Source organism: Trachurus trachurus, assembly GCF_905171665.1.
Source record: "Trachurus trachurus genome assembly, chromosome: 6".
In the NCBI taxonomy this organism is placed as follows: domain Eukaryota; kingdom Metazoa; phylum Chordata; class Actinopteri; order Carangiformes; family Carangidae; genus Trachurus; species Trachurus trachurus.
Genome location: NC_139897.1, coordinates 7,475,340 through 7,547,428, shown reverse-complemented (window position 1 = coordinate 7,547,428; position 72,089 = coordinate 7,475,340). Strand labels below are relative to the sequence as shown.

Genomic DNA, 72,089 nt, shown 5'->3' with positions numbered 1-72,089 from the left:
AGAGTGTAAAATGACCTCTTCTTCTTCTCTTGCTTTTTTTTCAGTGCAAGAAGAAAGAAAAAGAATCCATGGAGCGTGGATGGATAACTTTATATATCAAGAAATACGATGTTACAATCTGTGTAGTTTTATCTGTCATAAGAGATTACGGGTTAGTGGTCGCGTTTGTGTTGCGGTGCCACAGAGACGAGAGCTCGGACACCGGGTCGGAGGCTCTGATCTTGCAAAGTTGGTTTTCAGACCAAAAGACGCTACATTGAAGGCAGAGGACCTCCATTCTCCCTGTAACAGGTTACAAATCATTTATTTAACCATCACAGTTATTCCGAAACTGTTTAATTAAGTTAAAAATTAAGGTGGAAATCCTGCATAGTTCTGTCAGGATGAAAAAACAGGAAAACTGACATTGCGTGTTCGTTTATTCCAAGAGAGGACAAACAACGACGTTCCAGTTAACTATTTATTAAATTGGATCATCAAAATAATCAGATACAAGAAACTCTCCAGTTCAGGAAATCGCAGTCTGCAAGCAGTTAGCTGCAACCACCATCCCAAGAGAGCGAGAATACTCTGTCCTCTGCAATTTGCATCTGGCCAAGACAAAGGCGTTACATTAATTTTAATAAAATCGCACTACATGTATGTGTGTGTAATTAACTCTTATTGGTCAGAAACAGGTGGAGAGTGGCTGTGGTTTAAACTTAGCCCTCCCTTCGTTGGTGCCCTCTGGCTGGCACAGGTTGGTTCCATCTTCCCAGCACACGAACCTCTGGGCCTGAAACACAACAAAGCCCTCCCTACACTGACATACCTCTTCCATCCCAGGTGTCTGAGGGGTCAGGGCAGATAATACAGACCATTAAAACTCTTCCTCACAATGCTTCATTCAGCGGGCCACAGGCCTCTCATCCTCTCCTCCCTTCGGCCTTGGAGATGTTTTGCTTTCACTGTGGCTCTGTGTGCTCTCAACTTTGCCTCTGAATGATCAAACAGGTTACTGGTATTCATTGCATTATATTATAACTCAATGGGTTAGTCAAAAATATAAGACACAACAGGTTAGTGAAAACATGAGACTAAACTTTACTACTACTTGACTACGTGAATGCATAAACAGGTACATAAGGGCAAATGTTTCACACCACGCAGGATTAACTTGTCTAATTGGGTAAAATGAGTAAGTGCTCAGTCTAATAAAACGGGTCCATGGCACTGGTCCGACCTCCCATTAGTTCGACCTCCCATTGGTTCGAACTCCCATTGGTCCGGCAATCGGAGTAATGAGAGTTCGAACTAATGGGAGGTCCTCATTAGTTCGAACTGAACTAGTTATTAGCATTAGTCCAACTCTCAATTCGTACCGTTCACTATGCATTTATATAATTATTCACATAGGCTCCACCTGTCAATAAGACACACGTGGAAGAAGAGGTGCAGTTTATTGTGTTTCACCAACGAGGAGCTGTCATTACGCACGACATTTACGCACTGCTGCGCGCTCATTAGTGTCCATAATTAAACCTTGACACTCATATCAAATCAAACTTACATTACAGACAGGTGGATTGGGTTCTCTCTCTCGCTCTCTCCCACTCCGAACAGACAGACGGACGCAATCAGAAAGGAAACGGAGGCTGCGCATTGATCCTTTTTTATGGGATCAAACGGATCATGTGCAAAACAAGCACTTCATATTAATAACATATAACGCTCATTATGCTTCCAGCCTGTCTAGCCTCTACCTGGTGTTTTTACTAAACATAACCAACTCCTTTCTTCATTGCCTGAACCTAACCAAAGCGAAATTTACTTTTTTTCCCCCTCTCAGTCTGTCAGCAGGAGCGGCGGCTGCAGCAGGCTCGCGCCCGTGAAGTGAGCTCAAGCCTGGTTCAGCCACGCTCGAGCCGGGAGGGGGGGGGGATGTATTTCTTTACTCTGTACTCGGGGAGGGGGGGCTTTGATTATCAGTTTACACATCTTGATCAGCATTTATGGTTATGCGCGATCTGACATGATCTGGCTCCTTTCTGTGTGTGTGTGTGTGTGTGTGTGTGTGTGTGTGTGTGTGTGTGTGTGTGTGTGTGTGTGTGTGTGTGTGTGTGTGTGTGTGTGTGTTGTGCGTTTCTGTGTGTTTCTGAGAGCTCTCTCTCTTTCAGTAATTCTCGTTATTTTGCTAGAGAAAGCTGCATGCTCCTATCAATGGAAGAGCTATAAAGTATCGATGACAGTTCGAACTAACGGGACCACCCATTGGTCCGACTTGTGGTTGATTTTGTCGGAGTAACGGGAGGTCGAACCAATGGGAGGTCGGACCAGTGGGTATTTTGTCGGAGTAACGGGAGATCGAACCAATGGGAGGTCGGACCAATGGGCAGTTCCCAATAAAACAATCATCAGTGAGATGTATTCAGTGTTGATCAGTATCCTATTTCACTTTATGCAAACAATAGCAACCTGTTGAAATGTTCATGAGTTCATCTTGACTCCTGAATGAGTGACAAAAAGATGTTGTCATTGATGGATACTTTATTGTTGCATGATATGCTTTAAGAACATCCTGGCTTGAATTCACCAGTAATAATGTCATGCTGAGTCAAACATGTCCTTAGTATGGACATTAGACAATACTGACAATGTTGAGAAATAAGAACATAAGATATAACAGATATAATATCTGGTAACACTTTATTTTAAGGGGTCCTTGTTCCTGTGTATCTACCTAATTAATTACAGTGTAATTACCTATGTAACCGTATGTAATAACATGTACTTACATTGTAAATACACTACGTATATGTATGTAAGGTCCTTGTTACACTTGTAATAAGAAATGCCAAAGTGGCCTCTCTCTTTGCACAAGCATTTCTTATTACAAGTGTAACAAGGACCTGTAAGTACACCAAAATACACTATGTATTTACAATGTAAGTACATGTTATTACATACGGTTACATAGGTAATTACACTATAATTAATTAGGTAGATACACAGGAACAAGGACCCCTTAAAATAAAGTGTTACCTAATATCTGAAAGCAAATATTTCATACATTCTTGCTAATGCAGATCCTTGCAACATGAAGGTGAATTTCAAGATACAAAACGTGAAAAACGTCGGGAGATACCAGAAGACCGCACGATCTGATATCACCAAGTAAAAGACAGCCCAGGACTAACCCTAAACCTAACCGGTTGGTTATAACAGCGCTCCTGGGCTGTTAATTACTTGGTGATATCAGATCATGCCCAGAAGACCCTTCTACATCTGACAAATGATGTAAGCGTTCAGGGAGCAGTCAGGTGTCTCCTGCGGAGCGCCACTCTCTGACAGCAGGGTGCAGCCATTTTGAGGCTGAGTTCTGATCCAGGCTGTTTTGTGAACGTCGCCAAAGAACTGAGTCAGAGCAGCGTTCTCCTCCTCATTCTGGGGCAGAGCCAGCTCTAAGCCTTGCTGGGTGCAGAACTCAACAGCCCTGGAGAAAGTGCCTCTCTCCTTGTAGCACACAAAGTATTTCTCACCAACTTTCCGCACAAAATCATAGATTATAGCTGAAAGAAGAAAACAGAACACACAATGAGCACGTTAATAAGCCATAGATTTAAATTTGGCACTGTGTGACAATAAAATCCACTCATGGTTCACTCAATAGGTTGTTTGGAGCTTACAGTAGTCAGCTGATGGCAAGTGGTTTTATGTTGGAGATAAATCTAAACCCTATCTTAAATCATAAACGCTGTTTGTGGAGTGGAAGACAGAGAATGTTGAATTCATATGACTAGAAGGGAGTAGAAATAGTAGCTTCACACAGAGAAGCCTCTAGTCTGCACTCAGCCTATGCAACAGAGTCAGGTGTTTGACCATAATGAGACTGAATACCGAAATGCAGATCTGGGAGCCATTCTTGGTGACAAAGTAGATCCTATAGCCACTGATCCTTCTCTCTCATTCAGTTTAAATCTAATACCCCTTTCCCACTGGCCAAAAAAGCCGTTTAAACCCTCTGACAATTGGCTTTTGGTAGCAGTGGGAAAGGCTCACCGACCCGTGTCAAACACCTTGGCAAGCGACGCGGGTTAAAATCGCTTTCAATCGGCTCGGCTCCGATCGGCTTGCAGTGGAAACGCCAGACCCGGGTCAACGCGCTAATTTATGTGATGATGTTGAGCGTTATGTGACGCCACGTCATCGCGCCAGTCGCATCTCATATCACACCAAAACAAAGCTCTGCTCGCATTCGAGACTGGGATTTGATCAAAAGATCAAAGAACACTGACCAAAAAAGATTGAAAAAGAAGAAGCGACAGTCTGACGTGTTGTGCCGCGGCAGACTCTCTGTCCTCCGCGGCCCTGGTGCTCTGCAGACGGGCCTCACACTCCCCAGCGGGCGGCTGTGGCATGACAGGGTGTTTCTCGCACCGCGGATGAGAGCGGCGCAACTGGTTTATGCTCTGTCTTATCCCTCAGCGGGGGGTTCAGACTCGGCTCATTTTGGTCAATGGGAAAGAAGCCAAATGCCGATTTTTAGTGGGAAAGCAGCTTAAAATGTTTTCTCAAAGGAGGCAGTCATTAGGAAAAAGGTTCAAGAACCATAAAAAACAAAATCATAAGAGGACAGAAGAAGAGGACTTACCCAGCTCTAACTTATCAACAGTCTTCTTTAAGGTTTCAAGTTCCTTGTGAATGGCAACAAAGTTTTCTGGATCAAACAGATTACATCACAAGTTGTCACAAACAACTCCTGAATAGTTTGAAAATACCAGTAGCAGCATGGTTCTGTCAGGGTCTGTCATGTGTCAGTTTCTTGTTTTATTTTGATAGTCTTGTCTCAGTGTTCACTTCCTGTTTTCCGTCTAATTACCTGTCCCCGCCCTAATGTGTTTCACCTGTGTCTCGTTGTCCCTTCCCTCCTGTGTCTATGTAACCAGGGCTCCCTAGTGTGTCAGTGCCAGATTGTCTTGTCTCCAGGAGCAGCATTTGATTACATAGAATATCCCCGTCTGACCGTTTTTGGCCCTAGTTTCCGAGTCCTGCCGATTTTGTACCTTTGCCTGTCTGACTGCCTTTTTGTATTTTGACCCTTTGACCTGAATAAACGACCTTGAAAACTGCCTACTGCCTGCCTGCCTGCATTTGTGTCCGCCAGTCTCTGTGTTTTTGTTCTAGAAATGTTAGTTGCGCTCTGTCAGTTCACCACTTTGGTCCAGACAGAAATATGTCAACAACCAGTGTTTGGATTGTCAGGAAATGGAGCATTTACGTTTATGTTCCCCAGATGATAAACAAATCCAACTTCCATTGAACTGTAATTTTTTAAACAGACAATATCAGTGCTTGAAATCCATAGACGTTTTTAAATTTGTGTCTCTCATGAATAATTTGTCCAACATGTCCCACTGAGTTCTATAGATAATAATACATTTTCATTTCTTTTCAGGTCAGATTTTCATCTGTCCAACATGGTCAGCACTATAGCTGCCAAACATCAGCTTGTGAGCATCATCACATATTATCAGACTGACAAAGCATTTAGCTAAATCACCTTCTGGACATATTCCAGGTTTTCCAGTCGCTCCAGATTCTCCAAGGCGTCCAGTTGGTCCATAAGGACCCAGAGGTCCCGATAGGCCTTTAGAGGAAATAAAGACACATTAAACATGACTTAGAGTGTTAAAGTGTGAAACTGTTACAAAGTCACTATTCTCCAACAATTATTGAGAAAGGTTTGAGTTGAAGCTGTGAGCAAAGTTCATGGTGTATAATGGTTTTTATCCTCTAATGTGAATGAACAGCCATATAATTGAATGTCAGTTTTCTTACAAATTAGGAACAACCAAAATAAACTGGCCCCACCCACCGGGAAAACCTGGTTCACCAGCAGCCCCAGTTCGTCCAGGAGGCCCAGGTATTCCACGATCTCCCTTTTGACCTGGGAGGCCAGGAGATCCAGGTTGTCCTGGGAGTCCAGGGCGTCCCCCCTGACTGTAGCCAATGGGAGCCACAATGCAGAGGATGCAGTATAGGAGACACACCCTCATCTTCTAAATGCAGGACTAAAAGAGAAGTTTCCTGTTTGCATTCTGCATCAGAAATATATCATATGAAACAGGGGAGGAGGTCTGAGACACCACCTGTCTCCAATTTACAATGCTGCCCTTTCATCCCTTCCCAGGAGACTCAACCATCTAGCCTCAAAGAACAACTACTGTTCACAAGTGGCAAGTGACTCCAATGACTGTCGTTAGAACACAATAGGGCACTAACGAAGTCGAAACCAACTTCCCACCAACGACTGTCACTCCAACGACTGTCGTTGGCACTTGGAGCACAAAAGGGAACCAGTGACATCATCACCCTTGTGAAACGCCCACACAAGAGGTTAAATAGTGAGTCTCCACACCAGATAGTTGGACCAGTCCCAGCCTGGTCAGCTGCGTACATGAACTGATGAAGCCTCTTGGATGAGAGGTGAAACGTCTTCCTAGACAAACAACTAAGTCCAGTTGCTTTCGATTTAACCTCCTTTGAAATACTATGACCTGGACAAATGAGAATATGCACCGGCCCATATGAAACTCTAAACCAATTAAATCAAAGTGGAGAAAGTTAAACCAAAGCTATCACTGTGATGGTGCTCCAGTAGTTAGCTGCTGCTCAGAAGACTTTTTCAATGCAACAACATAGTAAAGTTATTCAGACAGTGAAACGTCAATTACATCATCAAGTATTAAACAACACTAAAGCACAAAGAGACTCACTGGTAAATGAGGAGCTATCTGCAGGCTGCGCTGCCTCGTTGCTGCTTCCAAGCAGAAATGACAGAGAGAACACTTGAAGAATACAAACAGTCCAGTCCAGAGGAAATGAAAAGCAGGTGGAAGAATGGTGCTGTGGTATATGACACTGAAAAGAGCTGAGTGAAATAAATGAAATATGAATACATGATAATAATATGAAAGTACAAATATATTTCATTATATACCACTTTATTGAAATCGAGCTTAAATGGCACTTTCTTTGCACGTACATACTGTATAACTGATGATGAAGCTATGTCCTTTTTTCTTAAGAGTGTGTGAAACTGATCTTTTTTTTTATGACACCCATGTCTAACATTAGGCCACTTGGTGGCCATTTCACACAGCAGCAGTTAACTGACATGATGTCAAACTCAATCTGTTGAGGCACAAAGTCCAAAGGACAAGGTCAGTGTAACTGTCCAAATACAGAAACCCTAGCCTCGTAAACCAGCCTCTCGCAGAAGTGCATTTCATTTCATTCCGAGGGAGAGTCTGGCCTCATCCCCATTCTAAGCGTTTGGACTGAAACCCTCAGAAGGCCGAGCCAATCAGCGTCGCCCGCTGTGATTGACACAGCACGTTGGCTAATCAGAGACCCACTGGTGCAAAGCCCCGTCACTACACCAACTTGCTGATTGGCTGAATGGGGTTGTCTGTCAACGCTACGACCAAAGATATTAAACCGTCTTTGCTACTACTCCCGCCCAGCTCCCGCCCAGCTCCTGCCCACCCCAAACGCTTAGAGGGGGGATGAGGCCAGACTCTCTGAGAAATGAAATGAAATGCATTTACACGAGAGGCTGGTTTACGAGGCTACAGAAACCCTGCCTTCATCAATGAGCACTCTCTGCATGTTTCCACAGCACCTGTGTCTGAAAACCCACTGCTGACGTTTTAGCAGCCACCAAATAAATGTTAATCAGCCTCTACACTTTATTGTGACATGTGCTCTCAGAGTCCAGCATTTTTTTTCCTGCACACAGCTTTTAATTGTGTCATGTGTGTATATACACATATCTCTGGACACAGCAACAGCATCATAATGTGGCAAGGTGAAGAGGGCCCGGGCGGGGATTGAACCCACCTTCCGGGTAATAGTCATGCACGCTTACCAGTCACCCAAAGGGACATCCCCTTGGCCAAGTAGCCAGAGCGCATGATCAATTGGAGGCATAGTGACAGGAACCTCAACTGTCACAATAAGGGACGAAGATACCTCATGGATAAACTTGCATCATCTGAAAGAAGATATTCTTTACAGAAAAGGCTTAGCAGCACTATTTCAAATGTGCTCAGTATAAGGACGTTATGTGTTATGATCATTTCTAATCAGCAAGCAGACATGCATCCCTTCTTATTTATTTTCTTCAATCTGATGGCAAAGGGACTTCCGGGTCATGCAAGAGTGATGTGGCTGTGAAGCTCTCACTCAAACCCCTCAAATTAATTGTATAACTTTAAGGGATTTATGCTGTAACTCTGGCAGTATTTGAACATTGGCTGTTGGCAATCGTGGCATGTTCCTGAGATCGAGTCGGGAAACAAGCACCGTGATTATATCGGAAAGACGCTGTGGGAAAAACACAATGGAAAAAGCCATGAGGCTGCTGCTCAATGAGATGGAGGGGAAAATCTCCAGTCAAATCAGCAGGTTCAGAAGTGAGTTTCATGATTTCCGAGTCGAGATGCAGAGGGACTTCAGTTAAGCAATATCACATGAGAGGGAGTGCTGTTGTACTGTATATCAGCACGGGTGTGATTCGGTCGTAGGCACGAGGCTGCAGGCCGAGTGCCGCAGATAATCGCATCCGAGACCGAAGCTGTGTGCCAGTTCAGGCTGAAGCCCCTGAACTGGGACACAGCTCGAGTCACAGCGAGACACACCAGCACCCACTCCACCGAGCAGCAGCGGTATTGGAGTCCGACAGACGGACGCCTGAAACAGTAAACACAGAGTGATCACTCTGGGTAAACACAGCTGATCGATCGAAAAAAATTACAGCTGGAGTGAATTTAGTACTTTCCGTCATTAAATCAGGTTCTTGAACGTAACTCGTTCAAAGTGGTATCCTCAAGATGTTTGCAGTTCTGTCATGCTGCTGTAGGCTACATGCTGACATCATGCAGCATGATGATGATGGTAACATTTTAAAGATAAAAAATGTTTTTTCATCAGCATCAGTACAGAACTGAAATGAGGTTAGAGGGGAATTCAATCAACCTTTATTTAATTGGAGCATTGGGGGAAAAAACGTTTTAAAGTAACGAAAAAGTTACTTTCTCAGTAACGCATTACTTTTTGGTTGAAGTAACTGAGTTACTGAGTTACTTTTTTAATGAAGTAACTAGTAACTGTAACTAGTTACTATTTTTCAGTAACTAGCACAACACTGGGTGTCACATGTCACAACATATTAGCGTATGTTTTTTTTTTTTTATATGGTTGTCTCTGTGTGTGTCTGTATTTGTGTCTATATGTTTGGTTGATGTTTTGTGTAACGTACCCGATCATAGGCAGGGAAAAGAAACTATAAATTACCAAAATGTTATGCTGAGTCTGGATATCCTTACCGGACCTCTGGGATAGGACGGCCCCAATTCCAGTGTCCGAAGCGTCAACCTCCACAATGAATTGCTCATCAGGACTGGGCAGGGACAGGATGGGAGCTGAGGCAAAGCAGTTCTTTAGGCGTTGGAAGGCAGCATCTGCGAGGGGAGACCACTGAAAAGAGTCTTGGCAGAGGTGAGTGCATGGAGGGGGGCAGCCACTGAGCTAAACCCCTCAATAAACTTCCGATAGAAGTTAGCGAATCCGAGGAATCGCTGTAACTCCTTGCGGGAGGTGGGAGCGGGCCAGTTGAGCACAGATTGGACCTTGGCAGGGTCCATTTCCATCCTTCCCTCGGAAATAACCCAGGAAACTTGTCTGAGACTGGTGGAATTCACATTTTTCAGCTTTAACAAATAATTGGTTGTTCAACAGCCGGGTCAGGACCTCTCTGACTGTCTTTACGTGGTCCTCAAGGCTCGAGGAGAAAATGAGTATATCATCGATATAAACAAAAACCTTTCTATTTAACAGGTCCCTGAGAACGTCATTAACCAGGGCTTGGAAGACAGCAGGAGCATTAGTTAACCCAAATGGCATGACCAGGTACTCATAATGTCCTATCGGGGTGTTAAATGCTGTCTTCCACTCGTCACCTTCTCTGATTCTGACCAAGTGGTAAGCATTTCTGAGATCAAGCTTTGTGAAGATCTTAGCTCCCTGCAACAGGTCAAAGGCTGATGATATAAGTGGCAAAGGGTACCTGTTTTTGACGGTGATATTGTTCAGGCGAGTGTAGTCGATGCAGGGTCTGAGGGATTTGTCTTTTTTTTCCACGAAGAAGAATCCAGCTCCAGCAGGAGATGAGGAGGGACGAATAATGCCTGCTTGTAATGAGGATTTGATGTATTCCTCCATTGTCAGGCGTTCAGAGGCGGACAGGGAGTATAGGCGGCCTTTCGGGATGGGGGCCCCCGGCATCAGGTCGATGGCACAGTCATAATCCCTGTGTGGAGGAAGAGAGGTGGCCCGACACTTATTGAACACATCCTTTAAATCATGGTAACACTTGGGGACCCCTACCAGATCAGGATCAGAACCTTGTTCTGAGGGTGTTGGAGTTCTTGGAACTGTGAGGTCAGATGAGACAGGAAAACAGTTCTTAAAACAATCTTTCCCCCACCCCTGGATAGATCCCATGGCCCAGTCTATATGGGGATTGTGTTTTGTTAGCCAGGGATAGCCCAAAATCAGTGGATGTGTCGTGGAGTGGTATAGGTGAAAGTGTAGATCTTCTGAGTGGCCGTCTGGGAACTTGAGAGTTATGGGGGTGGATTGATGCGTAACTCTACATAACAGCTTGCCATCCAAAGCAGTGGCAGATAGAGGTTCAGGTAACGGTTTAGCTCTAAGTCCCAATTTATGTGCCAACTCAATATCCATGAGGCTCGTGTCTGCCCCAGAATCTACTAGAACCCTGAGTTGCATAGTGGTTAGAGGTGTGACTAACGAGACCCAGGGTGACTGTCTCGGAGGAAATGTGCTGCACTCACCATGAACTTGGATGGCTGCGTGGATTGGGTACCTCTTACAGGGCAGTTGGCGATGAGGTGTCCAATTTGGCCGCAGTAGATACACCGGCCCTCCATGAAACGTCTCTGTCTCTCTGCGGGAGTGAGGCGGGTGTGACCAATTTGCATGGGCTCAGGGGAGTTCTCTGGGGGTCCCGACTCAGAGGATGCAGCGCGTGGAGACGAAGGAGGAGCCAATCTGAAGCCCGGAGGTGCTCTCATGGAGGATGGAGGTGTGGATCGTCCCCGTTGACGCTCCATAAGACGCTGGTCGATGCGGGAAGCCAAAGAAACCAGAGTATCAAGTTCTGATGGCATATCTAGCGGGGCGAGGTGGTCCTTTAATTGCTCCGACAACCCCTGGTAGAAAGCATCCACCAATGCTGGCTGATTCCAGCCACTGTCAGTGGCTAGCGTTCTGAACTCTATAGCGTAGTCCATGACCGACCTCTTCCCTTGTTTGAGGCTGACCAGGGCCTTAGCAGCCTCTCTGCCCGGAGTAGCCCAGTGAAAAATCTGTCCAAAGGTGTCCAAGAACTGAGAGAGAGAGTCACACACAGCAGTGCGTCTGCTCCACTCAGATGTTGCCCAGGCTTTGGCTCTCCCGGACAGGTAAGAGATTATATAAGCTATTTTTGCTCTATCAGATGGAAAAGCCTGGGCTTGAAACTCAAAATGTAACTCACACTGAGTTAAAAATGGCCGCCAGTCACCTGAATCCCCAGAGAATCTCTCTGGACTGGAGAGTCTGATGGGCCGGGGCTCAGGAGAGTCTGATGGCGGTGAGGCGGCGACAGGTGGAGCAGGTGGAGCTGGTAGACTGGTCTCCGACGAACCCTTGGGGACCTGGAGCTGACCGATGAGATGATCAAGCTGGGCTGAGACGGTGGAACAGTGCCCCTCTGCTCGGGAGGTGGCTTCCAACATTTCGTGACGGAGCTGCGCCAACGTTTGGTCTTGTTGGTGGAGCTTTGCCCCCTGCGCCTTTAAAGCGGTGCGGAGGGCCTCTGCCTCTGCTGCGTCCATTATGGCCAGATCGTTCTGTCAGGAACTCAAAGGCAACACAATACAGAGGCAGAGGGTTCAGGCAGAATCAGGGTCGTTTATTCCAAAAAAAGGGTCAAAACCAGGAAGTCAATCAATCAGGCAACGGTACAAATCCGGCGGGCTAGCTCAAAGGTCAAAAATACACAAAACTGGTCACACGAGGAATACTCAGGGGGAATAATGCTGGAAAGCTCTCAACCACACGACGAGACGATCTGGCACAGGAGGAATGGGAAGCACGGCTTAAGAGCCACACACTAGGGAGACAACGAGACACAGGTGAAACACATTGGGGCGGGGCAGGCAATCACACAAGTGGGAAACTTGACAGGAAGACAGGGGTAGGACACAGACTTCAAAATAAAACAGGAAATGAGACAGACAGAAAACTCAACTAAAAACTTAACAAAAAAAGACAGTCTTATGTCTGGACCACATTATGTGGTCCTGACAGATAGTTTGCCAAGAAAGGGACTGAGAATAGCTCACTTAAGAAACAAAATAATTGATATTGCTCATATTTTGTCTGAAGGTGAGCATGTACTAGCACTCACTGAAACTCACCTGGATGACACAATTAATGATACTGTTATCAGTGTTAATGGTTACACCATATTTAGGAGGGATAGAAATGTTTTTGGTGGGGGCGTGGCAGTCTATGTGGATGGCTGCCCACTCAAAGACAAACTCTTAGCTGTAGCCAATGCTGGCAACTTAGTGCACATTGTGGTAACACTTTCTATGAAGACCACATCTATAGTGCATTATGACTACATTCATAAACACACATAAAGCTTTATGATGCACTATATCAACATTTTTCTTGTGTTAGAGCACATATCAGCAGAAAGGGAAGTGCAAAATTGCATTTCTGAGTTTTTCTGCCTTCAAATTGCTGTGAACCAATGGTAGACGCAAACTGGCAGTTTCAGGGAGACTGGAGTTGACGTGTCACAGCTCCAGGGGAGGGCACTAGTGCTACAAGCTCCCGCCCTGCTCTGCATCTGGCTCAGAGGTGAAAGGCTTGGCAGCTCATTGTAGCCATCAAGGTATAACAGGTATAGCTCACCTGGTAGAGCAGCTTGCACCATGAGCAGTCCAGAGTCCAGTCTGGAATCGAATCCCAGTGTGGAGTTTTACGCTGAAAGCTCTGAATCTGTAATTGTACAATGTCCAGCTGTCAGCAAGCTGTCAGCAAGCGTGGGGTGCGAGGAGGTGGCTGGGCGGGTGCAGAGCAGCTCAGTCTCCGCCCACCCTCCAGAGGTGCATTGCTAATGTGCATTGCTAATGAGCTGGTTTTAAAATGACCAAAAAGGGTCGCGGGAGGGGGACTTTAACCAATACCACTTGGTCTGGTCACATGATCAAACTTATATATCCTCTTCTCTCTGTCTTCCTCACTCTCTGTCCTATCTATCTATCTGTCTGTCTGTCTGTCTGTCTGTCTGTCTGTCTGTCTGTCTTGTAGTCCTTGGGCCAAGACCCAAAATTTCACATATCGGTATCACCTGGGAGGGCAAATTCTAGTTGTGATTTTTTTATTCCTATACACCCCTAGATTAAGTTTTGATATGATAGACCTTGCTGACTGGCAGCTTTATAGTATTTATCACCTCTTAAAGTAATAGACTGTTGCTGTTCAAAAACGAAAAAAGTGCTTTCCCTGGAACTCATCTTTCTTTCATCATATCCTCTCCTTTGTGTTTGAACTATTGGCCAGCCATAGAGACTTGTAATAAACCCTTAAGTAGTGTTTCAAGTAATTTATCTACAGTAATATAGGTGTAAATAAGCTTCAATTATCCGATGGTCAGGTCTAAATCATTGCAATGTATCTTCTAATTAAGGATACTTTTTGACAATTTTTATTTCTTCCCAATACCTTATTCCAGATAGATAGATCGATAGATAGATAGATAGATAGATAGATAGATAGATAGATAGATAGATAGATAGATAGATAGATAGATAGATAGATAGATAGATAGATAGATAGATAGATAGATAGATAGATACCTTTATTGACTATGCTGGGTGGGGTGGTGGTGCCGGCTCACAGAACAACCATGTGGTGTACTGTGCACATTAAAACATTGGATCAGTTCTTTATTTTGGTAACTGAACAATGATGAACGCAGATCAACAAAATGTGAACAAAATGTGGTGGATGTGAAAGCCCTGTCAATTAAGCTTGAGGCAGCGGATAATCTAAGGTTCTTCCTTCAAGTTACTTGGTCTGTTGCCTCACTGTACGAAGCTCAAGTTGCTCAGGCTCTCCCTCCAAGCCCAGATATTCTGCTGTACCAGGTAACAACACTGTGCACTCAGATCCATCATCTAAGATGGCATAGGTATCAAAGGTTTTGTCCTTGTTAGAGAGTTACAACGTTAAATTCTCAATACCAAGAATGCAAAGAACAATGAATTTGGGAGATCGCAGGTACACAGAATGCTGTGACGATGCGTTCTCTTGATCATAGTGATTGTAACATTCCCACCAATGATCTCACTCTGACTGTAAAATTCTGAAAGCCTGCATCATCTCCAGAAATTACTCTAGGAAGATTTAAAATGGTCTGCATCTCTCTCAGGGCCAGCTGGTGTGGTTGACCATACTATCACTCTAAGGCTGATAATGCCATAGTGAATGGTTGTGGATCATGTGCATAGGAAAGGGCAATATGGTGGGCAGAGAGGAGCTGTAACTGATCGGTTCCTCTGTTGGCAACAAGTAAGTCAGAGCCATCTTCAGCAGTACCCATGAGGGTCATCATGGCTGAAATATGGGAATGAAGAACCCTACTCATGTTGAAAACCTGGAGCCCATAGTTTGCTGCACAGGAGCCACAGGTAAAGAGAAGCTGGGATTAGCAGGGGGAAAGCTCCAGTAAAGGGTGGGGCATATGAAAGTAGAGCTGGCTGAGACACAGCACCTTGAGCTTGAGGTTGCTGTGCAGGCTGAGGGGGCATGTAATGGAATTGATATGGGACAACACTGCTTGGGTGATAAGCAAATGGTTTGGAAGACAGGGAAACCTTTCTGGGGTTCGGAGCAGGTACAGGTGCTGTTTCAGATGGGTTAGGTTCAGACTGGGCTTTCTCACATTGGGGGGGCAGTAGGGGTCGTTAGATGCATATGGTATCTGTTGGGGCTCTATATTACATTCCTCTTCTGTATCTCCCTCCAAGTAACCCTGCTCATACTGCTCAACTCTGTCCATCAAGACTGGAACCATACCAACCATTATAGTTGTTCCACTCCAGCCTCAGATTCAGGAGGCTGTGATACAGGTGCTGCTCTGGCCTGTGGTTGTTGGGGAGGCCTACCATAAAGTTAAGTCTGTAGATATCTTAGAGGCATTCTCTCCTTTCTCCTTGCTCTCTCCCATCATGTTGCTGAACAGGTCATGGGTCAATTTTCCAGCATGGGTGTTCGCTCCGGCTCGAAGGACCATGAAAAAACTGTGTGTGATGTCTATGGATATTCTCATTCATCCAGGTTCATCGTTCTTTTCTGGGCAAATTGAATCGTAGGCAACTGGTCTTATATTTATCTGGGAAGACGTTTCACCTCTTATCCAAGGGGCTTCATCAGTTATACGCAACAAGTCTCACTAGTTCGCACTAGCTAGACAAAGACAGTGAAGTAAGACCCAGGTATTTAACCTCTGTGGGAGTGGTCACCAGAGTACCTGTGTGGGTGTGTTTACAAAGGTACTGGTTTCACTTGATCATTGTTGGGGTCCCCTGTGACATGATGTGTGATGTCCAAAAAGAGTGTTAAATGACTTTTAATGTTTTATTGGCTATCTGTGTTCTTTTTAGAATTAATGACAATCTGCCTATATGGGAAAATAACAAAATGCGGAAAAAATTTAAAAAGCTGCCCCTATGAAAAGGCTATCATATTTTAATTTACTTATATTGACCCTAAAAACAATTTAGTATAGGTAAGGTTTTGCCCACTTAAGTGATACCGATATCTGGTCTGGCCCAAGGACTAACTAGTTCGCACTAGCTAGACAAAGACAGTGAAGTAAGACCCAGGTATTTAACCTCTGTGGGAGTGGTCACCAGAGTACCTGTGTGGGTGTGTTTACAAAGGTACTGGTTTCACTTGATCATTGTTGGGGTCCCCTGTGACATGATGTGTGATGTCCAAAAAGAGTGTTAAATGACTTTTAATGTTTTATTGGCTATCTGTGTTCTTTTTAGAATTAATGACAATCTGCCTATATGGGAAAATAACAAAATGCGGAAAAAATTTAAAAAGCTGCCCCTATGAAAAGGCTATCATATTTTAATTTACTTATATTGACCCTAAAAACAATTTAGTATAGGTAAGGTTTTGCCCACTTAAGTGATACCGATATCTGGTCTGGCCCAAGGACTATTGCTCTGTCTACCCTCTTCTCTCTGTCTTCCTTACTCTCCGTCCTATCTATCTGCCTGTCTGTCTGTCTATCTATCTATCTGTCTATCTGTCTCTCTTGCTCGGTCTACCCTCTTCTCTATGTCTTCCACACTCTCTCTCCTATCTATCTATCTCCTACCTCCTACTCTATTTCTTTCTTTCTTTCAAACCCTCTGTCTCTTTTTTCTCTCTTTTTCTTTATTTCTGTCTTTCTTTCTTCTACCCCTTCATCTGTATTTTAACTTCTTTCTTTATTTCTTTCTTCTTTGTTTCTACCCCATTTCTTTCTTTCTTTCTTTCTTTCTTTCTTTCTTTCTTTCTTTCTTTCTTTCTTTCTTTCTTTCTTTCGCCCATAGAAAGACATTCATCTCTCAGTCTTCAACTTTTATATTTTAGCTTTAGCCTTTTTCAACATTGCCTAAGCAGTTTCTTCAGCTAACTCAGCATTGTTTTAACAATTTCTTCAGCTCATTCAGCAACAGCGTTCAGCTGCTTTCAGCATTCACACGCATTTTCTTCAGGAAATGCTATCTTTTTCTAGTTAGTGTGAATGCTGAAAGCATCACACTATTGTTATTCTGTTTGGCCATTTTGTTTAAACTTATTATTCTTACGACTTCCGCTCTTTTTCTGCAGTTTTCAGCTCCTTCATACTTTGTGCTATTTCAACAATTCATATATCAAAACGTGCAGCTTTCTCAGGAGAAGGGTGCTATTATTTTTCTCTTTTCAACTATTTATACTTTTTAAAATATTAAAACTTTATTGAATTTTTTTTCCCATAGGAATACACTGAAACAGTCTTCAAACTCTTCAAATCTTCTCCTTCTTTGAACTTCAACTGCTTCAACATACTTTCACCTACAGACTTCATTCCACTTTTAAAACATTCACAAAACTTTCAAGTATTCACCGTAAATTCAACTTTTTCATATCTTCTACCGTTATTGATCAGTACCCTTCAACTGTTCATGATCATTTTTGACAAAATTCAGATTTAACATGGAAGTCAATGGCACGGAATGTTCACAGCTAGAGTGGTGACTTTGGCAGTTAGAGTGACAGAGAGTCTGAAAATCCTCTGACACTTTGCTCTCTAACCTGTCGCCACGGCCACAAATTTCACTCTAGACACATAATTTTCCCCCACGTTTGTAGACAAGCTTGTCCTGTGTCTCACAGTGTGCTCGAAAATGCAGAGAGACTAACAGAATTTAAACTCGGAGCCTCTGAGTGTGGCCAGTTCCCTCTCTTCCTCTCATTGACTCTCATTCAAAAGTAGGAGCTGATTTTCTGAGAAAAGCATAAATGACCTCCTTATCTCACCTGCGACTGTGAGAAAAGTTTTTGCCCTACAAACATTTAATGCACATCACCACGTTCAGGAAGGTCTTTTGAACCAGCCAGTCTCTACCACACTCTGATAAGAGGTTCCAGTTCTCTTTTCAGAGGCTGTTGTTCGGGAGCTGCACCGAGCTCAAATCTCACTGCTCTGCTCTGTGTGGTGCAGACACAGAGAGAAAGACACACACACACACAGACAGCTAGACAGACACAAACACACAGACACACACATGCACACAAAAAGCTTGCTTCTGTCTCCTTTCCACAAGCCGGTTTACAGCTCATTAATCAGCCTCTCAATGATTTCATATCTTTGAGGGGAATTTCTAAACATATCTAAAAAGTTGTTTGTCTACACACATTTCAGTTTGTTCTGGTAATGGAGATTTCAGGATTTGGAGCTTCTTCATGTCCTGGCTTTAGACTTTTCCACCTCTTTAACCCTTACATTTTACTTTGAAGGATTTTACCTTTTCTCATTAATTCCAACAATTCAGACTCGACCATTTTAGGAGTTTCAAATGTTTTATTTATTAATGTACCGTAAAACACCAAATAAAGGCCCGGGCGTTTATTAGCTTAAATCGCTCAAATCAACAGGCGTTTATTAGGGACCTGCGTTTATTTGGGACCTGTGTTTATTAATAGTGTTCAACCTGGACCTCTTTCTGGGGAAAGAGGCTTCACTCCGTGGCGGCAGGCGGCGGTAGAATGACGTACGTGCGTTTCTCAAGGCATTACTGTGAATACGGCCAGGGCGGACTCGTTCTCGGTCTCGCTGACCTCCGCCGTCCTGGCCCACACAGGTACCAGGAGACTGGGACCCCGAGTCATGTTGGTCCTCCACCCCTTCTTGATCCGCCGCAAGTTGCAAAAACCCTGCGGACACCCAGTCTCTCCACTCCTCTCCCACACTTCAGCACCTGTGTTGGCTCGCACCACCGTCCTTTTTTTTTTTTTTGATTGAATGAATGAAGTAGGCCTATAACTAATAATAATGCAACATATAGCCTAACTAAATACGCGTATGAGTAATCAGAGAACAGTAGGCTGTTTACGCTACTTTTAAAAGGAGTAAAGTCATTTAAAACGAGGAGCGAGCCGAGCCGAGCCGACACTGTGCAGCCCAGGACAGGTGCTGAAGTGCGGATGAGAGGAGTGGACAGACCGGGCAGGAGCAACCAGCCCAGAGGCATCTCGTCGGTCCTCGGCCGTCTTTAACGTCACGAGACACCCGCTATATTTGCATAGAATATTTTTTGGCAACCAGAAAAACAATGTTTGACCCGGCGTTTATTTGGGATGGCCGTTTGCTACACCCGGCGGTTAATTGGGACCGGCGGCAATTTGGGACTCGGCCATTATTTGAAGTTTTACTCGGATATATCATCTGGGGGTCCGAGGGGAGTCCAACGCAGAAGGTTTGGTTGAAATCGGGCCGGTGGTTTTGGAGAAAATGACCAAAAACCGCTCAAGCCATTTTGAAAAAAAGAGCCAAGAGGTTAAAGTTTGTTTTTGACCAATTTTTTTTTTTTTTTTGACCAAAAATTAAAATTTCTCCAAACTCGGATATATCATCTGGGGGTCCGAGGGGAGTCCAACGCAGAAGGTTTGGTTGAAATCGGGCCGGTGGTTTTGGAGAAAATGACCAAAAACCGCTCAGGCCATTTTGAAAAAAAGAGCCACTCCGCGGGTTAAAGTTTTTTTTTTGACCAATTTTTTTTTTTTTTTTATCAAAAGTTAAAATTTTTCCAAACTCAGATATATCATCTGGGGGTCCGAGGGGAGTCCAATGCAGAAGGTTTGGTTGAAATTGGGCCGGTGGTTTTGGAGAAAATGACCAAAAACCGCTCAGGCCATTTTGAAAAAAAGAGCCACTCCGCGGGTTAAAGTTTTTTGTTTGACCAATTTTTTTTTTTTTGTGACTAAAAATTAAAATTTCTCCAAACTCGGATATATCATCTGGGGGTCCGAGGGGAGTCTCGCAGAAGGTTTGGTTGAAATCGGGCCGGTGGTTTTGGAGCAAATGACCAAAAACCGCTCAGGCCATTTTGAAAAAAAGAGCCACTCCGCGGGTTAAAGTTTTTTTTTTTGACCAATTTTTTTTTTTTTTGTGACTAAAAATTAAAATTTCTCCAAACTCGGATATATCATCTGGGGGTCCGAGGGGAGTCTCGCAGAAGGTTTGGTTGAAAACGGGCCGGTGGTTTTGGAGCAAATGACCAAAAACCGCTCAGGCCATTTTGAAAAAAAGAGCCACTCCGCGGGTTAAAGTTTTTTTTTTGACCAAAATTTAGATTTCTCCAAACTCGAATATATCATCTGGGGGTCCGAGGGGAGTCCAACGCAGAAGGTTTGGTTGAAATCGGGCCGGTGGTTTTGGAGAAAATGACCAAAAACCACTCAGGCCATTTTGAAAAAAAGAGCCACTCCGCGGGTTAAAGTTTTTTTTTTGACCAAAAATCAAAATTTCTCCAAACTCGGATATATCATCTGGGGGTCCGAGGGGAGTCCAACGCAGAAGGTTTGGTTGAAATCGGGCCGGTGGTTTTGGAGAAAATGACCAAAAACCAAACAGGCCATTTTGAGAAAAAAAAAGCCACTCCGCAGGTTAACGTTTTTTTTTTTTTTACCTTTTTTTTTTTTTTTTTTTGGACCAAAAATTAAAATTTCTCCAAACTCGGATATATCATCTGGGGGTCCAAGGGGAGTCCAACGCAGAAGGTTTGGTTGAAATCGGGCCGGTGGTTTTGGAGAAAATGACCAAAAACCGCTCAGGCCATTTTGAAAAAAAGAGCCACTCCGCGGGTTAAAGTTTTTTTTTTGACCAAAAATTAAAATTTCTTCAAATCTCTCCAAACTCGGATATATCATCTGGGGGTCCGAGGGGAGTCCAACGCAGAAGGTTTGGTTGAAATCGGGCAGTGGTTTTGGAGAAAATGACCAAAAACCGCTCACGCCATTTTGAAAAAAAGAGCCACTCCGCGGGTTAAAGTTTTTTTTTTGACCAATTTTTTTTTTTTTTTGACCAAAAATTTAAATTTCTCCAAACTCGGATATATCATCTGGGGGTCCGAGGGGAGTCCAACGCAGAAGGTTTGGTTGAAATCGGGCCGGTGGTTTTGGAGAAAATGACCAAATACCGCTCAGGCCATTTTGAAAAAAAGAGCCAGTCCGCGGGTTAAAGTTTTTTTTTTTTACCAATTTTTTTTTTTTTTTTGACCAAAAATTTAAATTTCTTCAAATTTCTCCAAACTCGGATATATCATCTGACGGTCCGAGGGGAGTCCAACGCAGAAGGTTTGGTTGAAATCGGGCCGGTGGTTTTGGAGAAAATGACCAAAAATCGCTCAGGCCATTTTGAAAAAAAGAGCCACTCCGCGGGTTAACGTTTTTTTTTTTGTTTAATTGACCAACAATTAAAATTTGACCAACAATTAAAATTTCTCCAAACTCGGATATATCATCTGGGGGTCCGAGGGGAGTCCAACGCAGAAGGTTTGGTTGAAATCGGGCCGGTGGTTTTGGAGAAAATGACCAAAAACCGCTCAGGCCATTTTGAAAAAAAGAGCCACTCCGCGGGTTAAAGTTTTTTTTTTGACCAAAAATTTAAATTTCTCCAAACTCGGATATATCATCTGGGGGTCCGAGGGGAGTCCAACGCAGAAGGTTTGGTTGAAATCGGGCCGGTGGTTTTGGAGAAAATGACCAAAAACCGCTCAGGCCATTTTGAAAAAAAGAGCCACTCCGCGGGTTAATATACCGGTATGTAAAAATGCATTTCAGCTGTTGCTTCATATTCATGATTTCTTTTTGTAGATAGAATATTACACTAAAGTCAAATACAGTTTTCATTAAAGCAGAAGTAAGTGGTCCGGTCGTTTTCGCTAATGCTGCGTTCCAGGCAGGCTTTTGAAATCGTAAATTACAGCTTCAAGTCACAACTTACGACTTTGTAGCGTTCCAGGCAACCCACTCGTGTTTTTCCGACCTGTTTTACCTGTGAAAGTCACTATAACGGTCACTCGTAACTTCCGACCGGTGAACTCGTACCAGATTGAACTGGTACGACTTCACGGTCGGAAAAATACGAGTTTCCTTGAACGCACCATAACAGTCCTCGTCCCTACGTCGCCACATTCACGGCGTCCCTTGGCTGCACACACAGCCCTGCATGCCGTTCTCTCTCCTCATTGGATAAAAACTGTAGGATACGATACATGTTTTCTCCTCGGCTCAGAGCAGAGCAGAGTGACTGACAGACCCGTGTTTCAGACCAAACACTCTATGTAAGTGATTGCTGTCGGAAGATATAACTATTTAAGACTTATATTAACACAAATATATCACTTACTTCTGCTTTAAAGATGTGATTCTAACTGAAATGTGATTTCCCTACTTTTCAGACCCATGTACTGGCTTTTAAGAAAGGCAATGGGTGACAATTCCAGTTACAGTTTACATTACTGTCCCATCACTGCCAAGAGAAATCTTTACATATACAAGAAAATGGCTATGCTTGCTGCATGGTGGTAGCCTGATGCATCAGCCGCTTACTTCATTACATTTCATATAGCGTCTGAACACGAGCCATAGGGATTCGTTTGCTTCCGGGAGGCGGTTGCTTACATTTGCTTAAACTAATCGCTGCTGCTTGGTGGTCACGTGTGCTATACACCGGTTAAGCTCATAGGTTAATCTTGAGCGCTTGAGTTCAACGTCATCGCCTTCACTTACCCGTCTGTTCGCTGATTGGTCCGTCCGCTCTGGCGGACGGAGCAAACCGAAACGCATTGCTAGTTCCCTGACTATATGGTTGAGGCAAATTAAATTTGCCGGAACCAGTAGGCGGCGCTAGCCTGGCTAGCATGGTGGCTGAACAAGCTTCTAATTCCTAAGTGACCATAGTGGAAAAAATGGAAAAAATCACAACACTGCCTTTTTTAATTGTATTTGTTCATTTATTATTGGGGGAATTTGTTCTGTACTTTGCCCTCTTTTTTTTCTTTTTTACATATGCTGACATGCAGCTTCATCTTGATTTCTGCTGTAGAACAGTATCACACATACAGTATATTGTAGCTGACTTACGTGCGAGCTGTGTGGCACGTCTTTTCTCCTCTCTCTCTCTCTCCTCCCACCATCCCTGTCTCCGGCAAGATGAAGCCACCTTTTTATATAAGCCTCCACCTCCCGGTCTGTTGCAGTGGCCGTCGACCGATTGTTTCTGACTGTTCCTAAAAATTGAGAAAACTGTAAAGCTTTGGATAGATTGCACACAATGGTGAGAAATGGCTAACTGCAAGGCATGCTATATCCTGCCCATAGTTGGGCAGCAGTGAATGTAGTTTGAAAACAGTCTAGCCATGACCAGCCAGGAGGAAACTCGCCTTCAGCTGACGAACTGATTGCGGTGCATCATAGAGCAGGGGACAGATAAACAGCTGGAGAAGATGGTGAAGCACATAGTTTTAGAAATTTTTATTACGGTGCAGGTTGCTGACTTTCGGCACAGAGTATGTCTTCTTCAGAGCAAACAGTTCCGTTATTATCTCATAGCGTGGTGAATGTGCAGCTCACAACTTGTCCACGACAGCGTTTTGGAGTTGTTAGATTGTGTATTTGATGACTTTGATGAGGGGAACCAAGAAATTCCTTTAGCCTCCATAGCTTAGCTCTGAGCAGCCTGCTGCTCCGCTCCACCGTTCTAAAAATAGCTTACACCGACAAATAAAGGTAACAAACCTACTGCTATGACTATAGTGATTATGGCAATGGGCCAATTTGCCAAAATGTTGAACTATCCCTTTAAACTAATTTGAACACACATGGAACATGATCAAACAGCCTTCACTATTTGCCTGTGAGATGGTTTTGTAGCTGCAGCAAGAAAATCAACAAGCAATGGCATTCTATTAGAATAGAATATTGTCTGCTACCACACTGATGCATAATCATCCACATCTGCATCTTAATTAATTGATTATATGATTAATTTCAGCACCCCTATCTACTCACAAGCAGTAAATAAAAGGAAGGAAGGGTTCATAAGTCACATCACTAAGAAATATAACCCACAATTAACACTTACCAGTAATTAGGCTACATCTTGTAACTGGAGGCTGTGGAATGCCGTTTTCCCATTCACGCCACGCCACTTAAGTTGTTTGGCCAGGAAGTTGGTCACTCAAAGCAGTAAAAAAATTTTTTTTAAAAATAACATACATCTATACGAGCAAATATTGTTGTTTATACCAGCACTGCACACTGTACAAGTAAATCGTCTACGATTTACGGTCAAAGCGAACGATTTATGTACTCACACTTTAGCCTACAGTCTGATCATCGAACGCGACCACAGTGCTCACACTTTACGGTTAAAAAATGCCCAATATGAAATATTACCAGCCAAAATATGTTTTCACTGGCCAATGAACTGCTCACAACACAGCATTCTTTTAGAGGAACATGTGAGTTCAAACCAAGGGGGCAGTTGTCGGTCTGAGAAGTGAAGCTCACTTCCGCGTTCAAAAAACTGCAATCCCCTCGGATTCCTCTGGGGGCTGGTGTCAGAAGGGAGCATTCCTCATAGACCCCCATGTTAAAATCGCCGATTTTACATCCTCAGTAAACATGTTAAAAGCCTGGTGTCAGAACGTTTTTTTTTTTCTCAATCGATAGTTTCTACCCCCGCACACACTCTGAGGGGGGTGAATTTTTTTTTAACTCTACCGTTTTACTGTTATTAGGTTAAAATTCTGGCCAATTAGGGCGCGGAAACACTGAGTGACAGGTCCGAGCAGCTCCGTGGACAGCTGCTTCGAGCCAAGGGGGGGGTTCTCGGCCGGCCAATCCAACATGGCGCTGTCCAGGCCGCCATATTTGAGTCACAAAAACGACTCCCCAAAACCAATGGGGGACGTCACGGACGCTACGTCCATTCTTTTTACAGTCTATGGTTCAAACTGCATAATAGTAGCTACATAAACTGAATAATGTTTTTCCATGTTCCATGTAAACGATTTTCTTGTCCCTGTATACATCACGTCTGCCTGGTCACATTAACCATGTATAAAAACTGAATGTTAACTAGCTAACATTTTTTGCAGCACTGGCAACCTGACAAAACAATGTGAAGTTCCAACAATACGAGCTAAATGTTGCACAGACAGATTAATTCATTTGTTTATTTTTTGTTCAGGTACTCACCTCACCGTGACTGCAGCAGTTGTCTCCTTGGATAGACCTTGCGGCTCGCGCGCACTTTCTGCTCCCTTGCTCCCTTGCGTCAATTCGAATATGATGCATTCAAAGAGACTCGTAATTTGGAAAACTCCAACTTGAAGCGGAAAAAAACCATAACGGAAAGTAGAGTTTGAATAAGATACGATCTTTCACGGCATACAGACTTAATGACTTAATTAAAAATAAATAAATAAAATAAAAAAAACTGTCATAAGCCGTTTTCGCACTAAAATTAGCGGGTCGACGCGGGTTTTTTAAACGCGGGTCGACCCGCTAACAATCGGCATTTGGCCCCTTTCCCATTGACCGTCCGCCGAGGCAGACTCTCTGGCTGGCTGACCTGGAGCACCAGGACCGCGGAGGACAGAGAGTCTGCTGCGGCCGGATGATTGGACGACTGATTTCGGTCAGTGTTCTTTGATGTTTTGATCCCAGTCTCGAATGAGAGCGGAGCTTTGTTTTGGTACGTGATATGAGACGCGACCAGCGCGATGACGTGGCATCACGTAACGTTCAATGTCATCACGTAAATTAGCGGGTTGACGCGGGTCTGGCGTTCCCACTGCAAGCCGTTCGGAGCCGAGCTGATTAAAGGCGATTTTAACCCGCGTTGCTTGCCGAGTCGTTTGACCCGCGTCAACGCGGGTCAACGCGGCTCGGTGCGCCTTTCCCACTGCCACCAAAAGCCGATTGTTAGCGGGTTTAAACAGGTTTTTTGGCCAGTGGGAAAGGGGTAATAGTGGGTGATATGTTCAGGTAATTGTAGGTCTTTGTTAATAGCTACATTTTGGCCTGCCAGTCATTTTCCATGAGACACCATGGCACAGAGCAGGGAGTGGTTTCTGTTGGCCTAGGCTATGCTCTTATTGGCACACTCTGTCAAGGAATGTACATTATGCTGTGCATTTAGTGAATTGAATTGAATTTATTTATCTGAAACAGGGATGCACAAAAAAAAAAAACATTAATCTTGTAAGACAAGAAGAGATGCTTTGATCCAGGTTATAGCAACAACCTGTAGTCCCTGGGCAGGTAAAGTGAAAGCAGATAACAGTATTAAAATCATTGAAATATGACAGATAAGTGACATGATGACCATAATATTTTAAAAATAGACAGAATATATAGTTAAAGCAGGGAACAAGAGCGCCAAATCATGAAGTGCACAATAGGGATCAACAGCACACTCTCTCTTACTCTCATCACACATGAAAGTTTATTTATATATACGTATATATATTATTTATACTGACAGATAATACTGCACAAGAGAAGAAAAAGTTAAACTCGACTATGCCTACTGTATGTAATTCCTGCTGGTATGAGTGTCAGACGGATCTCTCTAACAACTCTCAGAATTCACCATCCGCTTGTTGTGTTAACTTTTTTTTCTCTCAGATTTTTATGAACGGTTTTGTTTCTATTTTTTTCTCATGGGTGCAACATTCGGGCTTGCCATAGGGATGTGTTGTTCATGATAGACAACTTAGATAAAATTATCCTCTCACCTCCATAGTGGAGAACACAATTAAGGCCTAAAAGTCCAACAAAGAAGCTGGACGGGGCTCCATTAGTGGCGAGCTTCTTCCAGAATGAGTGAAGGAGCAATATTGCAGGTCGTTCCTGCTGCAATTGATAGCTTTCATGTGACGTCACGGCCCGTATGGAACGCCCCCCTGGCGGTCAAAACAATCCACTTCCCCGCTGTCCGCTGGTTAGGACCAAGGGGGCAGTTGTCGGTCTGAGAAGTGAAGCTCACTTCCGCATTCAAAAAACTGCAATCCCCTGGGCTGTCGCTGGGGGCTGGCTCCAGAAGGGAGCAACTCCAATCGAGCCCCATGTTAAAATAGCCGATTTTACAGCTTAAAAAAACATATTTACAGCCTGGTACATTTTATTTTTTTGGTCTCAATCGATAGTTTCTACCCCCGCACACACTCTGAGGGGGGTGAATTTTTTTTAAACTCTACCGTTTTACTATTATTAGGGTTAAAGTTCTGGCCAATCAGGGCGCAGAACCGTTGAGTGACAGGTCCGGCGACCGCTGCTACGAGGCCAGTGGGCGGGCTCTCGCCCGGCCAACGGCCGCACCGCTCCAAATATGGCAAGTAGAATCCAACATGGCGCGGCTCAAACCCCCGTAGTAGCGGCACAAAACAGACTCCCCAAAACCAATGGGTGACGTCACGGACGCTACGTCCATTCTTTTTACAGTCTATGCAGCTGCTTGCAGAAAGCAGCTGCTTCCAGAAAGAAAACCAGCAAAGTGGTTGAGAAAGAAAGACAAAACATGAGAAAAAACATAGTCATTCCATATGTGTCTGGAGTATCAGAAAAACTCAGGAGGATCTTTAACAAACACCGTATCCCTGTGTATTTCAAACCCAGCAACACACTCAGACAGAGACTGGTACATCCCAAGGACAGAACACCACACACCCACAAAAGCAATCTGGTGTATGCAGTCCAATGTAACGAGGAATGCAAAGACCTCTACATTGGAGAAACAAAACAACCACTGCATAAACGCATGGCCCAACACAGGAGAGCAAACTCCTCAGGACTGGACTCTGCTGTTCATTTACATCTCAAGGAGGAAGCCCACTCCTTTGAGGACAGCAATGTCCAAATCCTAGACAGAGAGGACAGATGGTTTGAAAGAGGAGTTAAAGAAGCCATTTTTGTAAAAGTAGAAAAACCAACCCTCAACAGGGGAGGAGGTCTGAGACACCACCTATCCCCAATTTACAATGCTGCCCTTTCATCCCTTCCCAGGAGACTCAACAATCTAGCCTCAAAGAACAACTACTGTTCACAAGTGGCAAGTGACTCCAACGACTGTTGTTAGAAAACAATAGGGCACTAACGAAGTCGAAACCAACTTCCCACCAACGACTGTCACTCCAACGACTGTCGTTGGCACTTGGAGCACAAAAGGGAACCAGTGACATCATCACCCTTGTGAAACGCCCACACAAGAGGTTAAATAGTGAGTCTCCACACCAGATAGTTGGACCAGTCCCAGCCTGGTCAGCTGCGTACATGAACTGATGAAGCCTCTTGGATGAGAGGTGAAACGTCTTCCTAGACAAATAACTAAGTCCAGTTGCTTTCGATTTAACCTCCTTTGAAATACTATGACCTGGACAAATGAGAATATGCACCGGCTTTTTACAGTCTATGGTTAGGACAAGGCAGAAAAACACACACTGCTCCCTGCTGCTTCAAAAATACCGGTGTTATGGCCCAACTGGTGTCTGATTTAACTGGTTACCGTACCGAACAACAGCTGTGCTGCACTTCCGTCCGCAGATTTGTCACAAATTCACAAATCAAGCCGCAGTTCACATGTTACTGCAGCCATATGCGTCTGTGAGTGAACCTGTTCAGGCAATCTACAGTCAGTCAGCGCCACACTACTCTCACTCTGCACAACACTGCACACTATGACAAAGCCTGTCATGTTAAAGTTACGAACTAATGGAAAACACTCTGAAAATACAATAACAACATCGTCCTCGTCGCGGTCGGTCCCGACCCCCGTTACCGTGTCGCTGGCGCCGCGGGCGGTGCTGTTGCCGTGTCCGGTGGCGGCGGTCCCGCCGGGTTACCATCGCCGCCGCCGCCGCCGCCGCTGCGGTCGGACCGCCGTCATCGTTGCCGTCGGTAGCGGTGCGTAGCAAGCTCCAGGGGGAGGGGGGGCAGCTGGTCACCGTGCAGCCCAGCACAGGGCTCTGGTTTGTGGGTGAGAGGAGCAGGGAGCCTGGGCTCAGTGGGCTGGAGCTCAGAGCTCACACACACACACACACACACACACACTATACCTGCAAACTGAGTAGGCTAGAGGTGTAATAGGTCCCTCTAGGGGGGTCTGGGGGCACCCCCCCAGGAAAAATTTGTGATTTTAACATGTATTTGAAGCATTCTGGTGTACTCTGAGAATAAAATAAAGGGAAAACACAACATTTGCTTCAGATAAGAGGGAAAAAAGCAGATCTGTGGTTCCTATCATTGTATGGCTGGAGTGTATGAAACTGGTCTAGTGGGGAGCTGTGGCTTTTGGCCTGGACCAGCCTATTGAGCCTATTGAGCCTATTAATATATGAAAGGACAGAACAGACATGTCCTGTGATTTTCAGTCTTCTACTACAGCCTGATGATACAAGTCAGGTCCTGAAATGTGTGTTTCTCTTCTATAAACATTCTACCCATTCGGAGTTTGCAGGTATGGCCCACGTACATGCATGCGCAGTTGCGCACACACGTACGTACACACACACACACACACACACACACCTGTTGCTGCGCTGTCTCTCTCTCCTCTGCTCTCTGGACTGAGCTGCCTGGCTGTACTTTTGGGCTACCCAGTCAGCATCTTGATTTTATAGTTTTCAACGGACTGGCCCAACCAGCCCGACCGCAGGCGTCAGTTCGAGCCGCGTTCAGTCCGAAAACATAACTCGGTCAGGTCAGGTTGTGCCTCGGGCTTCGCTCTCTCCCTCTTTTTTTTGGCCATCGGATTCGGACCAAGTCGGGTCCAGGCTTCAGCACCGTGCCGCTGTTGGGGGAGGGGGGGGGGGGGGGGTCGCGGATCGATAACTCCCCGTCCTACTGTGCTGTGATCACAGGCTTGAGCAGCCGTCCAATCGACACGCGGATAAGCATCGCGCACACCAATCAGAGAGCCTATTGATGAGTGCCAATTAAAAGCTTGCTTTAAATTTTTTTTTTTTTTTTTTTTTTGCCAAATCGCTTGATTTTGGCGTGAGAATTGTTTGAGTGGCGTGAGAGCGTGAGACAGGACCTAAAAGCGTGTGACACACGCCAGATGCGTGAGAGTTGGCAACCCTGCGCACAGGAAAGTTACAGGTACATTTCTACCACTTCAACGAGTTCAGAAACATTATTTTAAGATCAAAAAACTACAAAATGGGGCTTTTAATCAGACACCAGTTGAGCCATAACACCGGAAATATTGGTTGCAAGCGGTGGAGGATGATGGATTCTCCACCAGGTAAATGTAAACATCGCCCAACTCGAGCTTCGGCAGGGAACTGGTCATTTTAAACAGCTGGTATACAGCAGCTGGTGTTGAATATGGGCCACAAGTGCCCAAAACTTCAAAGCTGTTTTTATATCTTTCTTTCTCGGCTGCTGGCAGATGATTTAAGTCATTACTCGGTTGTTTGTCCATAGAAAGTCCATTGAGGGGCCACTTTGGAATGTTGCTTTTGACCGCCAGGGCCCTGGGAAGTGACGTCACTGAAAGCTATCAATTGTCAATATGCCCATCATGGAGCATTCCGCCGAAAAAGGAATATCTACTTATCTTATCTATTATCTTATAAAAAAAAAAAAACTGGCCCAGGTTTATTTATTTAGCAAAAAAATGCATTAAAACAGAGTGCAGTGAGTGACAGGAATAGTGGACAGCGGTTCAATGAGAGAAGCAAACAACCAGGGTTGGGAGGGTTACTTTAAAAGTGTATTCCAGTACAATTACAAGTTACCTGTTAGAAAATGTAATTAGTAACTTACTCTAATTACCACAAAATTAAAGTAATGTAACGTATTACATTTAGTTACTTTTGGATAACTTTAATACCAAACATGCAAATTCAGTCACGCAGCCATCACGCATCAATCCACGCAGAGGAAACAGGAAATGAAACGCACCGAGCATGCGCTAAATTTCAAAATAAAACACGATGGATAAACTCTCGATTGTAAATCATCACTTTATCAACATAGAGACAGCCGCGGCACAAACCACGAGTTAATACACACTCAAACCGAAGCAACAATAATGTAAACTGTACTCAACAAGCTATTACAAGGTTTACAACAGATATGACAGACAACCTGGGCTGTGTGTGTGTGTAAAGAAGAGAGGGAGAGAGAGAGAAATAACCTGTTAGCTGTTAGCTACCGTAGCTCAGGCGTCGGTCTCCCGTCAGGTAAAAGCTGCCGTTTATTCCTCAAATGAAGCTCTTGAAGTTGTTTAGCCTCTCCGGTACAGTTATCCATCACTGCTGTTGAATTAGCCGCTAAACGGCTGGACGCTAAAACCGAGGGGGCGTCTGTGTTTACAATTCACGAAAGCAACGTGAACTTACGTACCGCTCACATTCAGTAGAGTTACGTTAAGAGGCAGCGTAGCCTCAGCCACACACACACCGTACGGGCAGAAGAGGCAGAGGTGCTCTGTCTGTGTGCCAGTGCCTCTGAAACTACAACGAGACGGCGAGTGGCTTCTACGGCCGCTCTATAGCCTGTGGTTGATTTTTAAAATGTGAAGTAATCAGCTAAGTAATCTCCGTTTTTATCAAATGTACCGGTAATCTGATTACAGGGTTTTTTTCTGTACTTGTAACGGACTACAGTTACCCTTTTTTTGTATCCTGATTACGTAACGCCGTTACATGTAGTCCGTTACTCCCCAAGCCTGCAAACAACTTAACTTGTCTTGTCTTTTCTTGTCCTGGCACATTTGTAGTTCACAAAGTATGGACCCCACCATGTTACATGCGGGCCACTTTAGGCTCACATCCAGATTAGTCTATGCTTACTTGCCGTCTTTTGGCCAAAAGTGGCCCCAATGTGTTTCAGCGAAGGTGGGCCACGTGTGCTGAACCATATCTGGGCCACTTTAGGCTCACATCCAGATTAGTCGATGCTAATTTGCCGTCTTTCGGCCAAAAGTGGCCCCAATGTGTTTCAGCAAAGGTGGGCCACGTGTGCTACACCATATGTGGGCCATTATAGGCTCACATCCAGATCAGTCGATGCTAACTTGCCATCTTTCGGCCAAAAGTGGCCCCAATGTGTTTCAGCAAAGGTGGGCCACGTGTGCTAAACCATATGTGGGCCACTTTAGGCTCACATCCAGATTAGTCGATGCTAACATGCCGACTTTTGGCCAAAAGTGGCCCAAATGTGTTTCAGCAAAGGTGGGCCACGTGTGCGGAACCATATGTGGGCCACTTTAGGCTCACATCCAGATTAGTCTGTGCTTACTTGCCGTCTTTCGGCCAAAACTGGCCCAATTGTGTTTCAGCAAAGGTGGGCCACGTGATTTTTCTCATATGTGGGCCACTTTATGCTCACATCCAGATTAGTCGAGGCTTACTTGCCGTATTTCGGCCAAAAGTGGCCCCAATGTGTTTCAGCAAAGGTGGGCCATGTGCGTTTTCTCATATGTTGCCCACTTTAGGCTCACATCCAGATTAGTCGATGCTAACATGCCGTCATTCGGCCAAAAGTGGCCCCAATGTGTTTCAGCAAAGGTGGGCCACGTGTGCGGAACCATATGTGGGCCACTATAGGCTCACATCCAGATTAGTCGATGCTAACATGCCGTCTTTCGGCCAAAAGTGGCCCCAATGTGTTTCAGCAAAGGTGGGCCACGTGTGCTAAACCATATGCCACTTTAGGCTCACATCCAGATTAGTCGATGCTAACATGCCATCATTCGGCCAAAAGTGGCCCAAATGTGTTTCAGCAAAGGTGGGCCATGTGTGCTGAACCATATGTGGCCCAGCCTTGGTTCACTTACAGAATAACGATTCCCTACTCTGCCACGTATTTGCCAAAGATGGGCCATATTTGTTTTGTGATATGAGGGCCGAATGTAGCATTTACCACATGGGTCAGTTTAGGCTCACATCTGTTTTGTGCGGGCCAGAAGAATGCCTACAGTGCCGGATTGTTGCCTGAAGTGGCCCACATCCGTATGCTATCTGGGTGTCGTCTTTTTAAAATCGCCTGTTTGGTTTTTGGTAATTTTCTCCAAAACCGCGGGCCCGATTTCAACCAAACCTTCTGCGTTGGACTCCCCTCGGACCCCCAGATGATATATCCGAGTTTGGAGAAATTTAAATTTTTGGTCAAAAAAAAAAAAAAATTTGGTCAAAAAAAAAACTTTAAACCAACACTAAGGAACTTTTCAACCTTCATAAAATATTTTCATAACTTTTGTGATGATACATCGACTTACAACAAGTTGAATGACACCTCTGTCATGGCCTGAGGGGGTCTGTATCTCTTTCTCTGGCACTAAGCAGCTTTGAGGAGCATGGTAGGAACCCTGCTCTCACGCTAGTGTTCATGGGAAATGGAGTCTTCCTTCACTTTCACTTTTGCGAGTCACAACAAGGAGGGAACAGGCAAAACGGCACTTTAGCAATGGATTATGTTTGTGTTTTCACTTTGAAATGATCCACTGGAAACAGAAACTTAGTTTTGATGTCTTTTGTTAATTTTAATGCAGGATATTTACAGGGCTTCACGCTAGTGTTCATGGGAAATTGAGTCTTCCTTCAGGCAAAACACTACCGCTTTGGTCCACAGGCGCCGCCAAACTCAACCAAAACTGAAAGTTCTTTAGTACTGCTTTAACCCGCGGAGTGGCTCTTTTTTCCAAAATGGCCTGAGCGGTTTTTGGTAATTTTCTCCAAAACCACCGGCCCGATTTCAACCAAACCTTCTGCGTTGGACTCCCCTCGGACCCCCAGATGATAAATCCGAGTTTGGAGAAATTTAAATTTTTGGTCAAAAAAAAAAAAAAAAATTGGTCAAAAAAAAAAAACTTTTCCCCTCGGAGTGGCTCTTTTTTTCAAAATGGCGTGAGCGGTTTTTGGTCATTTTCTCCAAAACCACCGGCCCGATTTCAACCAAACCTTCTGCGTTGGACTCCCCTCGGACCCCCAGATGATATATCCGAGTTTGGAGAAATTTTAATTTTTGGTAAAAAAAAAAAAAAAAAAAATGGTCAAAAAAAAAAACTTTAACCCGCGGAGTGGCTCTTTTTTTCAAAATGGCCGGAGCGGTTAATGGTCATTTTCTCCAAAACCACCGGCCCAATTTCAACCAAACCTTCTGCGTTGGACTCCCCTCGGACCCCCAGATGATATATCCGAGTTTGGAGAAATTTGAAGAAATTTTAATTTTTGGTCAAAAAAAAAAAAATTTTGGTCAAAAAAAATTTTTTAACCCGCGGAGTGGCTCTGTTTTTCAAAATGGCTTGAGCGGTTTTTGGTCATTTTCTCCAAAACCACCGGCCCGATTTCAACCAAACCTTCTGCGTTGGACTCCCCTCGGACCCCCACATGATATATCCGAGTTTGGAGAAATTTAAATTTTTGGTCAAAAAAAAAAAAATGTTGGTCAAAAAAAAAACTTCAACCCGCGGCTCTTTTTTTCAAAATGGCCTGTGCGGTTTTTGGTCATTTTCTCCAAAACCACCGGCCCGATTTCAACCTAACCTTCTGCGTTGGACTCCCCTCGGACCCCCAGATGATATATCCGAGTTTGGAGAAATTTTAATTTTTGGTCCAAAAAAAAAAAAAAAAAAGGTCAAAAAAAAAACTTTAACCCGCGGAGTGGCTCTTTTTTTCAAAATGGCCTGAGCGGTTTTTGGTCATTTTCTCCAAAACCACCGGCCCGATTTCAACCAAACCTTTTGCGTTGGACTCCCCTCGGACCCCCAGATGATATATCCGAGTTTGGAGAAATTTTAATTTTTGGTCAAAAAAAAAAAAAAATTGGTTAAAAAAAAAACTTTAACCCGCGGAGTGGCTCTTTTTTTCAAAATGGTCTGAGTGGTTTTTGGTCATTTTCTCCAAAACCACCGGCCTGATTTCAACCAAACCTTTTGCGTTGGACTCCACTCGGACCCCCAGATGATATATCCGAGTTTGGAGAAATTTTAATTTTTGGTCAAAAAAAAAAAAAAAAGGTCAAAAAAAAAACTTTAACCCGCGGAGTGGCTCTTTTTTTCAAAATGGCCTGAGCGGTTTTTGGTCATTTTCTTCAAAACCACCGGCCCGATTTCAACCAAACCTTCTGCGTTGGACTCCCCTCGGACACCCAGATGATATATCCGAGTTTGGAGAAATTTAAATTTTTGGTCAAAAAAAAAAAAATGTTGGACAAAAAAAAAACTTTAACACAAATATATCACTTACTTCTGCTTTAATGCAGATTTCACATTGCATATATTTTCATTATTGCCTTTGCTGCCTTCAAGGCTGATTGTAGAAAATAGTGCCTTGCAGGCTGATTATTAGGTTAATGCAGATTTCACATTTCATTATTGCCTTTGCTGCCTTAAATGCTGATTGTAGAAAATAGTGCCTTGCAGGCTGATTATTAGGTTAATGCAGATTTCACATTTCATTCCCTTTGCTGCCTTCAAGGCTGATTGTAGAAGCTAGTGCCTGGCAGGCTGATTATTAGGTTAATGCAGATTTCACATTGCATATATTTTCATTATTGCCTTTGCTGCCTTCAAGGCTGTTTGTAGAAACTAGTGCCTCGCAGGCTGATTATTAGGCTAATGCAGATTTCACATTTCATTATTGCCTTTGCTGCCTTCAAGGCTGATTGTAGAAAATAGTGCCTTGCAGGCTGATTATTAGGCTTATGCAGATTTCACATTGTATTATTGCCTTTGCTGCCTTCAAGGCTGATTGTAGTAGTGCCTCACAGGCTGATTATTAGGCTTATGTTGTATAATTTTCTGTGTTTAGATATGAAAAACGCATGCGAAAAAAACGGACTCAGTGTGCAAAGACCTTTAAGCTGGATTTCATTTGTATAAGTCTAGCATTTATTTTTAAGCAAAAACCTCTAGGCTACCTTTCAAATATGAGTTGTTTGCCCCATAAAAATTAACAAAATATAGGCTACATCCCTCAAATTGATACAGAGAGTGAGGCAGAATAGTGGTATTGAGGTAAGAAGCCTGATGTGGGCTAAGAAACTCTCGTATCACAACTGTATCGAACTGGATACATCATATCAAACCAAATCTCTTTGTAATTAAGTCATATCGTTATCAAATCATTTTTGAATCGCATCATATCGCATCGTATCGACAGGAGCTTCAGTGTATCGTTAATGTATCGTATCGGTGGCAGCGTATCGAGATGCGTATCGAATCGGCCTCAGTGGTGGAGATACCGTACTCCATAGGCTACTGCTCATCTGTACTGACCCAAGTGTCCTGAAGCCGCCACATGAAAAAGTTGTACGGGAAAAAATTATTTGATCTCTGTTCTTAGCCTGATTCATTGATGTTTGTATGCATGCGCGGGATTTGCTGTAAGATGTCTGTTCGTCGTTGTACACCATTGGATGTAGGCCTATGATGTAAACACGGAAGAACATCTCACAGCAAATCTGGTGCATCTCGTGCAGCCACTGGGAGCTACTACTAGAACAAAGCTAAAAACAGATTTCAAATTAATTTTTTCTGAACAACTTTTTCATGTGGTGGCTTCAGGACACTTGGGTCAGTACAGACGAGCAGTATGGAGGTATTTGGATGCTTCATAGTGTGTGTTTTGGACGATTCAAAAGGTGGCTCTATCCACTGCCATTATATGAAAATCCGTTGCCAGCCGGAACTCCAAAAGTGTTTTGATAACTCTGAAAGTTCTCCAAACCCTTCCTTGGCATGACAGTCAGATAATTGGTGAATTATCGATTTTGGGTGAAGTAGCCTATTTCTTTAATCTCTTATCCTACCAAAGCATGAGATTTTATGAATTGTACATGAAGGAGGATTTTTTTTTGTTACATTTTAGTTTCTCAAAATTCCAATATGTAAATTGAGCCTATTTGGAATCTACTGGATTAGAAGTGAGAATGGAGCCAGATTTGTATTCATTTATTTTATTTTCTTGTGACCGTCAATAATTCATCCGACCTATTTTTCCATTGGGACAACGTGGCCCTTTTCCTCCTGCTGGTCCTGCGAACCCTGGTTCACCAGGAAACCCTTTTGGCCCTTGAGGTCCATGTCGTCCTGGTGGTCCTTGAATTCCCACACCATTTGAATCATCATGAAGCTGAAGCTACAATATTCCCACAAAACCAGGACTTGTGTTTTTCCCCATCATTACAGAACAAAGTTTTCAGAATAAATCAATGAAGACAACTTAGTACTTTGTGATAAACAGGTTAAAACTCACAGTATAATGCAGGCTGAGCTGGTTGTGCTGCTTCTTCGCTGCTTGCTTCCAAACAGAAGTGGCAGAGCAAGCTGTCCTAGTCAGATATAAGACATCCAGTCCAGAGGAAATGAAAAGCAGGTGAAAATTATTTTTGTTGGATATGACACAGAATGTAAAATGACCTCTTCTTCTTCTCTCGCTTTTTTTTTCAGGCTAGCACAAAGTGCAAGAAGAAGGGAAAAAAATCCATGGAGCACCGATGGATAACTTTATATATCAAGAAATACGATGTTACAACCTGTGTAGTCTTATCTGTCATAAGAGATTACGGGTTAGCGGGCGCGTTTGTGTTGCGGTGCCACAGAGACGAGAGCTGGGACAGGCTCTGATCTTGCAAAGTTGGTTTTCAGCCAAGAGACGCTACATTGAAGGCAGAGGACCTCCATTCTCCCTGTAACAGGTTACAAATCATTTATTTAACCATCACAGTTATTCCGAAACTGTTTAATTAAGGTAAAAATGTTAAGGTGGAAATCCTGCATAGTACCTCTTGTTTTTTCCTGCAATGTTCATGAGTTCATCTTGACTCCTGAATGAGTGACAAAAAGATGTTGTCATTGATGGACACTTTATTGTTGCATGATATGCTTTAAGAACATCCTGGCTTGAATTCACCAGTAATAATGTCATGCTGAGTCAAACATGTCCTTAGTATGGACATTAGACAATACTGACAATGTTAATCATGGCTTTGAGAAATAAGAACATAAGATATAACAGATATAATATCTGAAAGCAAATATTTCATACATTCTTGCAGATCTTTGCAACATGAAGGTGAATTTCAAGATACAAAATGTGAAAAAAGTCAGGAGATACCAGAAGACCCTTCTACATCTGACAAATGATGTAAGCGTTCAGGGAGCAGTCAGGTGTCTCCTGCGGAGCGCCACTCTCTGACAGCAGGGTGCAGCCATTCTGAGGCTGAATTCTGATCCAGGCTGTTTTGTGAACGTCGCCAAAGAACTGAGTTAGAGCAGCGTTCTCCTCCTCATTCTGGGGCAGAGCCAGCTCTAAGCCTTGCTGGGTGCAGAACTCAACAGCCCTGGAGAAAGTGCCTCTCTCCTTGTAGGACACAAAGTATTTCTCACCAACTGTCTGCACGAAATCATAGGTCACAGCTGAAAGAAGAAAACAGAAGGTACACACACACAGTGAGCACAGTTCATCTAAAGGAGTTTACAAATTATTTTATTTCTATGACTCTGGACCAGAGATGGATGTAACAGGGTCAGTTGTAACACTTCCACTCAGGTACAATGAATCATCTGATTCACTCTGTATCTGCTCAGTTAAGTCCTTCTTTCATATGTGAAGAAGTAGCACCCTGTGGCAGGCACAGACAATTTTAGAAGGAAAAAACTAATTTTGAGGCAAGTATTTTTTTCCTCTCATTTTTGTCATAATCTCACCATGCATTTTCTTTCCTCTAGCATCAGAAAAATGCCACAGGAATATGTGAAAAGCACAAAAAACACGATTTTCATGGGAGGGGGTCTTTAAAGAGACAGACAGAAATGTAAAAAAAAAAAATGTTACAACCATCCCCGGTCTCCCCTTTTTAGCCCTGAACACTTTGTTGACCACTTTGTTCACCTTTTGCTGCAGTTAGAGCTGCAAATCTTTTGGGGTGTGTCTCTACCAGTTTGCACATCGCCACACTGCAATTTGTATTTATTCTTCTTTACAGAATAGCTCCAGTTCAGTCAGATTGGATGGAGAGCGTCTGTGATGAGCAGTTTTCAAGTCTTGCCACAGGTTCTCATTAGGATTTAGGTCTGTAGGACTTTGACTGGGCTGTTCTAACACATGGATATGTAAGGGATAATGTAGCCTATAGTTATGGAGAAATAAACCCCGACAGGATGTATGGATGTATGGTTATTTCTCCATTAACAACCGACCAACTATACATTATCCCACTTAGAACACGGCCTTTAAAAAATAATTAATTTGAAACAACATGTTGATCAAAATACGACTTTCATCGATTTATAATTGCATCATTTAGCGAATCTACAAAGACTCGCACGGCCTCTGTTTTGCTGAGCCTCCTCCCGTGCATTATGAAGCCTTTGATAATCAATCAGTGGATCGATGGATTACCATACACGTGTTATTATGATGTGTGTACACTGTATTGTGTGTAGTCGTATCTGTCATAAACATGAGATTAACTTCACTGTTTACGGGGTGCGTTTGTGTCGCAGTGCCACCGAGACGAGAGGAGAGCTGTGACACCGGGTCAGAGGCTCTGATCAGCAGGTTTGGTTTTCAGCCACGATGTGGAAGGAGCCTCCACTCTCCTTTTAACAAGTTAGAAGTAATTTATCTAACACCACTGGAGTCCCTAGCAACGGTCCGCTCAGCGGTGGTCTATCGAGAAATAAACACTGCACAATATTGGTGATTGACCAATCAGAATTGAGTATTCAAGAGGGCCGTGTTCTAAGCTTTGATGTATACCAGTCCATTGTAGCTCTGGCTAGATGTTTAGGGTGGTTGTCCTGCTGGAAGGTGAACCTCCATCCCAGTCTCAAGTTTTTTGCTGCCTCTTACAGCTTTTCCTCCAGGATTGCACTGTATTTAACTCCATCCATCCTCCCATTAACTCTGAGCAGCTTCCCTGTCCCTGCTGAAGAAAAGCCTACCTACAGCAGGATGCTGCCACCACCATGTTTCACCATGGGGATGGTAGTGTTTTGCATGTAGGCCAAAAAGTTCAATTTTGGTCTTGAACACCATGTACCAAGAACAAATGAATAAAAATGACAGCAGTTGGTCTACAGCAGCAGAGACGGTGTGATTCTGTTCCTATTGTGTGGGTTTCCTGTTCCAAACACAACAATATAATGCATCAATACAAAGAGTTTTGTCCTTCTCTAAATAAGTTTCTCTTCCACTGTGTGTCAACAAAGAACCTTAAAAAAGAAGACATAAAAGGACAGAAGAAGAGGACTTACCTCGTGCCAATTTAACAGTGGTCTTCCTTAAGGTTTCAAGGTCTTCGTTAATGGACACAAAGATATCTGGATCAAACAAATTACATCACCAAAGTTGCAGTTAGTTGGCACAAAAACTCCTGAATAGTCCAGAAATGTTAGTTGTGTTCTGTCAGTTCACTACTTTGGTCCAGACAGAAATATGTCAAAAACCAGTGTTTGGATTGTCAAGAAACGGAGCATTTACATTCATGTTCCCCAGATGATAAACCTCACAACTGGATAAACAAATCCAATCTTGATTCAACTCGTGTTTTTGAATGAGCCAATATCAGTTCTTGAAATCCATAGACTTTAGTTTTTGCATTTGCGTCTTCTCTAATGAATAATTAGTCCAACATGGATGTCCCCCTGAGGATCTATAGATAATACATTTTCATGTCAATTATTTTCAGGCTAGATTTCCATCTCTCCAACATGGTCAGCACTATAGCTGCAAAACATCAGCATGTGAGCATTATCACATATTATCAGACTGACAAAGCATTTAGCTACAGTAAATCACCTTCTGGACATATTCCAGGTTTTCCAGTCACTCCAGGTGGTCCATGAGGTCCACGTTGTCCAGCAGGACCCAGAGGTCCCGATGGACCTTTAGAGCAAATAAAGACACATGACTTAGAGTGTTAAAGTGTGAAACTGTTACAAAGTCACTATTCTCCAACAATTATGGAGTCAGAAAGGTTTGAGTTGAAGCTGTGAGCAAAAGTCATGGTGTATAAAAATGTGTATCCTCTAATGTGAATGAACAGCCATATACTTGAATGTCAGTTTTTCTTACAAATAAAGAATAAAGAAGACCAAAATAAACTGGCCCTACCCACCGGGAAAACCTGGTGCACCAGCAGCCCCAGTTGGTCCAGGAGGCCCAGGTATTCCACGATCTCCCTTTTGACCTGGGAAGCCAGCAGATCCAGGTCGTCCTGGGAGTCCCCCCTGACTGTAGCCAATGGGAGCCACAATGCAGAGGATGCAGTATAGGAGACACACCCTCATCTTCTAAATGCAGGACTAAAAGAGAAGTTCCCTGTTTGCATTCTGCATCACAAATATATCACATGAAACTCTAAACCAATTAAATCAAAGTGGAGAAAGTTAAACCAAAGCTATCAATGTGATGGTGCTCCAGTAGTTAGCTGCTGCTCAGAAGACTTTTTCAATGCAACAATATAGTAAACAGTGAAACGTCAATTATATCAACAAGTATTAAATAGCACTAAAGCACAAAGTGACTCACTGGTAAATGAGGAGCTATCTGCAGGCTGCGCTGCCTCGTTGCTGCTTCCAAGCAGAAATGACAGAGAAAACACTTGAAGAATACAAACAGTCCAGTCCAGAGGAAATGAAAAGCAGGTGGAAGAATGGTGTTGTGGGATATGACACTGAAAAAAGTTGAGTCAATGAGCTTCCTTTGAGTCTGAGCTATTGTGTTTTCTCTAAAACATCTTCAAATCACAGATGACAAAAGGCTCTCTGCTTCAATTGTGTTGATCTGTAACCCAGAGACACAGAAAGTGAATGTCTTGTGCCAGGTGTTGTTTAAAGCCACACAGTAAAATATCTACGGTATGTATTCAATTGAATACTAAACCCTATTAGTATGATAGAATGGAGGATGTACATAAGTTAAAATAGAAAAAGGTCTGGTAGGTTTTTGTTCTGTGATTTCACCTGATGAATGAAAATGCTTGTTTGCAGATTACATGTCATTCATAACCTTTATTTAAACTCAGAGATATATTGAGGAGTAACCTCATTTACAATATAGCCAAGATGAAACACAAAACATAAGGACAGAAGACAAAACATTTGAAACATACAAAAGCGTAACAGAATACCAGAAGTATACCGGCATCACTCAGAGTTTGTATACAGTGCATGGAAACACAGATAAGCACACACAAATTAAACTTTCTTTTGTTGACTATTTAACCACTAATGAGGACAGGAAATCTGATTCACAGCAAAGTACAGCACGCAAATATGAAACATGGATGATTCTATTTAAGGCCTCTATCCTCTATTTTTTCTTGAGGAAGAGCTAATAATAGTATCTGTTTACTTGAGCATCTATATAATGAAGTATATGGTAATTGTGATAAAAAAGACAGCAGAAACCAACACTGTTGCCACGATGTTGAAGCAGCAAGCAGTTGAGCCGTATTTTCGCGCACCCTCCAGGTCGCCAATCATCTTCCGGTCTCTGGACTGAAAAGACAAATGCACATGTCCACGATGCAGGTTTGATTTAATTGCTTTCTCCTTTTCCCTTTTCTATTCCCCCATATAATGTTGTGCACACAATTATTCTATCCTTTTGATTCTTTGTCCAAAAGATTTACAGTATGATTAAATTATCTCCTGTGTAAAAACCAGTTAACATTTGAACATAAACATCAATGTTGCTGCTGGTTTGAGAAAAGAAGCAAAAAGTTTGGTAGCAGAGTGCAGGTAAATTTAGTATTGATAGTATAGAAGTAAGGATGGTATAGGATGTTGTAAATGCTGTGCTGTCCTGCCATCTAGTGGAAAAGAAATACCTGTCTGTAGATTATCAGATTATTGTTTTTGAGGTAACTGTGCTATCTGAATGGAAGATTTTGTTAAATGTAGAAACATGAACCCAACACTGCCTACACAATCTCCTGTTTATGAGGATAAACAGCAAAACATGATTTGTATATTCTGAACCAGAGCATTACTTATGTACCAAAACCCTATGTGCTTATCCTGACACATCTTTCATTATTAATTACATTGGCATTTTGTCCCCTGAGAGAGCTTTAATTGGATATTTAGTAAAAAATGAGCAGTGCTGAAGTTCAGGTTCAAGGACTCACCTCTGAAGCAGGAGGACAGAAGACACACAAGAAGAAACTTTGACTGTTGCGTTGCGTTCAAAATTATCACGTTTGTTGAATATTCCTCAAATTGTCCTTGTTTCCATTAAAATGTGCCAAAACACAATATAAAAGGTTATAATTAACAGGTAATTAAATGTTGAATATGAACTCACCTTGATGGAATAGATGAGAGCCACCAGTCCCAGGCAGAACGGGTTCATGTAGACCAGGGAGAAGAGGGACCAGATGACATGGTCGGAAGGGGGCTCAGCGGGGACATTTACAGTGGTGTGATGAACCGCTGTAGGTACTCTGTCCAGGGGGCCCCCCGTACTGCCCCACCTGCAATAGGACAGCCTCACCATGGTAATCTGCAGGGTTCATCACTGTGAGCTCGAAAGAAGTCTGGAGTAAAGTGTCACTGTTGATAGGATATTGATTTCTTTTTGAAGGGTATGGGGGTGGGACCAGGGCTTTTTACTTCCTATAAAAAAAAAGCTGACCACACTTTGTATATGTGTGTGTGTATGTGTGTTGGCTGGACACAGGGCTGTCACTGTAACTCTTATCCCTACAGTGATAGCTCTTTTGAGTTCTTCCTGATGTATCCACTGTATGAGTATTTATTTACACATTTTTTGTTAACACTGTATCATCTGAGAACATTGAACTGAATTGAAATGAAAACTGTCAGCAGGAAATGGGCGCATTCATATCACTTTATGAAGTGTAATTGGCAGCACCTTTCGAGGTACATATGATGTCAGGTATACGATGGCTCAGCCTCCCCAGCCTGCACGGATAAGCAGTATAGAGACTATGGATACGTAGATGGATGGATTTGTAACACAGACTTGGTCTTGGCAAAGTAAGATATTCTAGATCAGTTTCTAATCTAGAAACTGAAACCCGTGGTTCAGGAGCTGGTTTGTGTTGGTGTACTAGGAAACTACAGGAGGGTGCATTCAAAGGCTCAGTGTTTTACCTAATGATTATGACTATGTAGTGTTTGCAGGAAACTATCAAATGTTAGATGAAATCTGTTGGACTGCTATTTGATGCAGACTGCAGCTCAATTACACCTCAGTTCCATTTCAAAAACTATAGTGAAAGACTGAGACATACTCAAGTGTCCTTGTAAAAAAAAAAAAGACAAATCACAGAGACAGTTGAAAGCTACCGATAGCTTTGATTAGAAATGAATACAGGCATTAAGTACACTCATCTGAAAGAGCTTTACAACTTGAACATTAATAATAAAGAAAAAGGATCAGTTTAAAAAAAAATGGTATCAATTAACATCCAGATCAAGAACAGTTCAAAGTTTACAAATACATGTTATCAGGTTACACGGACAATTCATATTGGACGGTTTTATATTTGTATTTTGTGGGGGGGGTGTACGGTCGGTTCACAGGATGAAATTGACCAACATGATACTCTTCAACTTGATGACTTGGTCATATACTCCAGATGAGATGAAAAATGTCTTCATGTGACCAACTGACCGTTTTGTCCAAACAGATTAGCTCAGATCAAAGTCATCTATGATATGGTTTTTGTACAAAGAAAGGCACAGAAAAGTGATTTGGTTGTAAAGTAACTCTCATTATGAAACAAGCTCTTCATGAACTCAATATATGATGAGACATTCAGGCGCCCTAAATAAAGCAAAACACTTTGAAGCGATTTCTCATTGCCACTTCTATTAACCTCAATGTAAATATCCTGCTTTTCATAGTTTTAATTGCTGACTGTAGTGCATTCATTGTGAGTGATTCAGTCAAGTGAGAGATACTGCCAAAAGTCATCAGTGTCCAAAAACAAAGGCAAAGCTGCACACTGCTATAATAGCTGGATTTGGATCAGAACAATCTAGTAACGTAGTAGTATACACAAAACCTGAGGAATTATTGGCAACAATCATCAGTCTATCTCACAGCAGGTGATAATGAAAAATATTATATTACATTTAAAATACTCACTGCCTTATATGTGGTAAATGGCATATTTTTTGAAACTGCTTTTCAATTGAGACAAATTTACCACATCAGGTTTTAAATTACACCTCTTGTTTGGATTGAATTAAAAAGTTAGTTAACCCCAGCCAGCCATACAAGGTTATTATTTTATAATGTCTACTATCGTTGCGGTTGCAGTCGTAATCATATAAGTGCGTTTGTTGTCAGAGAGATGAGGAGGGTTACCGCTGACAGACACTGAAGGCATTACATCTTGGAGGCTGCAGCGATGGCTGAGGCTCCTGGACGGCTGTAAACCCGCACATTTGAGCTCTGTGGGAAACAAAGAGAGAGATGGAATCAGCTGTTTTTATTTGCAGAACACACACATACAGTGTAACAATGAACACCTCGCTGTATCAGAAACAAAATCTCACTCAGTGAAGCAATGTAACTAACTTCTGCATGATCTCACCATAAGGCTAAAGCTGATCCATACTTAGAATGATCTGTTTTCGATAAAGTTTGGAAGGGCAACCCTTATTATATCAGAGAACATTTGAAAATACTCATGAAACATCTACTCTGACTTGTTTGTGAATCAAACTTTCGGCATATTCCAATATTATTAAAAGCCAGTTTATACCAGTCTTAAAACATTAGTTCAACACTACACACTGAGGCTGAAGGATAAGTGAGGTTTTTTTTTTTTTTAATTCTGACTTTTTAAGGAAATAACCAAAAATTTCAAATTCATCTTCTGGAGAACAATAAGTATCTACATTTATACTGTGATCCATCCAATCCAATAGTTGTCTAGACTAGACTAGACTAGACTAGAATAGACACATGTCACAGAGGCATCAAAGTCTTTACCACTGATTCAGTGTCAAAGAAATGTCGTGACAGTGCCAAAGGCTTTGTCAAGATTCACTCTGAATCAAAGTGAATGGACACATTGACAGATGGACAGATGGACAGGCCACAGTTGTGTCTATAGGAGATACATGAACAAAGGATGGAAACTGTCTCCAGCTGCAGTGAGGCTGTGTTTACCTTCTGGGCATCAGCATTGTGCTTGTTCAGAAGGGTCTGAACCCTGTTTCCATAGTCTGGATGGACCGCCTTCAAATTCTCCACCTGTGGAAAGAAGCAGACAAAGCTTCTCACTATAATTGTCTGCCAAAAAACACACTTCTCATGAGCGTTGTTTTTTTCCATTATCCTTTCACCTGTTTGAGGTGTTCAGGGCGTTTTTGAAAAAAAAAAAAGCTGTGTCACATATTTCAGTGCACCAATCCCAGTCTGTTTGCTTGTGTGTTTGGTCCCTGTTTTAAGTTTTATTCCTATTTATGTCTTTAGTAGTGTATCCATTAAATAGAATGTTTTTTAGTTACTGTATAATAATAAGTTTAACCCTCTGTAATGGTTGCCATCACCTTTGGTTGATGTTTTCATGCAATGAAACTTGTAGCCTGAACACAGCACTAAGTAAAGAACTTGCTTTGGGGAAGTCAATGCTTTTGCACAAAGCCACAGAGCTTCATATTATGGTTGTGAACTACAGAGGGGTGTGAGTGGAGGAGGCACAAAAAAAAGCTATTGTTGCTACTTTTAAAATCTCTGGTGGTTCGCTGTAGGTGTACTCTGACGGATAAATCCAAGTATGAACCCAATAAATATGGATCATAGTTGAAGAAAGTGGTTGATGTGCTTCTGTCACATTTAAATTAAAATACTTTGCACAGTTCAATTCTTGATCCCGTCCTTTATCTCTTTAAGATTAATTTTCTCAGTAGTCCAAGAAAAAAATTATAATTACTACTATATTACACTATACTACACTGCATGTCTTCATATACAACCACATTGATTTTGTGTTGTTCTCCTGTTTTTTTTTTTTTTTAAATCTTTTTTAACGGTTTGTTTTAAAGTTCGTTTTGAATTCTTTTAACATTTGAATGTTTGTAAAACACTTTGAAACTGCTGTTTGTGACCTACATTTTACTCACAACCACATAGCCACAAACATTTCGAGCACCAACCACTGCACATGTGGTTTAATGAAGCTCTGAATTGCAGGAATTGGTTCACCAACCTGATAGTTATTGATAGCCATTACCCTTATAAAAATGTATTTAAAAATTAGATCTTAGAAATCTTTTGCCATAGCCTCACGCAATCAAATACATTTTTTTTTAGATTTAGATTAGCACCACAGACTCACCATGCGCTTCTGGATGAAGAGCTGGGCTCCCTTCAGGGCCCCTGCCATATTCTGGCACAGTCTCTGGCGCTCCTCTTCATTCAGCACTTGGGTGTAAAAGGCACAAACCTGCAATCACACACAAAGACACAAGCCGACAGTCATCACAGTGACTGAACTGAATGAACTTCACTTGAGTATGCTTCACATAGAATTGGCAGTTTTAAAAAATCTGTGGCCCCGTTTCAATGATCCAGTCAGTGTCCTGCACACACTGATGAGTCAGGACCGAATGACCACACACAGATGAACAGTGTACCAATTAGCTTGAATAATAATCACAACGGTGTAGTCGAGGTGTGCATTGTAGGACATGCTGTCCTTGAAGTCAACATGTGCATGTGTGTTTAACATCTTGCGGCCCCCACCCCTCCCCCTCAAGAAGCTTGTGCTTCTCGTCAGGCCATCATCGTAAATAAGAACTTGTTCTTAATTATTCTGCCTGGTTAAATACAAAAAAGGGGCATGTATTCACAATGACCTGTAAATACAATAATATCACAATACAGCATGTCATGGCAAACGTGTTAGGAAACATCTGTCAACAAAAACAGTCACTCTACCCACAAAACAATTGTGGTTGTTTTGGGCTAAGCAGTGGACAGGAAGTGTAAAATGGGTTTAAACAGCATTTTTTTTTTTGCTGAGGACAGCCGATGAGATGTAATAGATAACTATATTTCTTTCCAGCGAGGTGAGAAGATGTTGCCTCAATCACCGTGTTGGAACAGATGTAGACAGCCTGGTTAATCTTATTTGAATGAATGTTGTGCACGGCTTTATCCAAAGAGACACTTTTCTTGGTTGAGATGTGGTTTTGGAAAAGTTAAAAAAAAACAAAAAAACATAGATGCATCACGCAGCCTCTCATGCCAACCGAACACGGTTTGCACTGTGCCCACCACGTTGGGCCATGGCTGAGATGCCATCACAGCGCAGGGCAGTATGTTCTGGCGCCGTGGTAGCACATACACACTGAACAGGTTTGCCGCCGGCTGCCTGCGCTTTGCGTGTTTGGTGTGAAACGGGCTTCAGGATACGTTGTGTCCAAGTTGCATTTACCTCATGCACACTGTTTGACCCTTTTTTAAACTTCAAATCTGCAGAAAAGCTCATAAAACCAAACAAAACTGATTTTCTCTAATGCATTTCAGTGGACGTCCAGGCAGACAATGTCCAAGACAATGAATGAGAATGTCTATAACCACTGTGATGATTGAGGGATGGTCCAATTTTGTGAGTTGTCAGCATCAAAGCAAGACTCACCTTTATGGCATCATTAAGGTTCTGTACATTTGGGAAGCATGGCACAAACATGCAGATAAAAGTGGTGGTTTATATTAACCTGTGTGGTGTTGTCTTCGTCTGAACTGTTCCAACGGCCCACATCTGGAGACACCTTGAACTTGGACTCCACAAACTGAGGCTGGGTTTCTGGTGCACTGAAGCTGTTGGGATAGTAGTTTGGAGCTCCACCTAGAGGCCAGACAGACCAAACACAGTCATGTTGTAGGGACGGAAATGGGCAGTTTAATTCTGTACAACACTTTCCAGAGACAACTGAAAGAAATGAATCAGTACAGTGAGTGAATCTAGTTTCTATCAATCTGATATTTAACTAGGAGCCATTGAAGCTGCTGAAGGACAGGAGTGATGTGATTCATGGTGATGAGTCAAGCAGCTGAGGTCTGCACTAGTAATAAAGGTGTGCTGTCATATAGTTGTACAAAAGTTACTCATCCAGTCTATTCATCTATCTATCCGCAGTAGTATGGGTGGATAAAGGAGTCACTGTCATTGCTGATCATTTTTTCAATTAAGAGGTTAAATGACCAAAAATAGAGTCTATGGCTCTGCTCTGAAACACTGAGGTTTACTGTCAGGAGCTTCCTGCCTTGAGTGCGACATAATAAGGCCTTGTTTTTGGGATCATTGATATATTATGTTTAACATGTTGAAGCCAGGTACTGATAAATCATGTTGAAATACTCTGATAGGTTGGTACCGTGTCAAGTAGTCTGCCTCAAATGTGACATCACTCATGGTCACATTTTGTTGTAATTACTATTTTGTCAGCCCGACTGGTGACCTGTCCATTATCACTTCCGGTTCCCTCGTCTGAAAAGTCAATAACTTTTTTGAATGGGATTTTGGTAAAATATCTCAAATTAGGTCTCTGGTTATCAAAAGCTTTTAAAAGCAAGTTTCAGGTTTTGTTCTTTTTTTTGGGGGGGGGGGGGGCTTTTATTGCCTTTAATTGATAGTGCAGTCGAGAGAGACAGGAAAACATCATCACCCCCAAACAAGCCAGAGTGTTCTTTTGGATGTTATTTTATGTTATATATAGCTTTTCAACAAGTAAAAACAGTCCAAATTTCCCCATTATACAATATTTTTTTAAATAAACAGCCAAAATCAGTGGAGAGCTTAGTGGTTGTGACGTCAGTCATGTGACCATGTAGTAGTCCGTTGAAGCCTAATGTTAGCTGTTTACTTCTGGCGAGCGCATTTAAGTTTCAAATACGGTATAAAAGGTGTTTAGAGTTTAGAGTTTATTTATTTAGCACACAAATTTCAATGGTGCAAGGAGGGAACGAAGCCGGTTGGCTTGTACATAGGTTCCACCCCTATATTCTGACATAATCCAAAACGCAATGCAAAAATCCCGTTCACTTTCTTTTCTGGGAACCAGCGCAATGCTAAACTTCTGGGTTTTGACGTCAGCCCTGGCACACTATGCATTCTACCTGGTGAGACACCTGGGAGCTGCTATATTATACAGTAGATTGAATAAAAAAAGATGAATTTATGTGCTCTTAAAGTAAGGCCCGGTGTCCATCCTTGTTATTGTACGCAGAATACAGACCCACGTAATAATCTATGACTTACCTTGGTTGTCAAACATACACATGGGACCATCACGCTGGTAGTTGGACACACGGGCCCTGAAGGGACAGTTGACTGGGAGCTGCAGGTAGTTGGCTCCCAGCCGGTGTCGATGTGTGTCTGGGTAGGAGAAGAGACGTCCCTAGACAAAGACATGAGAAAAGACAGGGCATGTGGATCTCTGTACTGTCAAATAGGCGATTCACACTAATAAGATGGTTTATGGTCTGTTAGAAATAAGAGCATCCAACTTAGCATTGCTGTTATAAATGTTAAGTTTCAATTCATTATTTTATGTTCTGTTGGGTACTTTTATTGTGAAAAGTCCTTAAGAGGATGTAAAGGGGTGTAAGCGGATGTATGTGGTTCTTTACGGAAGAAAAAATTTTCAGTTTGCTTGTCTCGGTTCAGGGCATGTGTGCAAAGTAGCGTTACACCAGGAACCCAGAGAAGTTGTTGTCATGTAATAGATGAGCTGAAAAAATGTATCCAAACAATAGATGAAACAAGGTGCCAGTTTTTAACAGGAAATTATGGGATCACACATTTTAGTGCAATAGGAAAGTATAGTTTTCTATAGAGAGCTTAATCATTTGTTTAAATCTGCTGTGCTACCTGCAGCATCTTGTCGGGGCTCGGCTCGATGCCTGGTGGCATGTTGCTGGGGTCAAAGGCCGACTGCTCCACCTCTGCAAAGTAGTTGACTGGGTTCCTGTTGAGAACCATTCTGCCAACTGGGATCAATGGGTACTCCTTATGTGACCAAACCTGACAGAGAATAAATACTTAGTTAGCTGTGACAAGAGCTTTCCCACCATTCAACCCTTCAGCCCAGGGGACATGCAATTCATTCATAAGTGGCTTCTTCCACCAAGACATGAAACGGCAATAAAAAAGTTCTACATGCTCATTAAAAGATCAAAGATATTTCCAACAAGTTGTAGCTACTTTGTCTGTGTTTTCCACGTTGTTGTCTAATCATTTTTGTTGAGCAAAAATTTTTTTGTTGATTATATACATATAATTGATGGATGATAGCATTTACTAAGATCACAGCAATTTTAACAACATTCTTAACATTTCCAATCACCTCTCTTTTTTATAACTCATTATAAATAAATGTATTAATAAAGTCATTCTCATTCTTATATCACAGTGTCTTGGAGAGACGGTCAGTCATAATTGCAAATATTGCTGTCAAACTAGAACCAAACTAGTGATAATGTCAACAGCTTCACATAATAAACACATTTCAGTATTCTGCAACAGGTTATACAATAATTACATCTAGTGTTTACTTCCTTCATAACCTGCTGCAGAGGGATGCTGTACCTTGGTCAGATCAAAGGGGTTGAACTGGAATTTCTCGGCCTGCTCAAAGGTCATGACCTGGATGTAAAAGGTCCAGGATGGGAAGTTGCCATTGGCGATGGCATTGAACAGGTCTCCAATTGCATAATCTGGGTTGTTGGCTGCCAGCCGGTCTGCCTCCTCCACTGACAGATTCTTTATTCCTTGATCAGTCTGGGAAAAATGACATGGAACAGAAGTGAGCGATGCAAAATCGCAGGAGGATGATCTACAGAGTTAACCTGGGCTCAAACTGACCTTGAAGTGGAACTTGCAGTAGACGCGCTCTCCATTAGCATTGACCAACTTGAACGTGTGAGAGCCGTAGCCGTTCATGTGACGGTAGCCGTCAGGTAAACCTCGATCACTGAACAGGAACGACACCTGCACACGGAACATAGGACAGAAGACAAGGTAATGTAAAATAAGTATAATTACAATAGGGCAAATGCTTCTGAATTCTACAATAGGAACAGCACACTGAAATACTAAATGACTTCAGGATATTTGCTGCATTTTATAGAAACAGTCATGTCAAGAACCATGAACTGCTGAATCTTTCTTTTTGAGATACTTCTCTGCAACACTGCAGCAGCTACCTGATGCAGGCTCTCAGGCCTCAGGCTCCAGAAGTCCCACACCATATCAGGATCTTTCATATGGGTTTGTGGATTGCGCTTCTGGGAGTGGATGAAGGACGGGAACTGCATGGAGCAAAAATCACAGGTCAGCATGAAATATTTCACACTTTGGTAAAAATGTTGTGAAACCGATGTTTGTATCCGCAATAGATTCAATGGCTTAAAACCGCTTCTACACAGTCTTTACAGTTATTTTCATGTTTGAGACAAAACTTTTGATTGTTCAGCCGTAGCACTGAGCCCACTCACCAGCAGGGCATCCCTGATGAAGAAAATGGGCGTGTTGTTGCCCGTCAGGTCCCAGTTGCCCTCTTCAGTGTAGAACTTGACAGCGAAGCCTCGGGGGTCTCGCACAGTGTCTGCAGATCCCGACTCCCCCGCTAGAATAAAATGCAAATGAGAGATTATATTACCCTCCTATTGGCCAATTCATATTAATTAATAAGCACTGCACACACTGATTGTTCTACAAGACAAGTTAAAGTTATTTAATGATTGGCTTATTTAGATAAAGATAACTGGCATAATTATTTCAGTTGTTTAAAAGAAAAGAAAAACAGATTGTGATGACACCCTGTTTCTTAAATGCTTTTTGTTAAAAAATGTTGTGTTTAATTTACTTGAATGACATTTTAAGCTTCATTTCTCTGACTATTTTAGTCTGGGTTAGAATAGAAGCATAGGTGTTTGGAGCTGTGATCTCAGCTGGTACCAGTGCCACCTTCACTTTCAAATACCACTCATACAGTACTAATCTTCTTGACCATGCGAGCCAGTGAATGTACACGCCCAACCCACAACCCACCTGTGGAAGAAAGATAACACATATGGTGCCCGTTTCATACAACTAACAACCATAAAAACAGTTTACACTTTAACTATAAGTGGCCTTGTCATTTAAAAAAAACAAAAAAACATGAAATCAAAGGTTATAGTTCTGTACGTGATAGAAATCTTTAAAGATTGATATCATGTTGGTGTGAACATGCTATTAAGGTGTCCTTACACCATGATGCCAACTAATGTGTGGGTTCTGCTGTGGCAGGGAGTCAGCATCTGTGTGTAGTTAAACACAGAGGTTGGCACTGGCAGCCCAATGAGAGAAAACAAGACACCAAGTAAATACACCAGTTGAAGACCAGTGTATTAACCTGCTATATTTTCCTGATAAAAGAGCTAAATCACCAAGGCAGGAACAAGATGAAACAACAAAGAAGCAGAGCCACAAATAGTTAAAAATGTTACTGATCGTAGTTTTTTTCCCAACCTACCTCTTCTACAGAAAGAAATATGGCCCAGGTTTAGTAGTAGAACAAGAACAATGTAAGAAGAATCATGGTTTATCACAAATCACATCACTCTTACCCACAGTGGAGAAGCGGACACCGATAGGTGTAGTTTTGCCAACATGCTCAAACACCTTGGCCTTGCAGTAGCGACTAATGTCATGAGTCACCTCAAAGTAGCCAAAAGCCCCTGCATCAGAGGGAAAAAATTCAAGCATCAGTTTAGACATGTCTGGTTTAAATATTTGAAGCTAACTGCTTGGTATAGCCAAGAACAGAAATGCCACTCCCCCAGAGGAGAACAACAAACATGGCTTGTTCAATATCTGTCCTGTCTGTGACCTTGATCTGCAAAGCTAGCAAAGATTAGCATTTAACTGGAGTTAATCCACAAGCAAGAATGGCTGTTCATACTTTTCTGTCAGTTACTGCTGATGAAATATCTTCAACAATATGCTTTCTGTGACAGGAACCATGCTACATTATTTAGTACCCTACTGTGTAGTGTAATGTTATGTTGCATAGGAGAAAACTGATGGCCGCTCAACACTCACCTGCACCTTTGGCATGCACCACTCTCTCTGGGATTCGCTCCCTGTCAAAGTGTGCCATCTCGTCTGTGAAGACCACATCTTGGACCAGAAGTGGGCCCCGGGGTCCTGCAGTCTGCAGGTTCAGCTTGTCTCCAACAGGATGGCCGGCCCCAGTGGTCAGAGTGTCTGGCCTCTGATGTAACCAACACCAGATTAAAAAAACAAAACATGTATATAAGATGCTTATGTCAGACCAATTACAAAGAGCTCCATGTGTGCATGTATCATAGTCTACATGCTGCAAATAAGAAGGTTTTTAGTTCATGCATTAAATGTCCATTAATTGTCTTGACTGCAAAACCATTGGAGGCCAGGCCAAGGAGTCTACAATTACATCTTCAAAGGTCTTGTTTTGTTATTGACAAAACCAAATGATCTAAGACTAATTTCACAACTGGAACAAATAATCCAAACTGCTACATTCTCATCACTAATGCAAGCATATTTCTGCAGCTAGCACGGCACTGGTGGCGAAAATCTATGGTGTCTACGAAATTAATGAGCGAATATCAAATGATCCAAAATCAAAGAGGCATCTCCTTGTCTTTATTTTCCACAGCTGTAAATTATTTTCAGACGGTGAACTCTACTTGACACTAGTTGTTTGCTCTATTGTGCTCTGGTTGCATAACTGACAGGGTTGAAGTTCAACTACCAACATACCACTGGACAGTGACCTACTTCATATCTCCACACTAACGCACTCACCCTAAAAGCCTTCCAGCTGTGTTTATTTACTGAGAAACGGCGCGTGCTTTCTTATGTGAGAGGCCAGTTTAGCCCTGTAACGTTAGCTAACGGCTGTCAGCGGTGGGCTCTGTAGCCCGGTGCAATAACGAATATATATATATTAAAAAAAACAGTTATCAAAACAGTTTAGCTAGCAGCACTAACCTGACAGGGAAACTTTTATTAACGTGTCTGCAAGTTCATGCTTCAGTGTTAGACGCTATCTTGCCCGAAAAGACAGCTTTCTGGTGGGGGCGTTAGGTTAGCTGCTGTGAGCTGTTTGTTACCCTGAACGACCTCTCACCCATTTACCCCAAGTCAGGCAGCGCAACGCAGCAAAATGCAGGGCACATACAGACCTGAGAGGCTCTGTTCTCCTTCCATATCTTCATCTGATCCGTGGTTTTATCTCTGGTGTCAGCCATCTCGACGTTTGGACCACACACAGTACAGGAGATGTTGTGGAGAAATGCCTTATCGTTTGTCCCGATGCCTGAAAAGTCCTTCCTGGACCTGGACTTTGCTCGATGTAACCCCGCCCCCCTGGTTTCCCCCTCCTCTGATTGGCTGAAAACAGGAAACTGACCTACTTTTGAGACGAGACGAGAGAGCACCAAACCAAAGATCGTCTATTGTCATGACTCAGTGTCGCATTGATGCTTTGCCCAGTTTTCCCCAAAAGCCTTACTCAAAGTTAAAAAAAAAAAAAAAAAAAAAAAAAAACAGAATATAAACTAAAATAATTCAGATCTCAGGACATTTTATTTCTGCAGAGTCACTTGACAAAATTGAGGACACTAATTTCTGAAAAATTTGAAAGAGGATCAAATCATGTAGCCTAGACCAAATAAAGTGATGTGGGCTGTTGACTAAAGCTCATGAGCAGTTGCCATAGGCAGTTGCCCACATTTTTTTGGTGAGAAATGAGAAAGCTACAGTGTATAATGTATAACTGCATTAGTTTAATTTCTTAAGAGATTTGACTGATGCTGTGAGGTATAAATTGCCATTTTGTCCTGTACACTTTACAATTAATTAGTAGGCCTAGGCCTACAACTGCCGACTCAGCACCAGGACACAGGCTATAACCAGGTTTATAACAGTTTTCTCACTGAGAATTATGGGTATTTTTACTTGTGGAGTTCAATTAAATCTGATTAACCCCAAACACAGTGGAAGTTTTTGACTGTTGAACTCTTCTTTGGCAGTACAGAGAAAAAGGGGCAGGTGAGACATCGTCCTTTTTTTTAATCTCCTCTCAGATTCCAACAAAGGTAAACAAGTGGTCAGACAGTTACTGCTGAATTGCTTTTATTTCAAACAGCATTCACACAATACACTGTATTCTTGAGGCACATTCACATCAAGTGCTAAATAACATCATGCATGGTCAAATGTAGGCTACAGCTTTGTTGAACTGAATGCAAATGCTGATTGTAAATGAAAATATTGCTTCATTATTTGGCACAGTAGGAAACATTGTCTATTACATGACCACAGGTGTGTTATGTTTGGACTGATTTTCAAAGTGAGGTGAGGAGTGTGGTCAGAACAGAAGAATAGATTATGGTGGGGGAAGAAATCACAGCAATGAATGAGGCTGATGATAGCCTACTTTTAGCAGATATTTCACATGATAATTCACATTCAAAAGTTACAACAAAACATCACTATTGCACAATGTTTTAAAGAATACCTCAGACAGATAAAAATCCACCTTCTGACATCCTGACTTTTACAAGACTCTTGTCACATTAGCAGTAATACGAGAAAAGCTAAAATGAGTGTGACAAGGGTCTGGCAAAAAAAAAAAAAAAAAAGAACTACAGATTCAATTCAGAATACCAAGGTGTCGCCTCTAACGTAAAAGAAAGTGTAAACCCTTTCAAAGGGGTTAGTATACTTTATATCACATGTTAGATTCCCAGAGGTGTTTTAATATTAATTCTTTGATGAGCAACAGTATCTGTGTTAATTATAGTGTTGTATGACGTTGGACTTTGAACAATGAAACATGATTTGCATCCAGAATTAAGAGGAAAAAATGTCAATGAGGAGACTGTTGTAATAATACTATTTACACTCTTCATTATGCTTATGCAACTGGTATTGCATTAGTTATGGTAAAAATAGAACATGATATTTATATGCTGATTACATCTGATTTGGCCACCCTGTAACAACTGCTACAAATTACAATTATTTCACCTGGATAAGAGTACCTGGATTTTTTCTTCTTTTTTTTCTCTTCGTAAAGCACAATAAATACTGAACATACCAAAACCTCCATTATTTGTCAGTCTGACTGTTAACAAATTACACAAGCAAATCCAATAGAGCTAAATCCACTCGGCTCTAGAACCGCTACGAAATCAATCACATAGGCGCAATCAATAACTAGTTTGAAAAAGACAAATGAGAGTTTTCCTGAAAGAGAAGTGATCTCACCCCTCCAGTCAAGTTCAGTTCATTCTCTAGACAGCTAGGATAGGCTACAACCGGAGGAGGCTCCATGCAGGGGGTGGACAGGGGTCGGGGGGTTGGGGAGTGGCTCACCTTCTCTTAATTAAAACTGACTTCAAAGTCTAAAATTAAATTTCTCATCAAGGCTTTTGAGGGGGAATCAGGATTCAGCCTTACTGATGTAGGAGCTCGTAGTTAGAAACCACAATAGTTACTTTCTGTGGGTTATGTGAACAGTTTGGGGCATGACTTGTAAAGCCATAGTGCATCCTCACCAGAATGACTTAATAAAGGCAGAATATAAACATATAGTTGATCCTTGTACACCCATGAAGATAAGGTGTTTACTCCAATTTGTTACCCAAAAAAAAGCCACCTGAGTGACAAAGACCACACACACTACCCTCCTGTGGGCCATGATCTTACCAAAACAGTTTCACAGATTTGACAATGGCACCAAACAAGGGGAGAGTGGAAAGGAATATGAAGAGGTGAGTGTTTTAATTGAAACAGGTCTGGTATATGCACAGGGGGGAGGAAGGCAGGACTAGATCCTGCGCAGAGGGTGCCACATAGACACGGGCTTCCTCAGAGTGGCCAGCATCTGGTTCCAGTGGGTGATCCCCATCCCGCTGGCCTCGGGGCCGATGATCACGTGACCCAGGTTCTCGCCCCGGCCGTCTTCTGTGGCCTCAGCCACCGTCACCCTCAGGGACAGCTCCTGCAAACAGCACAATGTGGTTACACAACCTGCCGTGTGAGCGTGACTCAGCGTCTACGTTTACAATGCGGCTCATCCAGATCTCTGTGGGATCAATTTCATCCTCATTATGCAGTAAAAAAAAACATTTGATAGTTTCACCATTTGAAGCATTTTAACCTCATCACCTTTGATTTTATTGCCGTTTCACTAATTTTCTAAAGTGTGAGAGCAATTCCATTTTTTGGGCTTTAAAATTTTTATCGACTGGTCCGTGCATTTAAAATTTTACAGCAGCTGGAGAATTTCAGTTGTCATAGGCTAGTTATGTTTATATCAGGATTTTAGCCTCAGTGGCAGTTGGCTGGATGGCGGTAGTGATGGCAGTGCCTCTCTCTCTCTGTTAGTGCACCAGTCTGGTCCAGATGGAAATATTTCAGTAACTACCGGATGGATTGTCATGACATTTGGTTCGCGCGTTCATTCTACCAACTCCAATTTACAATAACCACAGGGATCCCTTTAGTTTTCCTGTATCACCATCATCAGGTCAAAATTTAAATCTTTCCTGCCCCAAAAAACCATTGACAATCCTGCTGGCTTCACGCTAAATTAAATTTCCACGCTGACATTTAGCTCAACACAGCCTCGTTAGTCTCATAGATTCTTCATCCATACTGATATTTGTATTATTCTATTGGTATTTTATAATATTATATTCTTATTTAATTAACCTTTATTAAGCTGTGAAATCAATGTAGTGAGGGCACTTATCTCTTTTACAAATAGACCCATTAAACACACATTCTGTTATATATGTTTGGTACAATAAGGCTTATGTGTTTCTAGCTATGATATGGTAAACAGTTATCATGAAAAATACAACATGCTGTCTACTTAAAGGGGAATTGCTGTTTTTTACAATCTGGACCGTATTTCTAGCATAAAATACGATTATTTACCCACCCAGATAACTTTGGTGTCATTACAAGTCATTCCGACGAAATTAGATCCAGCTGAGAGCCGCGTATATCCGTATAATGCGAGTCTATAGGGCACCGGAATGCAGCCTCTAAATAACACATTATCTGTTGTGGACCACTAATCACCAATATTTTGTTGTGATACACTAGTGCTATTCCCCTCTGGGGGTTACCTGTTATCAACATCCGGGGTCTGTAGGTTGACCTACTAACCTCTGACCTGGATGATGTCATCTCTGAGCGCCGCGCGGCTTGTTTACCTGAAAGTTGCTAATGCTACTGTAATGCTATGGTTCGTTTCTGCGTGTTTCCGACTTCCGCAACCTGGACTTACTGAAGCTCTGGCTAGTTGCATGGAATGATTATTATCAGAATGAGCCGGGCAGCGGTCAGAGATGACATCATCCAGGTCAGAGGTTAGTAGGTCAACCTACAGACCCCAGATGTTGATAACAGCTAACCCCGGACTCAGAGGGGAATAGCACTAGCGTATCATAACAAAATATTGGTGAATGAACGAGTTTCGCGGCGGATAATGTGTTGTTTAGAGGCTGCATTCCGCTGCCCTGTAGACTGGCATTATATGGATATACGCGGCTCTCGGCTGGATCTAATTTAGTCGGAACGACTTGTAATGACACCAAAGTTATCTGGGGGAGGAAATGATCGTATGCTAGAAATAAGGTCCAGATTGTAAAAAAACAGCAATTCCCCTTTAACATATCAACAGTATTGCACAACTTTTAATATTCTTTCAGTAATGTACTGTTGCTAGGATTACTATTGCAACATGTTTTTGGTATCACATCTCCTCTTTCTTATCTTTTTCCTTGACCTAAATTCCTCCTGCAGATCAGTTTACACTGCATCATTCCCTCAGTTAAGAAACAGTTCAGGCCACAGTCTAAGCTTCACCTGCAGGACGAGGGACGGCACTGAGAAGATCATGGCTTCATTGAAGATGGGGTTTGTGTCGTCCCTCTTGGTGGAAGTCTTCTTCTTGCTGATCTTCCTCCCGTCTTGCAGGAGGTAAACTTTGACAAATGGATCTGAGGAAGAGAATGAGGGGATGAACGATTACATCTGCATCTCAGGCCTCTAAAACACAACCTACACACACACACAGACCCCTCACGCAGTTTGTAGTTAAAGCAATAAACCCCTCATTACAGAGTGATCAATTAGAGGCACAGTCATGTAAGCACAATTAGCTCCGTGGATGATAATGACACTGTTTCAGCCGGTGACCTTTATCGGTACAATGTTAGAGTGGCACTTATGTGGACATTTAATGTGATGAACAAGTCAATTAAATCGCATCTGCCTTTCCGGGCGACAATAAATGCATCTTCTGGGAGTTGGCATTAGGAGTCTGTTATTACTAAGTCACTCAGTGTTGCGTTCAGTGGCGAGATGTGAGTCATTTGGAAAAATGTAGACAGATTTAATGGCAGAGAGACACAGACAGACAGTCATGTTCATGCAGTGCAGAGGTCACACAGAGAGACAGAGTCACTCGAGCTGGATCACACCGACTCACATCGACATCTAAAACAAACACACGCTACGAGCAAACAGACCTGCGGTGTTCTTGCTGTTGGTCCACACCAGGTTCTTGCATTTGGCCACAACCACAGTGAGGCGCTCTGCTGTTGGCAAATAGCTGAGCGACAACAGGATCTCCCCGACTGCATCCACAGCCTGTGGAGTCAAACATTTAATAACATTACGTCAGCTGTGTCAGTCCAGATTATGGTTTGACAGAATTTACAGAATCATATTTCTAATATACTGAAGCTAATTTCCAGCCACCGCCTGAGGAGTTTAACCAATGAGCTCCTACTTGTGCTCTGTTGTCTAATCTCTAAATCAACAAAAGCTTAGTCTAAATGAATCAAGTGCAATGTACAAACTGTGAATTCTAATTTCATATTCAATCATCGTCATGAGTCAGAATGAGGAAATGAAAATCATAATTGGCAGATTTAATGATCTTTGGTTTCATTTAATTGTGTGTCATTTAAATGCAAATTTAATCAGTCAACTTGTAATAGCTTTTTTTTAATAAATGTTAAATCCATTAATTGATCATAATTAAACATGGAAAAAGCCTGTAATTATTTGAGTGGCACATTCCACTACATGAACAGTCTTGAGCTGTTGTCTGTCATATTATGCGATGTTCAACACACTCCAGGAGGTATTAAGGTTTGGTTCTGTAAAAGATCTGTAAAAAACTGCATCTTTTTTCATGTTTACCCTCCTAGTTTGAAGATGTTATAAAAAAAAAAACATGGTCGTTAAATATATCAGACTTAGATGCAAAACAAAAATATCACTATGTGTTGTCCAGTCTTTTAGCCTACACCAGGGCCCAGTTGTTCAAAAGATAATCTAATCGGATTTTGGATAATGGATTGGATCAAATCTTGAAAATGGGTTGTTCAAAACTAAAAACGGATTCTGAGATCGGATAAGATCACGTAATCCAATCTCGATTTTAATCTGGATCAAACCCCCAGTTTGTGTTGTTCAAAACTTTTTAGAGGGATTGGGATAACTTTGATCCAAAAATTCAGGATTATTCTGGTCCCAGCAGTCGGGTGGACTCAAGGTTGATTTCAGGAACAAAATGAGATTTAAACTGAATTCAAACTGGTCGAATAAACAGTATTTATAATGTAGTGTACATTTATTGATTTATATTTTGCACCTGATTTTTAAATTATAACAGTGATAAAGTAAAGTTCCCAACTACTTGATAATTAAATGACATGAACATGACATGAAGTTTGAATTTTGAAATTTGAAGTTTGAATTTCACAATGTTTTTGACTAATGTACTGTATATTTGCCAGATGGGGTCTGGCTGTTTAAAAGACACTGAAGAAACAACAAAGAGCACAGAAAACATTACATACACTCCATTTTCAAATAAACACACTTTGAGTTACCCCATGCTGCTATTCTACCTATTGAGCCTTGAGTACACAGTCCCATTTAAAACACTCATTATCCGGATTTGGTAATCCTGAAAAGTTTGTATTAGGATCAGATTTTTGAACAACTGGTGCGCTTCATTTAAATAACAGTCAGTCAGAACTTCATTTGGGATTTTCTGATTTCATCCCTGCCATGCACTCATAATATACTGTGACCATATGTGTTAAAAGTTGTTTTATGAAATGAATTTTTACTAAACCATCACCAATAGCCTTGCTTATGCCTTACACTTTGCATGTAATCCACTTTTTTTTTTTTTTACAGTTGTTTTTTACAGTATTGTATAAGGTGTAGTGTGGCTGATTGTCCAGCAGGTGGTCTCAGACACCACCATCCTGTCTTCCACAAAATGTAGATACTTTGAGGCAGATGGCACCTATCATATTGGCTCTGTGCACGGCTGAAATATCAAACTGTAGAATTTGTTTTACAGTTATTTTTTTCTGTATTTCCTTCTGTCATATTCAGTTTCACCCTGTCGCACACTTCTGTTTTATAATTCACCTTATTGACATCTTGAAGGTACAGCCAGGCGTTGAACGGTCTGATGGTCAGGTCCAGGTCAGACAGCTTGAGCTCTGCTACCCCTGCGCTGGTGTTCCTCTCGTCGGCGTCGATACCAAAGGCAGCAAAGCGCAGGCTGTACTCCTCCAGACAGGACTGGTCCATGGGGACGGAGAGGTGCTCATCAAAAATCACGGTGAATGCATTCGCCTGGACCTGTGGGAGGCAGACAGGGCCCGGTTTGTGTTTAGGTCGGAGAGGTTTTGTAAGGGTTGCTGTATAGTACAAGTAAACACAGGTGTGCTAAAAACACCCACACACCTGTTTGCTTGTAAGATCAATCAAACACAGCAACTTCAGAGCCAGACTGTGAAGCACAAAGGGACACAAACACTTTCTATCTAATATGATAAGTCAGTCAACTGTGAACAACCTACATCCTTGCACATCCAAAAGTCATTACCAGGATGTAACACATGGACCCCAAAGAGCTTTGATTCTTTGTCTTAAAAAGAATCTTTAGCATTTTATAATAGAACAAGGGGGGTTGCTGCAGGACGGTGTTTTTCAATCACAGCACAACCACAATCAAAAGAGGCTGTAAGACAATTAAACTAAATCAGAATCACAAAACTATCCAGATTGAGTTGGTTTTGTTTGGGTTGTGATATCTGTCTCTGAGATTTCTGCTCAGCGGTGATGGACTTCTTTTGTTCCAAACTACCTTCTACAGAGGAAATAATATCCATTAAACCCCTGGCAGTGTGTGCTATGGACTGTACAAAGCAAATGGGGACATTTCTGGGGACAGACAGGCTGCTGTTAAGATCTTTAAACGCCATTTTTCAATGTTATTAGCGACACAAATGAAATTCCATCCACTTTCATTGTCGGCTGGAGGCCAAGTTACATCCATTCATACCACCCTCATGCCACACATCTGTAGTGACTCACTGTCTATTCCGTGCACATCTTACCTATCCTACTTTGCTGCTGTTTGCACTTTCAGGGTAAATGTCAAGCGACCTTTGGTTGGTCAGTGGTTAACTCTGTGTTGTGACAATAAAGCTGAATCTAAAAAACAGGGAGAGCACAGACCTCTGCCAAGGCCTGTGTAATACAACAACATAAACCAGTCTTCAGAGAAAAATAAAAATAAAATTCATACAAAAATGATCTGCCCCAAATTTGAGCTCTTCGCAGGGCCAGGCCCCCTCCCTCCACCCGGTATGATGCAAAATCGGTTCAGTGCCTTTTTGAATAATATAATCATGCTGAGAAACGAAACGAGCATGGATGAAAACATAACCTGGCACCGCAACAGATACCACAGCATGTCTTTTTACGTAAAGGTCAAGTGGTAGCAGTCAAAATAAACTACGAATCCAGAAAACACCAGAATCAACAACAAAATATAAACTATAAAATAAAATGTTGAGGGCAATGAGGGAGAACATATAGTACATTAAGAGAGAAAAAAAAGATTCCTGCACTCCCCCACTACTTGATATATTTATTATTTTCATCCTGGAATAAAAACACCGGCAACATCATTTCATATTATTCCTCACTATTGCATTTTTTCTTGGCAGGCGAACACAGCTTTTATAATGAAGAGTACAGTCACAGTCTGAAGGCAGTTTGGCCGGGCCAGCAGAGCATTTAGCTCAAAGTGAGAGGACCAGCTATTAAGCCAGACTGACCAACATTAACTTTGTGTCTGATGCTGATTTCAAGCATTTCAGCTGCTGCATCATGTGCTAAAATGAGGGTTTACAGAAAGGCTGGAAGTTACCAGGCAACTAACTGTGCAGGGGATTTAATAATAGTCATTTTTCTTCACACTAGTGTTTGTTCTTGAAGTGTGAAAAAGAAAGAGGAATATTTCCAATATTGACAAATCTCCATGAAATAAACTCAGGGGTTTTCATTTAAATACAGAGAAGCAGAGGAGATCAGCGAAGGGAGGTGCTGTGCGAGGTCACCAGGAGTTGTTAGAGATAAACAGGAAAATAACAATCGCCTGAACCAGAGAAGAATTGTGCATTCAGAACACAGGCTCCACAAATCAGCCTGTGAGACCGACCTTGGATTGTGCCTCAATATATAACAGCTGAATGGCATCATAATCATATACCCAGCACCTGCAGAATCCAGAGAAGCCCTCCTGCTGCTGCTGCTGCTGCTGCTGTGTACATATGTAGGCTACATAAAGATATATGGCATCCAAAGCAGGCAGTATCTGTCTGTCAGCCAAGCACACAGACCCGTCCTCCATCCACAATAACTGTCTGTCTGCACTGCTGGGCTTATTGCTTGGGGGAAAACAATGGAGTTGTGTGTGGTGAAAATGAGGCAATAAAGAGAGAGAGAGAGGGGATTGTGTGTGTGTGTGTGAAAGAGAGAGGTAGGGAGGGAGAGAGAGAGTGGCAAATACACATCATTACAGACAAAACAAGCAAAATGCAGTGACAGCAAATAAATGAGGGGAACAGAGACGAGGGGAAGATGAGCAAGATAAAAGGACAGGAGGGAGAGAGAGGGAGTGATAGGCAGCTGATGGGGTGAATAAAAAGAATAACAACAAGGAAAGGTGGAGGGGAAAATGAGGGAGAGAAAACACAGAGAGAGAGAGAGAGAGAGAGAGAGAGAGAGAGAGAGAGTAGCACTAGCTTGACCGTCAGTGCGAGCACAGCTGATGTCAGCATTTCCTTTGGTTTTCACCTCTCCTCAGGATTAAAGAGGGAGCCACTAAGGCCGCCGCATCAGTGGCTGCTTCCATTATTATTACACAGAGCCGGAGTGAATTAATACAACACATCAACATGCTCAAGTAAACAGGAGCCCTGATGGGTCTCTGTGTGTCGTCCCTCAGCCTGCACAAACTGTTCTGAGCCACAGTCGCACAAGGCTCCGTGCTGATGATTCACAGCCGTGCAGGAATTAGTGGATTTTCTGCCAGTTCGGAGCTAAGAGCAGAAGGCGAGTGGCAGGTGTGGCAGATGGAGCGATGTAGCCCTGTTCTTTCCCTGTCAGAACAGCCTCTCCACATTAAAGAACCACTTTGAATAACAATGTCTTAGGATTGTAGAAGAAAACAATCAAGACAAGAACATTTCTGCCATGAGAAGAGCAAAGATAATATCAAGTATGAGAAATACTGAATGAGTTTATTTCTTTTTTAATGTCTTTATTTGGATACCTTTTATCTATCTTTTAGCTATAATGTATAGGCTATGTATACTCTGCCTGTCCAAAAAAAAAGTCACATACTCTAAAAGTCACACACTCTAATATTTCATTAGACTGCCTGTAGCTTTGATTACGGCATGCATTTGCTGTTTCAATAAGCTTCTGCAATGTCACAACATTTATTTCCATCCAGAGTTGCATTAATTCTCAGTGGGGTTCAGGTCTGGACTCTGTGGTCACATTGGACCACGTTTCTTCCTTGAAGATGATGGTTCCCTAATGTCCTTCCAGTTTTTAATAATGCATTAGACAGTTCTTAACTCAATAGTCTCAGCAATCTCCTTTATGTTTTATTTGCTTGATGCCAATAATCTGACCCTTCTGAAACAGATTAACATTTTCTCCACGACCACAAGATGTGTCTTCCAAATGAGACCGCATCAGTTAGGGTTAAATCAGTTGTTTCCATCTGAAACATAATTGTATATAATCCAATGGGAGGCTCTTACCTATAGCCTAAGATTAGTTAAATCCAGGTGGTGACTTTTTTTTTGGATAGGCAGTGTATATACACACACATATATAAATATGTAAATAATTACCTTACCAATTTAATTACTTGACATGGAAGTTTTGACTTGATTAGTCAAGATTAATAGGTACCAGTAAATTATTAGCCAATCTCATTATTGTAATTAGGACAGTAAAGCACAGTCATTAGATTACTGTGTTGGCTATACTATACCAACCAACCAAACAGAAATATCTGATTCTGACTACCAGTATTTCAGAAATGTTCATATATTCATTTATTCGTGGATTTTCATATCACTTAACATTAATCTAAGATCAGCTTTGTTAGATTGTGACCTGCAGCAGTGATCTGCATTTTAAACAGAGTCTGACAATGAGTCACATCTCATCACAAGGACTGTTCGAGACCCCATCATATCATCATCGCTGTTGTCAACCTCTAAAGCACATAAACACCGGCTCAAACTGAGACAACTGAAAGTCAATCACACCCACTCTTGATGAAATCACCCTCCTTTACTCCGTCCAGCTCCCAGGGGGCTCACCACTCAGGCAAATGAAATGGGCTCTTGGTTTCAGACAGGAAAGGATTCGCCTGTCAGGCTGCAGGATGGAGCCTCTCACCCCCCCGCAGGACATATCGCTGTCTCTGTCTCACATACTGTCAGGACTAAAACATCTTAAACACAGGGAGCTAAAGTTGGACCCCGGAGCGAGAGCGCTTCAGACACCGCACAGCTTTTTACTGCTCTCCCACAACGTCACAGACGACTTTTATCTTCAGCGCTCTGCCAAAAGTTCAATCATCATGACTTAACTGCTAATTACCCATCTGAGCAGCTATTCCTTTCATTTTTATCCTCAATCTTGAATCTCTGCTCCATTAGCAGTCTAGTGGCAGCTAGGTTGAAAGTCTCCCGTGCTCATTTTGTACGATGGTGTCAGCTAATGAGGAACCGTCTCATCTTTAATGATCATATGTTTGAAACGCTGTCAAAGTTGGGTTGCCTTTAATTTAACACTCACCCTGTCATGCTTGCACAATATATGCATTGACACATAACGCAATATACACACAAAACACAAGTAATTGGCCAAGTGACTTGTTGCAGATATTTACGTCACAGGATCAACTGTAATAACTTTTCTGATCGAGCACCATGATCAGATTCCAATTGGATCTTGACCGATATTTTAGTTTCGATTCATATTTTGATTAAAACAGACGCCACAGGGTCATCAGCTTTAGCATTCTGCCTTTGTGTTTGGTGCTAATTATAAAAATTCAATACACTCAGACACTGAGTCAATGAACATCATCAATATCAGTGTTGGAATAAAAGAGGTCTCCTCTAGGGGGGAAAAAAACACAAACAACATTTCTAGTTGAAGAGTTATAGAAATAATCAGATTAAAGTCTAATGTGAAACTGTAAATGGCTTCATGGATGTAGTCATATAGCCATTTTAATTTTTTTTAATGTGTCTGTGTGTGTGGCTGTGCTCCATATGTGCTCCTCTGGTGACTCTCAGTGATGATGTGTGCAGTTTTAGGTAATGGAGCTCTAGGTAATCACCATCTATAGATCACAGGAACACTGTTAAAGCATTGGCATAGATCCAAAGGCAACACGCACATGCAGATATAAGTGCACTCACATGACAAAAGTACATGGAGGACACACTTATAAAAAATACAGCTTGATAGTGTTTCTAGATAGAAAAAATTGTAGACATTTTTAAGATTTTTAATCAGTAATTAATCAGTAATTGTTTCTTGTTAACTGTTTTTAACTTCTTTTTGATTGCTTTTGTAGCACTTTGAGATTTTTGTTAAAATATAAAGTGAGTTACAAATAACATGTGCTGTATTATCATTATTATTATTAAATACACACAGCTTTCATTTCAATCATTACTTCACTTCTATAGATGCTGCACAACAAATTTCTACCTGTCACACTTTGTTACAACTGTAACATCAACTTCAGCACAAACTTGAAATAAGTCCTGACTGGAAAAAATATTAGCAAGGCATACAGCATGAGTAAAACCATCTCACAACAAGAGGGTTTTTCTTTCCAACACTTTTACGACAAAATGCACTGAACACAACAACTTTCTTACCCGTGTGATTCCAACATTGAACTCCTCCGGCCCCAGGGAGACTCTGATGAAGCAGCCGGGGAAGTCTCCTTCCTCCCGCTCCAGCAGGTCTTTGCCCTGGTGGATGGCGATGTGGAGAGCTCCCGCTCCCTGCCCCGGCTGCCTGCACGGCTCGAACTCCAGCGTCACCTCCAGCTGGCCGACCGTGTAGTCGTGGCCAAAGTTGTTGGCGATGGAGGAGATGGAGCTGAGCGAGTCGGTGGAGATGGAGCGGTTAAGCTGGGCCACGCCGGTCGGGTCCAGCTCCTTGCTCATCAGCTCCAGGTGGCCCAGGTCCCTGAGGCCATCTGGGGTGTCACCCAGGGCCAGGCTGGGTTTGCGGCTGGAGGTGTAGGAGGTTCGCCGGTGGTTGTTGGCCGCCACTCTCTTTAGGGATGAAATGAAGGAAGGACAAAAACATCTTGGAGTCAGAGGGATGAAAAAGCATGCCTATGCCTTTTCATCAGAAACAACTGCTGTGGCTGAGACCGACTCCATGAGAGCAGCAAGAGGTAAAAGAACATCAAAGCTGCAGGATAACTAAAAAATGAGCTGAACCCACACACTGTATATTAATATGGACGCAGTCTCTGCACTTTCAGAAAAGCTCAGACTGAGCTGTTCCACTGTCACCATCCTGGCGCTGCCCCACCCCGCCAAACTCCTAATCTAAAAATGGGCAAAGAGGTGGGGCAGTGTGTGGGGCTCATACTTTGGTGCATTCTGGCTTGTTGCTACTTGATAGATGTTTAGCCAACTGTCACTCAAAGTGGCACACCCTCATTTAAGCAAAGGTTTAAGCCTTAAAGGTATAATATGTAGGAATTCCCCCCATCTAGCGGTGCGGTTGCATATCGGAACGTATTCTTGATGTTGCATTCACGTGAAATCAGGCAGACGTCAGACAGACAACAGACGCTGCATGTAACAGGATAAACAAGCGTCTATGTAAACAAGTGTTCCGCCAGCACGAGGCAAAACGATACAGCCGTGACAATATGTTGTCATGGTGATGTCGTATTTTTTACCTGACCCACGTTTACCGTCTTTCCCTCGTCAAGTAAAATGACATCCGGTTGGTTTGCCGACAACATCATTCAGGCACCTGAATGCAACACCAGTGCCTCCGTCCTTTCCCACACTACACAGTGGTGACAGTTTTAACAGGCGCTACCTGGAAAACTTTCTCCCCGAACCGACAGCTCCGCTGAGTTTCCGTGGTTACCTACGGTCACGCTGCCACTGAACGTAAAAAATGGCGATGCAACATGGCCGCCTCGGTTCGGTGCGTCGCCCACTTATGTATTTGTAACGACTTGTAACAACTCATTCTAAGGTACGAGAAAGCTTTCATTTGTATACGGGTGTGATTCGACTTCAGTGAAATATGCATTTATGAAAGTAATATTTGATTTTTGCTAATAAAAAGCCAAATAAGTTACATACTGGGGCTTTAAAGGGGACATATTATGGAAATACAACTTTTTGATGGCTCTTGTTTGTCTTTCCTTCCGGCCCCCAAAATGTAAGAACTGACTAAAATATTTCCAGGCTTCCTAGGTTTGAAGCCATGTGGTTTTATGAGCTGTTCCCTCAGTTGTCATCCAATGATGTCATTAGTTTTTGAATTTGCATAATACCACGCCTACGGCCTGCCCTGAGCGGGTTTCAGACCCTGGTCTCCCGCACCATGGGCAACAATGCTAACCGTTTCACCAAGGCTTGGCAAGTAGATTAGCATGTCTTTTTATGGGTGAGTGAGTTTAACTTCAGTGCCGCTAACCGCCACACACCGTCACTTCTCCTCACTGGTAGGCTACCTTGTGACTGTGGCTATACCCGCGGACCTCCGTTACACTGGTACCAGTAGAAGGGGTGGGGCAGGGAAAGCAGTGGTTCATTTGCATTTAAAGGGACAGGCACTGAAACCAGCCGTTGTGAACAGGGCTGTTTTGAGAGGAAGAGCTGTGATGTTTGATCCTTGGGGTATTTTGACCAAAGCATGTCACAGGCATGTCTTTAAGACACCTGGGAACTATTCTAATATGTGGGAAAGGGCCATAATATGTCTCCTTTAGTACATTTCAGCAGGTTACTAAAAAAAAAAAATAACATGTCCCATGTTCTGATGTCATCAAGGATATGGGAGTCTACTGTGATTGACTTCAGCCTCAAATGGTCAAAAAAGGAACTAAACTAAAAAAAACTCACTTTTAAGCTCTCTGCAGCTTTGCTACACTTTACAAGAAACTGTTTCACAGAATTTGGATTTGAACCTGCTATCATAAACAGTACAATAAGTTCAGAAAACATCTTCATTAATTCAACATCACATGTGCTGCAAATACACACACTGAAACAAAGTATACAAACATGCTGCAAATACCCACAACACGAAGAGATTCTGAAACAGATGAACCAGACTAAGACTTTTGAAGGTGGGAGAGAGACAGAGTGAATAATAAGTGGCAAAGGAGCACGAGTTGGATGCAAATCCACTACTGCTGGGACTTGACCTCCATGACAGGTGCTCTAGCAGATGATCACCTCCTCTATGTCCACTGCATAAAATCTACACTTGCAAAAACTACTCTCTTTTACCACTAACATCAACATCACACAATGCCCCCCCTCCCCCTCTGTCTTATTGGAAAGTCCCAGTGATAACTAACCCAAACAACATGCATGCACGTGTACCTTCTGTCTGACTTCTGAGAAGGAGTTTCCATATTTTTCTTGCAGGTATCGATAGTCAAAGTTTGGGAACGGTGACGGCGCAGGGAAGGTTCCAGATTTCCACAGCTTCCAGATGTTGAGCCCAGCCACACCCAGCAGCACGAAGAAGCCCACCAGGTAGATCCCCACCTCCCAGCCGGGTGGGTTACGCACCACTGAAACACACACACAGAAAAAACCCTTCATACACTCGCTCCTCATCATAACTGTCCGTATTTTATATTTAAAGTGAGAGTTGATCACTGGTGATATCACACAGTCTGGGAGGAAGTAAGAAAGGAGAGTTTAGTGAGGCCTTTTATTTTCAGAGCAGTAGGAGTCTTAACAAGCCGAGCGCAGGCAGCCACTGTTTCAAGTCTTGTCATTTAGCAGTGAGTTGAGACTTTGCGGGGGAGGAGGGAGTCGGTTGTATGTAAATCAGGTACAGTAATAGTTTGGGGGAAAAAAAGTTAACAAAAATCTAACAAAAGCTGACAGACAAATTGAAACGCCAATCTGAATTTGGCGTCGGAGCGTCTCATGTTGCGTTTAAGGGAGGGATTATGAGCCGGCGCTGAACTGTCTTTTCTCAAGATGAATTGCATCTGTAGGAGGATTCTGACAGCTTCATCCCCGCTCTCTAACACAAGAGATAAACCAATTACAGGGTGAGTTCTCGTGTTTTGTTCCGTCGATGGCCTTCAGCTACAGACGAGGCCACCGCTGCCGTAAAGCCTGTGTGTGTAAAAGTGAAAACAGCCGTCACACAGAAAAGATTCAACAGCTTCATCTCTCATTACATCTTGACACACACACATACTGTAGTGTGAATGGAAATCACATCTGCATTTATCCACACAGGATTCATGCAGAGGTCAGTGAAGGGCCATGTTGGAAACTGTGTGTGACATGCAGAGGTGTCCACTCACCACTCAGATGGTAGCCTGATAGATCCCCACTTTGAGCAGAGGACATGGTGCTGCAGCCAGCCTGGAAAGAAAAAAAAAAAAACACATCCAAACAATCACACGTTAAAGTTGCCTTCTGTACCATAACAGAGGAGAGTCATCCACTCTGAGCCGTAGCCAAACTTTGACTTAGAGAAAATCACACCAATAAAAAGAGGCAAGCTGCTTCTTCATCTTGAAACAATATTTGAGTGTAGAATGAGTCTTCAGTTTTGCAGAATATAATCAAATATCCTTCCCACATAACATTTTGAAAATGTGAGAAATATCCTCATAACATCAAAACCTTGTTTTTGTCCGTTCAAAATCAATCAGTGTACACATGTGGATGCATCTGCCCTGG

General features: G+C 42.5%; 3 protein-coding genes across 3 annotated transcripts; all 3 read right to left on the bottom strand.

Annotated features, from left to right (window-relative positions):
- Nucleotides 1-41,967: 41,967 nt before the first annotated feature.
- LOC310987060 (dispanin subfamily A member 2b-like) lies at nucleotides 41,968-43,846 on the bottom strand. Its single transcript, XM_083973211.1, has 2 exons — nucleotides 43,002-43,846; nucleotides 41,968-42,193 (listed from the first exon to the last, which is right to left on the bottom strand). The coding sequence occupies exons 1-2, from the start codon at nucleotides 43,191-43,193 to the stop codon at nucleotides 42,056-42,058; spliced, it is 330 nt and encodes a 109-aa protein (XP_083829337.1). The 5' UTR covers nucleotides 43,194-43,846; the 3' UTR covers nucleotides 41,968-42,055.
- A 146-nt stretch (nucleotides 43,847-43,992) lies between these two features.
- On the bottom strand, nucleotides 43,993-55,058 carry cat (catalase). Its single transcript, XM_083973210.1, has 13 exons — nucleotides 54,900-55,058; nucleotides 53,773-53,944; nucleotides 53,298-53,408; nucleotides 52,182-52,312; nucleotides 51,891-51,995; nucleotides 51,550-51,675; nucleotides 51,274-51,465; nucleotides 50,557-50,709; nucleotides 49,945-50,083; nucleotides 48,401-48,531; nucleotides 47,017-47,124; nucleotides 45,846-45,929; nucleotides 43,993-45,122 (listed from the first exon to the last, which is right to left on the bottom strand). The coding sequence occupies exons 1-13, from the start codon at nucleotides 54,963-54,965 to the stop codon at nucleotides 45,057-45,059; spliced, it is 1,584 nt and encodes a 527-aa protein (XP_083829336.1). The 5' UTR covers nucleotides 54,966-55,058; the 3' UTR covers nucleotides 43,993-45,056.
- A 2,279-nt stretch (nucleotides 55,059-57,337) lies between these two features.
- Nucleotides 57,338-71,753, bottom strand: syt12 (synaptotagmin XII; the record flags this gene model as incomplete). Its single annotated transcript, XM_083974231.1, has 7 exons — nucleotides 57,338-57,724; nucleotides 59,602-59,735; nucleotides 60,267-60,387; nucleotides 62,194-62,409; nucleotides 68,046-68,450; nucleotides 70,761-70,954; nucleotides 71,708-71,753. 7 exons carry the CDS (start codon nucleotides 71,751-71,753, stop codon nucleotides 57,551-57,553), a joined length of 1,290 nt encoding a protein of 429 aa, XP_083830357.1. The 3' UTR covers nucleotides 57,338-57,550.
- Nucleotides 71,754-72,089: the final 336 nt, after the last annotated feature.

Excerpts from the sequence above, each read along its gene's own strand:
- LOC310987060 (XM_083973211.1), bottom strand. The coding sequence starts at position 43,193 with ATGGTGAGGCTGTCCTATTGCAGGTGGGGCAGTACGGGGGGCCCCCTG. Across the intron at positions 42,194-43,001 it reads CTCTCATCTATTCCATCAAG|TCCAGAGACCGGAAGATGAT; the intron begins GTGAGTTCATAT and ends TTGTCTTTTCAG.
- cat (XM_083973210.1), bottom strand. The coding sequence starts at position 54,965 with ATGGCTGACACCAGAGATAAAACCACGGATCAGATGAAGATATGGAAG. Across the intron at positions 53,409-53,772 it reads GGTGCATGCCAAAGGTGCAG|GGGCTTTTGGCTACTTTGAG; the intron begins GTGAGTGTTGAG and ends CCTCTGATGCAG. Across the intron at positions 51,466-51,549 it reads ACTGCAAGTTCCACTTCAAG|ACTGATCAAGGAATAAAGAA; the intron begins GTCAGTTTGAGC and ends CATTTTTCCCAG.